Source organism: Elaeis guineensis, chromosome 1, assembly GCF_000442705.2.
Source record: "Elaeis guineensis isolate ETL-2024a chromosome 1, EG11, whole genome shotgun sequence".
NCBI lineage: Eukaryota > Viridiplantae > Streptophyta > Magnoliopsida > Arecales > Arecaceae > Elaeis > Elaeis guineensis.
Genome location: NC_025993.2, coordinates 29,539,190 through 29,600,137, shown reverse-complemented (window position 1 = coordinate 29,600,137; position 60,948 = coordinate 29,539,190). Strand labels below are relative to the sequence as shown.

The window sequence follows — 60,948 nt, the reverse complement described above, 5'->3', positions numbered from 1 at the left end:
AACATCGATTGGTGGGTCCACCTTTATTTTGCTACAGAACTTCCAAGGTAGGGTGAGATGCAGCAGTTTGTTGCATCCACGTACAGCTATAGACAAAGCTTGTACCTATAAAACGAGACTGTTGTACTAATGAGAAACCATCGATGCTGATGGCGGAGGAGGATTTTTTTGGATTGGCTCAGGTGCAATATCCTCCCATCAGACATTGTTAGCCCGCACTTCGTTCAAATGACGATATACATTCGATACTCCTCTTCGTGGCCTCATAGTGAACTTGGTACTCTCCTTCTTAGATTAGAACCCCGAGTCAAATAGGGGGCCATCCTCTAGCGCCAACTGTTACTACCAACTCCTGCACCTGAGGTCGGATGGTTGAGGTGAAGAAGCGATGCGAGGTGACTCCTAAGCTCTGGCCCGAAATCTGCAAAAAAAGTCCCCCCAGAGGATTTTCCAACGACGACCTTCCAATGCTCAAGTTAAGAACGGGAGAACAAAAAGAAAGAGAGGATGATTTTCGAGAGCTTATCTTGAGAGTCCCCGTGTCCCTCTATTTATAAAGAAAAAGTTAGAGTTGTATATGCCTTGAAGTCTGAATGGTTTCTGATTATTGTGCGTAGATTAGGCTGGTGACAGTTATTTCCATTCGAAAATCAGAGATATCCTTCTTTATCTGAAGATTTCAGAGTCCAAAAGAGAATGAATTCTGTCAATAGAGAGAGCTGCATATTTTAGCTGGAGGTTGGCTTGAGCCAACCTGAAATATCTCGGCCGTAGATAAGATAGCCACCTCGATCAGGATCAAGATCCAAGTTGCCGTCCGAGTGTCTCTTACGGACTTGCTCTGGTTTTTAGGTGTATGCCTGACGTCAGGCTGGCCGAAAAACAATCTTCGTACTCGATGAAATCCGATCTTGAGTGTCTTCGATTAGTGTCGAGAATACAATTGGCTGAGGCTGAGGTGAAGATCCCCAATGCATATCAATACATGATATGCATCTACTTGTAAGGGAATTTAAAAAAATATATATTTTTGTGGTCTCAAAAAGGAAAATTTGATCGGAAATTTACTCAAACTAATATTCTATCATCTAGACTTAATTCTACTGGATTGATATCAGGTTTTGGATTTAGTTGTCAACAGAAATGGAGGAATGCATGTGTAATATCTAAGAATGATGTCACGCTGTTACACTCAATATTGGGCCATAGTTACTTTTCAAAAGCTTTAATAATCCGTGCTTGCAATCATGTGTACCGTGAGGCAAATCAAGTTGCCGATTCTCTTGCAAATCTGGGTAGTTGTGGCTTTGAGGCTGCCGTGTGGTCCACGGAGGTACCGTCATCCATGAATCAGTTGTTAATGGCCGATGTCGGAGGAATTTCGTTAGAGTTTAGTGGCTCAACCACTGCTGTTACCCAAAAAAAAAAAAAGGATCTCTGTTTGCTTTCTCTATGAAGCGTGATTCAGAGAAGTTGCATCAGGAAATCTCTTTTTTCCAAGTAGCCCGACCCTAAATTTAATTATTTCCTGGACCAAGACTGCCATAAGGGACCTTGTACAGCGATGTTTATTTCCTGAAAAATTTCGTCCACTTAGTAATCTTAATTCTTTTGGAAAATCTGACTTCCTATTTTCAATTCCAATTTTTTATCTACAGCAAAATGTTCCTATGTTTAGGTTGAGCAGATATGCACTGGTTTAGCCTAGTGGAGCTCAGAGTCAAGCCTACATTTTTGAATAGATGGCACATATTTTTCTATATATGGTTGGACAGCCATGCACATTACTTTTATGAAATCAACCCACCCTCATGAGATGAACTCATACATGATCAAATAAAATGCAACTCAGCGCTAGGGGACAATAATGGACGAAAGGTAGAGGCATGGGACCAGGAAAAAGGCAAAAAAGAAGAAAAAACTATATATGGCTTGTAAGAAAGATGCCCTCTCCTGCACGAAGTTTGGGGCGTCTTGGTTGCAGTAGGGGCCCTTTCAGACGTAGCCCCCAACCCTGACCTTTTCAAACCGAATTCTTGGATGGAGTCATGGAGAAGAAGGCATTTTGGTGGCGTTTGCATCAGCACGGCCCAAGTCATGCTCTTCCTCCACAAGACTTGAATTATTGAGCCAGTCGTCATCCGGCACCAAACACGCCAGCCTTGAAGGAGCCTTTGGCATCAACAAGGCCTGAAGAAGTGCAGCATTACCAGCCACACAATTTATGCTACAAGATGCTTTGGCCTCCGACTGGAATGACACATTGCTTCCCACCATCATTGCTAGCTAACGTAGCCTTCTCTCTCCCCTTTTGATGGCCCCTGATGGTTGATTCAGATTCTTGAATATAAAACTAAGGAGCAATGTTATGATGATTCTTACACAGAGAAGTTACACTAATGACCTGTAGTTATTCGCATTGACAATAAGTATATGACATAGTAGAGACCATCACTTTGAGGAGAAATAGCTTGCATTTAGACAGTCCACAGAGATAGTGATCTTGTTAGCAATTGCTTTGGTAAAAAACAATAATATTTATTTTGCACAAATAATGTTAATGATATGTGGATTGTAGCTAGAAAGTATGCATAAGGCCTATGTTGGCCTCCAACAATATGAAATTGCTAAAGGTGGTCCCCCAGTTGAATAAATGGCAGGAGTTCTTATATAATGATATCTTTCATCTTTTTTATTCCTTGATCATGTCCTGCCTTCTAATTTTACCTAACTTCGGTGGAAGGCTTGGCTACTCTTCCCTGCCTTAATAAATCGAGGTACTCAAACTCAAGCAATAGGTTTGGATTTTGAGTTGGAAAAAGGGTGAAAAGGGATTGGTGGACCCAAGCGAGGGATTTGATTTTTTTTATTTTTTGGCTGGAGGTTGGTGGGGGCGGGGTGCTGTGGGGATTTGTCCATTTTAAAATAAAAGAAGAAGACTTATTTGAGCTGACGAGGGAGATGAAAAGGAAAGAGAGTGTCATGTCCCAAAAAATTATTGATGACATTAAGGTATACTTGCATTGAAGGGTGGGGTTTGTTCATTTCAAAATAAGCTGTATTTAACAAAAATATATTAGAAACGAATTATTTTGGAATTTAGGTGTTATTAAAACAAGAATTAAATTGTTAATTTCTCCTCAAGCTAGTAATAAATTAATATTCAACTGCTAAATCTGAACAATGTGTTGACTTCAATTGGTGCAGTCTCTTAGCCCAGAAAAGGAAATAAAAGGAATTAAAAAAAAAAAAAATGGAAAGACTTCCATCGATGAAGTCAATTAACGTCCCCTATTCTATTAGATATCTCATGCCCTACACCCAACCTATCATCAATGCAACATGAGGAGTTATTCAATCTAAACAAGAGCTATAAATGAAGACAAACAATATAAGAGCATATTTTGGCCATCCACGCGTGTCCAATTGGAAGTGTTAAAGTATTGCCTGTTGCATCAAAACCCAAATCATTGGAGAAAAGAACCGGCCGATATGGCCCATTTTATTCTTCCACGACTCCTCTCCCCAGTGCCATCAAAACCTTTTTAATCTTGGGTCCACCCTCGTAGAAGTTGCCGTGCTCTCTCTGCCATCCACCAACCGCGTGCCACTGGCTTATCGTTGAAGGTGACAGCCTCATAGTATATGCAGGAACACTGCAGCATAAATTGTTCCCAAGGCTGCTGTACATACCTTGATACATGGACACTGATCAATGGTAAAGCTTGTCAATTTTAGAGGCCAATTTTATCATTAAGAAATGAGATGTTTATCTAGCATGGATCAAGCGTGATGCATATGGGAGGAAGCATGGTTAGGTATGATAAAGGGAAAAGGTTAAGAATATGGATAAACATGTCTATAAAGCTTATAATGGACAAGAAAAATAATAGAAGACATGGGATCTTATGAGCATCCCACTCAGGTGAGGATTAAAGAGAGAGCACAAATTACCTCATGGATGGCACTGATTGCTTCTTTAATGCATTATTGGCTGAAAAAGAAATAAAGGACTAGAAAGGGAGGGCTCAAACAAAGAGGCTTTTATGGAGGAAGGTTCATCAACACAAGGACCGAGACCTTTTTCTCATTATAATAATTATAAGTATGATTTTGGATGGGGTAGATAAAATTGGTTGTTCCTTCTTAGCAGTCTAAATAGGTCACTATTAGTGCCATTATGATTGTAGTGAACATGAGAAGCATTTAGCTGGTGTTGTGAAGCATTGTAACGCAAAGTACTGTGGTCTTCTGCTACTTTTGGAAACCAGTTTGAAAAATTTGGATCGGTCATGACTTGATAACGAATACGAGCGGTAAGAAAAGAACCGCATACGGATACAAATAAAGATGGTTAACGTGTGCCTTTTATTTATTGTGAAATCTATCAACCAAAGGGTCCCCAATCATTTGTATATTATCTTCCAGAAGCTTGGAGATCACTCTCACACCCGGTGAGCATTCCTCGCTCTCCACCTCCTCCGGTCGGCCCGAGAGATTATATTAGGAGGTTATGAGCCTATAATTGCAAAACTTCGCAGTAAAACGAAAGATGCAAGGTTTGATGGGATACGACAAGATTTGATGTAGAATTATTTTTTGTTGAACATTGATGGTCCAATTATAATTAAGTTTTAGAAATATGATCCAAGAGGTGATCTAACTACAAACAAATTTAATGGATGGCCGATCTATATAGGAATTCTTATTCTGATGCCAAGTTTAATCATTTTTGCTACCTCCAAAATATATTTGAATAATTTGATGGTTGTACTAAAAGTTTAACATAAATCATAGGCACTATTATTTATTTATTATAATTGCTCAGAGCTCGTCTGATCTTGATTTGTTTACAAAAATCCAAAAAATAAAATAGATTAGATTGAACAACATTTTGTGACAAAGTTCTTTTGTTTTTTTTAATGTTTTAATGGAACTTTCATTTTTTGAAATTATTTGTAGGATCTAGTCTAAGAATTTATATTTTCAAAACAAATAAAAATAAAAATAATTCATAGAAATTTTCTATAATATTAATCTCTAAGGAATTATAGCATATTAACATAGCGAAAAGATGACTTAAATATTTTTTTTTGACCAGACAGAATTCACTCTCTTATGTCCTTACTCGGTCTCCTAGCAACTCGTGCTTGTCAAAATTTTATTCTTTTGATACGTAGGTCCTATCAATTTTCTTCTTATCACCGTCTTTCTATATCCTCCCCCAAGTTGCTATATTCCGACAAGGATGGATTATTCCTCCCAGTTTATATTCCACTTCACTATAAAGAAATTAAAAAAATAATTAAAAAAATTATTGATCAATATTCTAATTTATTGTTATAATTTTCATGATGCTAGTAGCATTAATTAGCTAAATTTTTTTATAATATATATAATAAAATTTAATCAATTTATTAGTGCAATGGTCCATATCAATCAAGACTTGCACTGTTTTCATCCATCCAATTTTGTATTGAATTAGATGATCTCTCATCTCAAAGATTAGATACCGAGTAAATCTTTACTCAGCAAATAACGTCACTATATTTGCAGCTATCTACTATGGGTTAGGATCTTGTGTTCGGGCTTTTATTATTATTCAAAATATTTTTAAATTTTTTTAAAAAATATCTACTGAGGTGGCAACTTTGGTTAACGATACCCAGTTCTCACCATGGGTGACCAGAGCTCAGATATTAGTCTTTGAACAGGTGGCACGCGTGTGCCGTTATTTTTTCTATTCAACAAAGAAGAAGAAAAATCTCTCTCCATTATAAGTCTCACGAACACTTTGAGAAAAATCTCGACTCTCTCTGTTTTCTTCTCCCCTTGTCTTCTTTCTATCCATCCAGTTTAAAAAATCCACTCCTACTAAATTGCTTGTCACCTAATCCTCTTCCTCTTTTCTCCATTCCCACATCAAGTGATTTCCGAAGAGATTCTCCGAATCTTCTCTCCCCTTTCCTCCCCTTCTTCCTCTTCTTCTTCGTCCTCCTGTGTTCTCTTTTCTTCTTTGGTTCTTGAATCATCAAGGGTCCTTGAGACATAGCCATGTGCGTGGAGGGTGGTGAAAAGATGGAAACTTTAGACCTTTGCGAGGCCCGAAATGAGAAAAGTTCTGATCTTGCTGCGTCTCATGTAAGTTTCGACCTTCTTCTTGCACTATTTTTCACTAATTCTCTTCTTTTTTAATGTTTTTTTCATGATTTGGTGTTTCTTATTTGATTTTAGATTCATGGGTAGGCAAGCATTCGGGTGTTCTGAGAGAAATGTCTCTTCTTTTGGGTTTTCTTTCGGCTTTCTTCGTGGATTGATATGAGTAGCTTTGGTGCTTAATTGCAGTTTTGGAGTTGTTGAAGCGATCTATTATATTCAGAGGCTTCCTTTTTGGTTTTTCCTCTTGTGATGGCTTTTCTTTTCAGTTTGAGAAAAAGTTAGTTCATAATGAGCACTCTGAAATGGTTCGGTATCCTTCAGCAATTTATTAAATTGTGCATCAAAGGGATGATTATTCCGTAAATTCGAGGATAATTCTTGAAAAAAAAAGTTTTTAATCTGGGGAATGTTTAATAGTTTTGGTTTTAAATGTCTATTTCTCTCATGGTGCTTAAGTTCAGGATTCGGTGCTAGTTTAACCAGTTTATGATCAATATCAAAAGAAATATTTTATTCACAACATTTCTTTGTTTGGTACTATGTGTGACTATGGTGTGTAGTTGTTGACAAGGATGTGCACAAAATATGATTGTTGCTTGTTTCTGATATTTGATGTTTTTCACTGTTTTATTCCAAATGTAGTAAGAATTATGTGCAACTTTATTACCTGTGCGAATTATTTGAGTTTTATTGTAATTAGGCCCTTCAATTGTTGATCAATTTAAGTGCATGCAGTTTTGTTCAAATACATGCTTCTATGATCTGTTTTATAATTATAAGTAACTTCAATCATTTGTTGAGCCTGAGTCTCTGGGAAGTCGTCCTATTGTCTTCTTAAAAGCATATTGGAAACAAAATTGTCATTGTGGCTAGGAAACAAACCACCAACTTCAGCCTCATGTAACTCTGTCTAGAAGTGTATGCATTGTCAGCATAAGAGCTCTTATATATTCTCTTTCACAGTACTGAAGTATGTGCAATTGTATAAAGTTTTGAAGGTGTTAGAGAAAGACTTAAACTAATGTGCTGCTAGATCTGGTGGTAGCGTATATTCCACTGCAATTGTATATCATGGGTCTATATGTTTGACTTTAAAAAACTTGAAAAGCTGGTTTCCCTGAAAGCTGGTCATGCTAACCATTACTTGGAGCCATGACATGATATGTTTCCTTGAAGAAGCTGATATATTTTTTGACAAATCTTCTATGAATAATAAAGAAATCTACTTAAAACTGTATTAGAAATAAATTTTTTTAATAGATATGCTAAAATATCCACATATTCCTGTTAAGAGATGTATCTTACTTATAATGCTAGGCAATTGATGTCTACATAAGTTAAGCTTACAAGTCCTACTTTCTTGACCTCACCCTGTTTTGACACGAGTAGTGATCCAAGCAATAGCACTACTAAACTTCAAAGCTTAATTGGATGTCTAAGCAACAACGATTTCTGTGACTAACATTGGATAGTGTCTGATGCATGGGCCACCCATGATGGAGGCAATGGTCAGGTGATATATAGGAAGATAGATGAACATGTCAAGAAAGCTCGTGGACACAAATAATAAAAGATGTGGGATTCTTATGGGCATCCCACTCAAGTGGGGATTAAATTCCAAGGAATGTTATTTGATGGATGTCACCGATTGCTTTTTTTATTGATGATGATTAATGACTCCTCCATCGATGGCTGAAAAAGAATGGAAGGGGGACCCACAAATGGAGGCTCAAACAAAATGGCTTTGGAACATTCATGGATGCGAAGGCTTATATCCTTTTTGGATTCTAATTCTAGAGATTATTCTAGATCGGGTACATAGAATTGTTTCTTTTCTCCTGGGTGGTTTAGATCAATCCTTGCTCATATTACTTGTAATTGTAGTGAAGATTACAAGCATTTAGCTATGCTAATTAGTGAGGCATTGTCATTCAAACTAATTTGGCCCAAGATTTGCCATATTAATCAGTACCATACCATACCGTACTGATATTCAGTCTCGTACCATACTGATACTTGGTATACCTTGCTGTCTTATACTGTACCGTGTACCGAAACTATAATAGGGTGGTGCTGATATAGGGTCTGATACTTAGACGGCATACCTTGATCTTTTTCTAGTTTTGGAAACCATATCTTGGGAATTTGGATCTCAATGACCAAGATGTAAGGAGATAAGGAAAGAACTATCCCATATGAATAGAAATAAAGATGGTTAACACATGGCTGTTTATTATTGTGGAAATCTATGAACCATTGGGTACCCGTTGGTTTCAATACATGGTATTCTAGATGCTTGGAGATCCTGTCATGCCCAGTAAGCTTTCCTAACTCCTACCTCTTGAAGATCTTGGTAGGATTATCCAAGACATGAGGTACCCCTACTAGATTAGCAACTCAGTAAAAACTTCATGGTGAGGCAAGAGAAGCATGAACTTTGTTAGTTAAATATGTTCTTTAGCATCAAATTTTGTCAAATGTTAATTGTTAAAACTTTTAATTATTAGAAACTTGCTTTAGGATGACTTTTTGTTCTCACAAATGTAAGGTATGGATGATTTACATGAGAAGTTTTATTCAGGCAGTACTATGGATCATCTATGTTTCCACCAAAACATATTTGCCTAATTAGGTGCCTTTATAGAAAGTTCATTATAAATCATATGTGGATGCTTGTTCCATTACAATTTCTTAGTTGTTTCATATAATACTTATACAAGGCCATATTGGGCAGATGAAAATAGAATTACATATCAATTACCTTAGTTGCGGTTATAATAATCTAAGCTAGTATTAATCAGCTAAAATTTTTTAAAAAGCCATAAAATATGATAAATTTAAGTAGTTCACTGATTTAAATAGGTCATGCTAGCCAAAACTTGGGCATAAACTCAATGTGTCCAACTTTTCCTTCCATTTGATGACATTTGGTTTCAAAATATTTTTGACCTTATATACATTAGCAAATATGGTCGTGGCACTCATCTTCTACTGGGAGGAAACTTTAGTGTCATTCAAATATTCAATATAAAAGAAACCAAAATCCTCTTACTTAGATGGCAACTTGAGTTAAAGATACCTTATGCTCACCTATGGGCGATCAGAGCTCAAATCTTGGTCTTAGAACATATAGCAAAGCCCCTCGCACATGTGCCATGACTTCTTGTTTTGAAAAGAAATCTCTCTCCAATATTAATCCTACCAAGACTCGGAAAATTCTCGACTCTCTCTTTTCTTCTCTCTCTCTCTCTCCCCCTCCCCCCACTTTAAGAAATTCACTCCTACTAGATACTTGTTTCTAATTCCATTCTTCTCCTCCTTCCATTCCCTGCATCAAGATATTTCCAAAGATATTCTCCAAATATTCTGTCCCCTTTCCTCCCCTTCTTCTTCCTCCTTTTTCTCCTTTTCTTCTTTGGTTTGGCTTTCTTGGCTTGGTTCTCAGATCCTTGAGATTCCTTGAGAAGTAGCCAGGCCCATGGAAAATTTGGTTGAGGTTGGTGAAAAGATGGAATCTTTGAGCCTATGTAAGACCCGGAATGAGAAAATCCCTGATCTTTCCATGTCTCATGTAAGATTTAACCTTCATGTTACTCTATTTTCACTAAAATTCTGCTTTATTTAATCTTTTTTGTTTGGTTTTTGGATGGATTTTTTGTGATGGGGGTGTTTGCTTGTTTGTTCTGAGGGGACAAATATTTCTCATCTTTTCAATTATCTTTCATCCTTTTTCTTGTATCAATATGTGTGCTTTCTATGGACTAATTGAAATTTTAGATTTGTCGAGTGCAATTTACTCTGTTTAGTGCCTAATTTTGTTTCTTTTGTTTTTCCAATTGTGAGTGTTTTTCTTTTTCTATTTTAGTGAAAATTTGTTCATATATAAGCACTCTATATTTTTCGAAAAAAATGGAAAAATGGGGAGCCCATCATCAGTTCATTATGTTGTACATCAAATAGATGAACACTGTAAATTCAAGGCTAGTTATGGAAAAAGTTAGGCTTTAATCTAGTATATCTTCAAGATATTCATGCTATATTTGAAGTGGCTATTTCTCTGATGGTACTTAAGTTCCGATTTGGTATGATTTAACTCAAGGTTTTACATTTCAGATCTGGGTTTTGCGCTAGTACTTTATTGGTATTTCATGGCATGGTATGCCCTGTATCGATACATTGTAAAGGTGTAAAGTTGGAACAAGAATTATACCACGTGTTAGTGCAATATCATATGAAGCCCTATACCATGCCTGCCTGGTACCAGTGTGGTCTGACATGTAAAACCTTGATTTAATTAGTTCATAATCAATATTAGAAGAGAATGGTGAGCCTTGGCTTGATGATAAGGATGCCCTATTGTGAGCTAGAGGTCATAGGTTCGAAATATGGAAACAACCTCTAACCCTTCTCATACCCTGCAATGGCGGGAGCCTTGTGCACCAGGCTGCCCTTATAATTAGTAGAGTGAGAGTATTTGTTGCCTTTTCTGACATTTGATTAAGTTCATTGCATTTCTGAAAGATAGTAATAAATATAGGCTGTCCTGTTACCTATGCAAAGTTTTTGAATTTTACCTTAATTCAGGCATTTTGGTTGGTGATCAATTTAAATGCATGTCAAATTTTGTTCAAATACATGTTACAATGTTATGCTTATAAGAAAGTTTAATCATTTCTTAATGGCCTGTCTTGGGGGAGTTATCCTACTTTCCTCTTACAAGCATGTATAGAAATGATATTTGTCGTTGTGGCTATGAAACAAACGACCAATTTGAAGTACACCTAGTTTCTGGAGGCATATATGCTTAACTTTGTGTACAAGCATACACTTTTCCAATATAACTGTTCTTATGTATTCTATTTACTGGTACTAAAATATGTGCAGAACTATTTCCTCAAAAAAAAAAGGCGCAAACATGTTATGAGTTTTAGATGTTGTTAGAGAGACTAATGTGTTGCTAGAAACATAGGTTTCCCTAGAAATATTTTTCCAAAGATCCAGGTGTTCCACTTGAAAAATCCTTGAAAAGCTACTTTCTTCAAAAGCTGGTCTTCTTAATCCTCTTGGCTACTCCATTGTGCTGAACTTCTCCTGGAAATATGGCATGATTATCTCTCTCTGAAGCAATTCATTTCTTTCTTGAGTAATCTTCTGTCTTAGCAAATTTACTTCTGCTGATAGATATGCTAAAACATCCTTTGTTTCCTGTGTAGATATATCCTTTTTTTTTTTTGATGATAGACAACCAAAGTTTAGAAAACCTAAGTTCACTGGTTGTGTTTCATTGACTGCACCCTCATCATGCTGCTCTCAACATAACATGAAACTCATATTATATCCATCTCAAGGGAGCTCTTTGGTCATGCCCAGGTACCTCTTAACCCGGATCCAAACTTGTGGGTATTCAGGTCAAGATTTGACCCAAACCTTACACATCCAAGAATCAGGAAGGATGAGGGTTGGAGAGATTCTTATGATCGATCAGGTCTATGGGTTGAGTCTGGGCATATCAAGACCATATTCTGTCTGCCACCCAATGGTATGGATTGGGTCCAGAACTGGGTCCCAAATAAGTGCCATAATTTGAGAAGCCAAATTTCATTCATGCTTTTAAAATAATTTACTAATGATATGGCTTGAAAGCATAATTGATAAATTCTAAGAAATGTGAAGCATAAGAGCCAAAATATGCATAGGCTCTGGGTCCAATCTGGTTCATAAGAAGATGTCATACATGCATTGCCCTCCACCACCCCCAAACCCCCGTCCTTTGGGGCAGGAACCATTTCCTTTCTAGTTTAATTTGATCCCAGTATTTTTGGCAGATGGAAAGAATATGTGAGAACACAGTGGCCATAGACAGCAAGCAAAAGCAGGTAATAGATTTTGTGCCAGTCATTCGATCAGGGGAGTGGTCTGATATTGGCAGCCGGATGTATATGGAGGATACCCATGTGTGCATCTCTGACTTGGCTAAGAAGTATGGTTATCCTTCACTGGAACATGAGGCTGTTTCTTTTTATGGAGTAAGTCTTTATTCTTCGCATTCTATATGTTAACTTGTAATTAATGTTATATCTCCATAATAAATATTCAAAATATTCAAAAAAATGTGATTTGAGTATTCTACCCTCAGAACTTCATTTGAGTATAATATGGCTGGGTATTGTTGTGGTTCTTCAGTTAACATAGCTATAATCAGATAAAACTTTTTTGTTTATTGCATATATTATTGAAAAAAGACTTAAGTGAATTTAATTCTTCTAGCATCGCAGAAAAAAACCATTGGTGTTTTTCTTCATTTATGTTTCCATGAGTAAAAGTTAAAACCAAATGATGTTTACGATCTTTAGGACAATAATGGCTTATTCTAAGCATTAGGGTATGCACACATTTCTGAGTTGTTACATGTGCAAACCAATGGTCTAATAGTCAATTGCTGGTTCTAGGGATTAACTAGGCCGCCTACGAAATGGTTGGGATTAACCACAGTTAGCATTGTTGTGGTACATATAGAAAAATAGTGTTTGTATGATGACTCTTATCATATCATCCAAGTTTTAAAGGATGTTAGGTGCTCCATGAAATCCCCTGGATAACTTGTTCTTTTTAGTTTCTGCCTCATTACCTTGAAGCATATTTATAGTTAACATACCCCAGCTTTTTAGTGAGCTGTCTGATACAGTCTTCCAGTTTTTTCTACCTAGCAACACTGCAAATTTCTAGTTGCAAGGAACTATAGTTGCTTATTGTGTGAAAACTGTTTCATATTTTCTGTATTTAAAAAAAGAAAAGCTGCTTCATTTTTTCCTTATCAACTTCATATCATTATTCTTGGACATCATTTGATCTCATCTCCCTACGTTCTGCTCCTAGCATGGACATGAGGGCATCTACAAAGCCTATTGTAATGCATGAACCACTTAAGGATGTTGATTTAAATACAGATGCCCTGTTAAAAATTCATTGATGCCTTCATCTTCATTGTTGTTAATGTACCTACTTCCTAGGGTCAAAGATGCATCTGCATGAATTAGTTCAGTTGTATATGGCCTTTTTCTACAGATCTAACTATTATTAGAAAACCACGATAGTGATTGCCTCCACCATAGCTTAATCTATGTGGTTTTCGGAGGACAAAGATCTGCAACATTGTATCCCTGTTTCTTTAATTCACTGACAATAGTTTAACAAATTTGTGGAGCAAAGTTATGGTCTGCTTGCTATTTACATTTGAGCTGTTCGTAAGCTTTCTCCATTGTTATATAGTAACATAACTCAGGTTATTGCTTTAATTTGATAAAAAAAACAACACTATTGTATGTGTATTATCCAATCTTCTCTCAATTTTTTCATTGTTTTGATGCATGTAATTAACTACCTTAAATGAAATTGAGTTCAGGTATTTGATGGACATGGAGGGAAAGGTGCTGCACATTTTGTCCGTGACAATTTACCGAGGGTCATTGTGGAAGATGCTGAATTCCCTCTTGAACTTGAAAAGGTAGTCACGAGGTCATTTATGCAAACTGATACTCAGTTTGCAAAGACATGCACTGTTCAGTCTACAATGTCATCTGGGACAACAGCACTTACTGCGATGATATTTGGAAGGTTGGTTTATTCATCTATTGAAACTTAAGATCCTTTTTCTTTTCTGCAGTCTTCGTCAGATCAAATTCTCTAAAGCTTATATGCGTACGAGTGACTTTTGTCTTCTTGTTTCTGGTTAAGACTGAGACCTTTTCTATGGTCCAGACTACATTCAATGCTTAATTATTCCTAAGTTGTCATCGAAGTTTTATCTTTTGAATTGTTGCTTTTCCCTTTTCTTTGTTATCAAATATCTTATTCTAGCATCTTAGTTATTTCATCTTCCTAATTTCACTTCTTTGTTTTCTTTGTTTCGTTTTTTCACTCATCTTCATATTTCATTTTGAATTATATCTTGATTCCTATTCTTGAGTTCATGACACTGGTTGCTGATGATTGCAATGACAGATCTCTATTAGTTGCTAATGCTGGAGACTGCCGAGCTGTGCTTTCCCGACTTGGGATGGCAATAGAAATGTCTAAGGATCACAGGCCCTGTTGTGTCACGGAACAAACGCGCATTGAATCTCTTGGTGGCTACATTGATGATGGATACTTGAATGGTCAGCTTGCTGTTACCCGAGCTCTTGGTGATTGGCATCTGGAGGGCATGAAAGATGTTGGTGAGCGAGGTGGACCCTTGAGTGCTGAACCAGAACTTAAGATGATTACTTTAACAAAAGATGACGAGTTCTTGATAATAGGCAGTGATGGTATATGGGATGTTTTCTCGAACCAAAATGCTGTAGACTTTGCTCGGAGGAGGCTCCAAGAACACAATGATGTGAAATTGTGTTGCAAGGAATTAGTTGAGGAGGCAATAAGGCGAGGGGCTATCGACAATCTGACTGCAGTTATGGTATGCTTCCACTTGGAACCCCCTGCTCAGATGAGAGCACACAGGACTAGGGTACCAAGAAGCATATCGGCCGAGGGACTTTATAATGTTCAGCGCTTTTTAGAAGCTTAAGCAAAGGCAGGCTTTGCCTTTGTAGACTTTTGGTGCATGCTTTGTCCATATATTCTTGTTTGTCTAGTCCTATAGAGGTGTCCATCTTGAGTTATCTGTAAATTTGCTGCATCTGATGAGGCAGGAGTGGTGGTGCATCCAGGGCTCTATAAGCTCGTTATTGTGATGTTTAGGGATGGATGTGTATGTATGTAAATAAGATAGTATTGATGCTGAGATTTGCATCAGTGTGATTATGTGTATAAACTAAAGTGCTATTCATCATTGATTCAATAAAATTGCATTTTGCTGGTATATGTTATTTTATTTATTATTTAATTCAGGAACGGGTTAAGACTGATATGAAGTAGTAATTAATGTATTACAGGTATGAGAAAATTAAGTACCCATGGAATAAATAAATCCCATAAATATGTACGTAGAAGAACTAGACCTTTGTGATGGTTTGTGATGTAGATATATTTGAAGTTGTAAAATTCAAGTTTATACAATTTTCCCTTTGTTTCACAGTGTAAATTTATAAAACCTTAGAAATTTGAGTGGGCTTCCAATTATATGTTGTTTTCCCTCTCTACTTTAGTGGATCTATTTTCCTAAAACTTTTTTTTGAAAAAACCAAGTCTCAAGGTTTGAAAATTTTTAAATCAATGAGAATGTTGGAATCATGATTTTATCAGGAAAATGCTCAAGAAAAATCTTCTTCTATTTTAAGAGGCACAATGTGATAAAATAATACCATCCATACCAATTTATGAACTGTCTCTGATCATTGCATTTCATCTTCTTTGCGGTCTCTAGCTTTTCATCTTTAACTAGCTGAGATACTCAACAAAAACTAAGTGAATATCTTTTATAAGGAGTCATATATTTTGTTTAAAAAATCATAATAATCAATGAATATTATATAAAGACACAGAAAATGATATATATTATTAAATATATTATATATATTCATAAAAAGTCGTATAAAATATCAGAAAGTAATAGTATTATTTTTTTTATTCTATGAAGAGAAAAAATATTTTTATTAAAAAAAATTTGAAAAAAAGCATTGAGCAGTATTAAATGTCATTCCTATTGTTAATTGGCACTATGTGATGTAACGTGATTGAGTGGTGCACTTTCTTCACCATGAGATGATGGATAAAGAATTACTCTAGTTGGGATTTACATTACAAATTAATGAAAAAATATGACGTTGTTTCGATTGGATCTCAAAAGAAATCAGATTAAGATAGGAAAAGAGAGGTTTGTCACAACCGCCCCCTGATCCCTTCTACATATTGCTAATAGATGCCACAAGTGTCATAGTCTGAAAATTGGATTTTGGAAAGAGCAAGGATGGTGGCACCCTTTTGTCACAGAGGAAAAAGGTGGAGGGCCTCTTCTGTCACTGTCCTTCTTCTTTTGGTCCTCTCTCCTTCGTACCAAAGAGTTTTAATTTATAGATATGGAGATCTAAGGAAGCTATGGCCATGGACGTTGGCTAAGGAAATAGGCTTTGAAGAAGGTTAGAAAAAAAAAAAGAATAAAGATATTTTTATCATTTGAAATTCGAAGAATCACACCGTAATATTTTAGAAGCTGGAAGGTTCATTTTAGAAGTTTTCAAAGATAAGAGCATGTGAAAATTGCTCAAACTTGACTGATGAAACTATACTTTTTTTTTTTTTTACCTCCAAATCGAAATCTAGATCAAAGCAAGAGAATACTACTAATACATGATTAGAGATGTAATTTTAATCGATTTGCTGGATATGCGATTTGATCCGATTCAAATGGGATAGATTTTATTCGACCCGATGAAAATTCGAGATGGATACAGATTGTAGAAAAAAAATACTTAAAATGAATCCAAATCAAGTATATATAATGGTATGTCCGATTTTAAATCCGACCTAATATAATCTTAATATATATATATATTTTAAAATTATAATAATTTTATATTTTTTATTATATCTGATTCGAATTAATTTTTTTATCTATTCGGTATGATTGGACCGGATACGAGATGGATACGCAATTGACATCAATATAAAATTTTTAATTACAGGATGTATATAAATATGGGCCGGCTCAATCTATATCCACTCCATTGCCACCCCTGTACATAATCTCCCAATGCATCACCATTTTTTCAAGTAGGAGTCCGGTTTGAACCAGTTGCATCGTTTGGGATCCGCACGTCAAGTTGAAATCCTACCCACTTTTTTTCTCACGTGCTGGGCACGTGCAGTATTTTGGTTGGAATATAACAGAAACACAAGATGGAGGTGGAAAAACCCTTTCACTGACCAAAACCTGAAGGAGGAAAAACTCTCCAAAATCCTTAGCAGCAGCCAATGCCCTCCCTCCTCCCCTCCTCCATCCCCACTCGCTCCTCCATTCTTTTCCTTCGCATCTCCTCCCTCTCGTTCTTCTCCTCTTCCTCCGATCCTTCGCCACCCCTTAACGACGAGACCGTCCTCGAGACCCTCTCCAGCTACGCCAACGACTGGCCCCGCGCCCTCGACTTCTTCCACTGGGTCGCCGCTGCCGGCGGCTTCTCCCACACCCCCGCCACCCTCGCCCGTGCCGTCGACATCCTCGGCAAGCACTTCGAGTTCTCCCACGCCTGGTCCCTCCTCTCCTCCCACCATCCGAGCCCCTCCTCTTCTCCCGACACCCTCCGCCCCGCCTTTCGCGCCCTCTTCAACCGCCTCGCCGCCGCCCGCCTCGTCTCCGACGCCCTCGCTGCCCTCCGCCGTGCCTCCGACGACTTCGGCCTCCGCGACCGCGCAACCTTCGACCTTCTCGTCGACGCCCTCTGCGACCACCGCCTCGTCCCCGAGGCCGAGGACCTCTGCCTCCGCTCCTCCTCTCCCTTCCCCCCTGACACCAAGACCTACAACCTTCTCCTCCGCGGCTGGCTCAAGATTGGTTGGTGGGGCAAATGCCGCGAGTTCTGGGACGAAATGGACCGGAAAGGCATCGCAAAGGACCTCCATTCCTACTCCATCTACATGGATATCCTCTCCAAGTCCGGCAAACCGTGGAAAGCCGTCAAATTGTACAAGGAGATGAAGAAAAAAGGCATCTTTTTGGACGTTGTAGCTTATAATACAGTAATTCAGGCGATGGGGCTCTCTAATGGGGTTGATTTCTCGATTCGTTTGTACAGGGAGATGATCGATTTAGGGTGCCAGCCAAATGTCGCAACATTTAACACAATCATCAAGCTGTTGTGCAGAGAAGGCAGGTTCAGGGAGGCGTATGCGTTTGTTGATCAGATGAGGAAGAAGGGCTGCGATCCCAATGTCATCACTTACCACTGTTTCTTTCAGAATTTAAATAGGCCACAGGAGATTCTCGAGCTGTTCGATAAAATGGTGAAGAGAGGGTGCCGGCCAAGGATGGAGACATATGTGATGCTGATGAAGAAGTTTGGGAGGTGGGGATTTCTCAGGCCAGTGTTTATTGTTTGGAAGGCAATGGAAGAGCATGGGTGTAGTCCGGATGCGTTTGCTTACAATGCATTGATTGATGCATTGCTGCAAAAGGGAATGATTGAGATGGCTCGGAAGTATGATGAGGAGATGCTGGCGAAGGGGCTCGCACCGAAGCCAAGGAAGGAGTTGGGGACTAAGGGACCTGGCATGGAGTCTGATGATGATAATGCATTGAGTGGTGTGTTTTGAAGATGTGAGCATGGTCTGTTGGACATTCTGTGAAGGAAGAAAGAACTGCTGTCCGGTTTCAAAGATCAAAGATATATGTCACTGCTAATGCCTCACGGTGTTGTTTATTATATGGCATCAAGGGTATGAGCACAATGTCTTTGAGGTCCTTTTGAATGATTGGACTATGCGTTTTTAAAGCATCAAAGAATTGTACTGAGAAGACCCTCGTGAAGGAGGATAGAAGGGTTGTGACACCTGAGAATGATGTTGATAACAGCTGTTACATTTTTCAAAGCAGAAATGCAAACTCAAATATAGGTAAGCCTGCTTTACCTAAACTTTATTCCTCATCCTACTTTTAGTTGGCTTTGTCTTTTATTTCAAGCACTTCGACTTTTATATGTCTTTCTTATATGTATTATTAAAAAGGAATTATGGTTTTATCGTTGATGCAAATAAATATAAAACAATCTTAGTTGGGTTTATCCTTTCAAAATGGTTAGATATAAATTGAAGGAAGATGACATAAAAACTTGTGGCAGACGCAAGGCTCTTAACCTAATTTACCCATAACTTCATCTCTTTGCCAAGTGGAAACACCAGAGCTGCACTCTGATTATAGTTTCTGAACCAAAACACCTCACTGCCACCTGAGTTCACAATTCTGCTCAATATTAGACTTCATCATTATGACACAGACTATAAAGGCCTGGGTCATCGATGACACTTTAGGTTCACCATCAGAAAACATGTGCAGCCCACTCCAACCGATCTTACATGAGGCTTTCACTAGATCAGGGCTGAGAAAGTTGATCTTATATAAGACTTTCCAATTGATCTAACATCAGGTTTTGGTCTACTTAACACACTTGCACTCCTAGTCCTTCCTTTGCAGTCGCCTTCACTGAATTTTCCACCACATGGCATCTGTAAGTACCTTGTCTTATTTGGAGCAAATCTGCAAACACCTAGTCAGCTTGACGTTTTCCCAAGGGTTACACTTTGACCTCCAAAATCCTGACATTGTACAATACTATTTAGCAAAATCAAAGATATTATTATCTTAAAACATCCTGCTGCCTGGCTTAAGTTGACTAGCGAACGGCACTTTTGATTGAGGAAAATCTATATTTATGCTATAATAAAGATCAAAGAGAAAGAGAAAAAAAAATGCATAACAGTTCATTAGAAGAATCTGGATGGTTTCTACTAATATTGCTTAGTCATAATATTGCTAAACTCAAGTGTTGTCAATTTGCAATGAAGTGTTTTTTAATATAAAACATCAAAACATGGGGGAAAAAAGAAAATTGCCACATACTGACATATTTGGCTGTTGGAGGCGGGACGGTCGATTGTTGTAGTGGCATGGAGTGTTCTGTTGCATCCAAGTATTCAAAAGTGCCGGCACTATAACTCCCAAAAACTGAACTGTCTAAGTGGCATATTTGCAAGGGTATCTAATGAACAACTCTTTCATGTGCTCAATTTCTTGAAGGAAACATAATGCCAGAAACTCCCTCCTATGAATTCTAGTGTGGCGAAAAGAACCAAGACTTGAGGTCATCTAGTATGATAAGTTTGTCCCTTTTAAAAGTTTGTCATGAATTAGAGTTCCTCATATACACTTTAATGAAATTATGAAATATTTTGAGGAACTAAGTAGTTCCAAACTATTGCATGAATAACAGGAGGACACATCAGACTAGTGTCTAATAAAGTTGGACACATCATCCATAACAATTTACCTGGCAACATGCCATTAAAGATTTCTTAATCTTAGTTTCAAGAAACAGGAGCTCTTCGGAAGCTTGAATGTGCACCAACTTCCTAAGCAATTCTTTACATGAAATTATTTTAAAATACCCATTTCCCCATGTTTGCACCCGCACCCAATTTCAGTTCTGGCAACTAAGTTACAAACACCTAGGTTGATCTTGTATGTGAGGAATATTAGAATCTATAGCTGTTGATTACTGGTTATATTATTCTTAAATGATAAATAGCACTTTATAATTTCCTAGTGTGATCTGCTAATAATAAAAATTTTATTAATTTTGAAATTTATTATGAGTTTTTTGGAGCATTAGTAGCAATCAAAAATCTTGTAAGATTTTGATTTTAATAATATTTTCTTTCAGGGGTTTTAAGCTTATAAATATATGAATGAAGTCAAATTTCACGCATATCACATGAATCATGTGGGCAATGAAACATGGTTAGTTAAGGTATATTTTGCATTCTAGTTTTATCATCGACTAGCTTATAAACTCATGCCATGCATGAGATGCAATTTTTTTGAAACTTTAAATAATTTGCAATTTCAAGTAATTTATGAAGACGAATCCATCATATTTTTTTTTCCAAAATAAGAATTTTTTTCGAAGACATGGTGGACGGAGGTGATTCTCTGATAGGAGCACTACTCGTCGTCGACAATTGGAGAGAACTTTCCGTGCTTCGGTCTCTTCCCAAGCTAATTTGATCTGAAGTAAGGATAGAGCTTGAATTATCGGGCGCCTCCCAAGCCTCTTGGTCTTTTAACGTGAGGAGGATCTTGGCTGGCTCTCTCTAACACTGGTAATGCCGGAGGCGGAATCAGAGCTGGAGGAGCCCTTGAAGTTGGTGGCAGGGATCTGCTAGGAGGGTGGATTGCGGCGGTGGAGGGCGGCTATGAAAGGGATGTGGATTGTATCGCACGGGCAGTTGGCGATGGGAGGGGAAGGAATCAAGCACATCGAAGAAAGGATCAGGGAAGGCATCATCATCGAGCTCCATCTCATCCATGGGAGGGGAAGGCGAAGAAAGGAGGAGGGAGAATAGGAGGAATAAGGAGGTGGGAATAAGAGTGACTAGGAGAGCCGTAAAGATGGGCAGTGGAATAAATCGGTGACTCACAAAAATTGGGATTCATGGAAACGGGATTAATCTTGGGCGATATTTGGCGCAAGTTGTGATACGTGGCAAAATATTTTGGAAACAAATGTCAAATGGAGGCGCAAGTGAATTGTACCATTATAAAATTAATCATTGCTATATTGTAGCGTGAAATGTTTATAGATTTATTTTGGTGCAACATAGATCAATTTCTCTGATAAATATTTCAATTAATTTTTATACTTACAAACCATTTGTCTATCTTCGCTTTCTTATCAATTTTTATTTTCTTGGGCACTCAGGCTGCGAACTGGTACGAACCTCTAATATGTACCAATTCAGCTTTTTGGTTCGTTGCTGCGCTCCTTATCTGAAGCCACTGGCATGGTCTGAGATAAAAGATAGCGCAGGCGATCGCTTCTTTTGCTTAGCTGCTCCCCACCTAATCCTAGGTTGCTTCACTCCAAAGAGAAGTACTTTGTCAGAAGGCAGAGCAGAGCAAATCAAAATGCTCTCCATTTCAGTTCAAGGCAGATTGCCCTCTTAATACCCAAACCACCTTTCCCCCCACCTCACACCAAACCCTTCTTCTTCTTCTCCTCCTTCAAACCCTTCTTCTTCTCCAAACCCAACCCTATTCCTCTCATTCTCTCATCTTTCTCTCCCCACAAAACCTCCACCCTTTCCAAGAGACTCACCCCCCTCCACCAATCTGCATCAGCCACCACCACGGAAGCCCTCGAGACCTCCTCCGATGCCGACCAACCTGGAGGTAAAAAAATGTCTTGCTTTAGCTCTTGTCTTCTTTCTTTTTTTCTTGCGAGGGGTTATAAAAAATTATAGAAATGGGTGTGTGGATTAGAAGCTAGGGGTGGTGAAGATGATGGAGAAGCCGAGGCTGATGCTCAAGTTCGGATGGAGAAGAACATTGGGCTCGTGCTGGACCAGATGATACCAGGCTACAGGAGTATCCCGCTGAGCTCCTAGTACACATGTCAAATGGAGGCTCTACCAATGCAGAAGACTCCATTTTAATATATATATATATATATATATATATATATATATATATATATATATATATATTATTGAACTTTCAAACCTTCTTGTACCAATCTCTTTCGAATGGTAGATTTCTTTTTGTAAATCATATGATCTTCAAAATAGAGTCCGAGGTATTTATTTATAGAAAATCGGAGGAAGCTTAAGCAGGATGGATGTAGAAACTGTAGAGCAGAGAATCAAAAACAAGTTTATGTATTATTACCTTTCAGTTTTAGATAAACCTTTGTCATTTTCTGCAAAGAGTTTTGGTTATCTACCGTGCGTGGTGCAAAGGGCCTAGAGCAGACATATTTTGAATTCCAAAGCCTTTTGCCTGAATATATAAATATATCTCAAAATAGTAAAATGATGGATCTCCACAGCTCTATTTTTTTTTTTTCTTTCAATGAGTGTTCACTGCAACTATTTACTCTGAAGGTCTTTACAAATAGATTGAGCTCGTGTCTATGAATATTTTCTTTGAAACAGAGCATGCGCGTGGCATGTGCCATATACATATATATATATAATGCAATAATGTCAGATTAGCTCCGATAGGAGGTCATGGAGAAAATATTCCACTTGAGAGGGTATATTTGTGTTGAGCTGAACCCAATATACAGGGAGATACGAGAGCAAGTCATTTGTATCCTTTGAATTGGATGTATAGAAGAATTAATAAGCAGACTTTCATTTGAACCAAAATATTTTGTAATGGAGGGTACAGGACTACGATTACTTTCAATGTCTCTTTGAGCTTTTCTATTCCTTCAGAGTATTATCAGGTGCCAATAAACTTCTTATAACGTATGAGCTCAGCTTTTATGGTTGGTGATATGCCATTTCATGCATGATTATTTCTGCTGAGTGAAGATATGAGCACCTAGAGGCAGATTATTGCTCCCTTTGCCATGTGGCATGATGGAAGTTATGGGAGTGATGATCTTGGACAGAGATCGCCTAAAGGTTTTCATCACTTTACAGGTCTTCCGACTCCACTTGCTTGTCTACCTGAAATAAGCACAATGTCTAAGATATTCCTGATATTATATTGTCCTAATAGAAAGGTAATAATCACCTACATATGTGAGCCAATGACTGTTTTTCTTTGAAATTAAATTATGTATCACACTGTTTCATTTATTTTATCCGTAAAAGTTTTTATGTATGACAACATGGTTCATAATTACCTTTTTGTATCCAGGTAATGTAATCATAGTTACCTTTTTTTATGAGACTAGAGAGTGCTGCTCTTTTGCAAATTGTTTCCTGATGTTTGAACCAGTTCAACATTAATTGGTTAAAGCTTTAATGCTAGTCTTCATCAGCAATATCATGAACATATTGACAAAGCATTTTTTTCTTTTTAACTGATGGCATCTGAATGAATCTGATTTTATGATCTTATTAGCTTACTGGGTTGTAATCTGCCGTTAAGTTCTGATCATTGTCATAGTTGTGAAAGTTGATGCACTCAAAAACATATAGTGAGTTAAAAATGATTGAATCCTAAAGGCCTATTCTCATAAATATACAAGTCACCTATTGCCTGTAACGTCACAACTGTAGATAGAGCTGCTGGGACCATTTGCTTGTGCTGATGGGAACAATCCTCGGCCAAATAGTGGAATCATCCACATCCTTCCAAGTGAAACCTATACAAGAAAGGAATTTTCTATAGACTTCTGATATGTTTCTCTCTCTTTAACACCATGCCTGTTACTTCGGCATATACATACAAATTAATCAACAGCATGTTCCTATACAAAAAGCTATATAGTTAAGTACATAAAATTGTCAGTGCCAACTAGTGCAGTTGTCAAGTTTTGGGTGTTTTTGAGTCCTTCGATAACATGCAATATACTGCACACAAATGACAGCAAAGGATGCTCTCAGATCATAATACAGTCCCAAGGCAACAGAACAATCCCTTGTATCCAACATGGGTGAAGGATGATATGTATCCAACATGGGTGATGGACGATATATCATAAAGAGTGAACTTAAAACATACTTTTTTTCATTCTGATGTTAACAGCATCTTTTCAAAATGAAGCAAATCAGATTTTCAAGGTTTGAAGCTAATCAGATTCTCAAGGGCTAATGGCAACAGAACGAAATGACCCTTGATCAAGACAACTTGCAAAGAAATTATCACCAAATGTAAAGCCAATCCTTGTAAAATTTGAGGGATGGAAAATAACACCAGACATTAACCAGATTTTCTTAAAATAGGTTACATGGCAGCACTTCTACATAGATACCAATACTACCAACTATCAAATTTTGTGAGGGAACTCAAGGAAAGCTTACGCCAAAGGGTTCAGATGCTTGATAAAGAATTCTGAATGCAATAACATAAACCATTCAAAGTTCTATGATCCAATCAAAAATCTCAAAGGAATATCAGTAAACGTGAGTACCAAAAATGAAATTTAGAAACCCAACTTTTCTGCTCTAACAACATCAGCCTCATAATGAAAGCTTTTAACTGGACAAAACTCGGTCTCTCAGACCACCTCAGATTGCAGAAAAAGCCTTCTTGCCGCCTCCACTCTTTGAGCCGGCTGGAATGACTTTCAATACATTGAATCTCACAGTCTTTGCCAATGGCCTGGGCAGAGGGGAGATCAAAAATTACAATTAAATGAACTGCATACACAACTAATGGTTAATGAGTATGACTACGTTTCACAATGTTCCAACCTTTGCCATGGTACCATCATAAACCACCGCATGACATAATTTAGGGAAATGCGGGTTGTATCACATTTCATTATGCTAGATTATATATAGAGATGAAACAGGCTTTGACAGAGCATGCTGTCTTACAGATGCAGGAATGGAAATTTCATAGCGTGCCAGATCTGTCACCTGCATCACCTGTATAAGCTGATGGCAGATCTGGAGATTTTATGAGCTTGCCCAAAACATAACATCATCCCCAAAATCTACAACATTGAGAAGTAAGTTTACCTGCACTGCCCAATGATTACGTGGTCCCCTTCCTTGACTCGGAAACAGGGTGATATGTGTGCTGCTATATTTGAGTGCCTCTTCTCATACCTGGGAAACAAGAAAAATAAGTTATCGTTTTCAATCTAACCAAGACGCAAGAAACCAGCCTATTCTTTCACTTGCCTTTGATATTTCTTTACATAATGAAGGTAGTTGCGACGTACAATGATGGTTCTGTTCATCTTGGCACTGTGGCATGTGCCTGCTAAGATGCGACCCCTAATTGACACAGTACCCGTGAATGGGCATTTCTTATCAATATAGGTTCCTGCAAGCAAATCAAAATTGTTGAAGGACAACATATTCCATGTTACTGCAAGCAAATCAAAATTGTTGAAGGACAACATATTCCATGTTAAATTTTTATATACGCAAAAGAAATTGTTTGTATTAAAAATTCAACATCATGTTAAAGCTAGCAATGGGATATCTCCATGGAACAACTGCCACAAATCATTGCATAGGGTTACTTTGTAAAAGTGGTAGGGTGATACGCGTGCGCACACACAAGAAAAAAAAAAAAAGAAAATTTATAAATTGGTTAAAAAAAGTTAGACAGAGATAAAAATTAGAGAAAGCCTAACCAATACAAGATGTTAAAGGAGATTTTTAACATATTTTCCAGTAGAACCCAAGGCAATTTATTTTCCTTTTGTTCTACCTTATGGTATAGATGAGATTGCAAAAGTAAATGCATTGACAAAGATTTGAGTGGACAATAAGTATGCTAAGAGAACTTCCTAAGTGGAACTTGAGGAGGGCAAAATCAGCAATGAATAGATTGCCGTGGTTATGATTGCAGAGAGACTAAAATGCAGGCCCAAAAATACATTGCACCAAATGGTTTACTAAAAAAGTCATTGTCAAAGAAAAGAAATATTGATAGGAGAAATGTTTATTGCAATGGTTAATGAGTTCAACACTATAAAGATCACCCATTATTATCAAAAAAAAAAACTTCTGGAAATTCAATTTTCTCATTGCCTAGCAGACAGTTTAATCTATGAACTTAAACACCTATTGACAAAGTAGATGCAAGAGCAGTTTGCTAGAATAGTCATACCTAAAATAATTATAAACCAAAAACATTATCTATTATTTATACAGGGTCAGCTTTGTAGAACAAGCTGGACCGTACTTTAAACAAGTCAGAACAACCAAAAACCAACAATTTAGAGATCCAACCTATGAACCCTATGGACTGGTGCGGAAAAAGGGGAATTCCTAAAACCAAACAAAGCTATGATTTGGGTATCCAAAATGCCAGACACAAGCCATTTAACGCTTAAAGGCCCAGATTAGACGGTTCTGAGGATGGATGGGTGGTGTTGGAGATGAGTGGGGGGAAGAGCTCAGTGGTGGGGAGGAATAACATTAAAATAACCTAATCCAAATACCCACTACATGTATAACACAACAATAAAAAAACTCAAAGATAACAATGATATCTTTCAAGTAAAATATGCATTTATAATTCAAACGAAAGGCTTGCTGGCTTACAGAAACGAAGAGTGATCAGATAGAGCTAATACAGCAAGCGCCATCATCTTGGCCATCAAATCAATAGGGAAACAAATTAACCATCATCATCTCACCCTCCTATCATCTTCCATCATTTGCATGATCAATAAAAATGTATAAATTATAAAGAATAAAAACTGTTACATAAGATCTCAAAAAGAAAGATCAAGAAAGTGATAGAGAATGCATGCAGGGGTACTTGGTTCGTGACCGAAATCGAAATCGGAATCAGAATGAATTGGAATAAGAATCGGAATGACCAAATCCCCTGAAGTGTTTAGTTCATTACCGGAATCGAAATCGGAATGAAAATTTGAATCCATAGGGAAGAGTGGGGATTGAGTTTTAAGTAGATTGGGCCATTCCCATTCCACTCCAGAATCATAATTGGAATGGGACTCCCTCCAACCAAACGACTGGAATGAGAGTCACCCATTCCGATTTCCATTCCAGACCTCCATTCCCCCCAACTAAGCAACCCCACAGTTTATACAAAAAGAAAAAACAAATAATAAAAAAAAAGATAAACACTATGAAGGGGCATCAGATCTCCAACATGATGATAGGTAACATCATTGAGGTGTTTCAAATGCAAATTACCCATTAAAGTTATGAGATTCCTCATCTGCCCAAACGAAGATATTGACGGAAAGAGATTAGGAACCAAATTGTCATGGGAGATATGCCCACCAGGGGGGGCATTACATGTACAACACAATAATAAAAAACTGAAAGAAAACAATGATATCTTTCAATTAGAATATGCATTTATGTTAGAGTGATCAGATAGAGCTAATACAACAAGTGCCATCATTTTGGCCATCAAACCAATAGGGAAACAAATTAACCATCATCATCTCACCCTCTTATCATCTTCCATCATTTGCAGAATCAATAAAAATGTATGAAAATTATAAAGAATATGAAACTGCGACATGAGATATCAAAACGAAAGATAAAGAAAGCAATGGAAAAGACACCAAGTTTATCAAAAGAAATAAGAAAATGAACAGAAAAGATAAATATTATGAAGGGGCATCAGATCTCCAAGGTGATGATAGGTAACATCATTAAGATGTTTCAGATGCAAATTACCCATTAAAATTATGAGATTCCTCATCTGCCCAAACAAATATATTGATGGAAAGAGATTTAGGAACCTAACTGTCATGGGTGATATGTGCACAGGGGGGAGGAGGGGGGGCAGCTGGAGGATCAACAAATGGTGGCCTTGGTGCAGCCTATTAAAAGTTCCTCCAATAATGATTGTTTCATAAAAAGTAGGTCAAGAAGAATCCAGACTACCGACAACTTCATATCTCTCAGGTGAGAAAGAGGGAGGGCAAGGGGGAATGCACTCATCAAGCCAAGGGCTTCTGTGAACATTTGCAGGATGACGACGATTACAGGCAGAGAGCAGGGACCAAGGCAAATGTCAGAAATAGGATTCACGAGAATGGCATTTATGCTCCACAAAGTAAGATCAAAATGGACCTACAACATATGTTCATAATAATTCATATAACTTTATTATTATAGTACAGAATATGTAATGATTTTATATAACACGATACAAGATATTATGTCAAATTTTGTTTGGACTGGTCATAATTAGGACAGGTTGTGCCAAGTGAAGACCACCATGATAGTGCTGTAATCAGGTCATTGTGTCCAGAAAAACAAAGGAACCCAACCTGCGAGAATCAGCTCAAGCTCAGGTCAGAGCCTAACCCAGGCCTAGATCAACATGATATCTGATGAACTTCGAAATTCAAGCATTGTAGATTGTTGATTTTGTATTACATTCATGCTTCTCATTATATCCCCTAAACACTATTGATAGATGTAGACAATTCCTGCCAAAATAAGCTATATGCATGTGTTTTCAATGTTTGAGATTGCAAGTTATAGAATGCTTTAGATGGTTACAGTTTATTTTTAGACGATAAACAGGTAGAAGAATCTAGAGGAAAGTCACCTGACTGGTCATGGAAGTTGAACATTCATGCTCCCTCCTATAAGGTATTTGGATAATACAGCTAGATAAAGAAGGTCATAACTAGCTAGTGTAGTGGGCAGAGTTCTAGTAAAAGGAAACTTCTCTAGGGTTCTATACCTACTTCATATTCTCTTAAGGAACTCAAACCACACGCACTTGTTAATAACTTCCTATTATAACATTTTTTAGAGAGCCACTTTCTTGCACCTGCAACTCACTTCTAGTGCAGGAAACAGTAGGCATGCAAGCCCAAGGAATTTTTGCTACAAGCAAGGCAACTAGCTAACAAAATTTGGCCCATGTACACAAAGGGTACTTTGTTGCACTCCATAACCTCCATAACAAGCAAACCAAGAGGAGTTCAAGCTAGCTTGGCTTCTCTGCACCCTACCAGCCATTCATCTTGTTCTCCTTCTAATAGACGATCATGACCATCAATAGAAGATCAAGATCATCCACCCCTTAAAATATTTCATTGTCCTTGCAAACTCTCACCTCCTCCACAACACAAAATAGATCCACCATCTTATCCTTCCATTGTTGCGGTACACGAACATAGTGAGAGCTAACCTCATGATAATGATAGACTATCATGGTGTTACTAAAATATCTGCAACAGTTCCAAGTATCAAGGTTGGTACAATACCTAAAAATTAACACCTTGGCACTTTCATATGATATAAAGTAATTAAGCATATTTATCATATGTATTAATATACCATTGTTTATTATGGTACTTTATGTTGAGAAAACACTTTATCACATTACAAGAATAAAAAAGAAAAAAATGAGACACTTGATTAAATATGCTTAAATACTCTGAACCAACCAATCTTATTTAGCACTTGGAATAACTGACAGTTGAACTGCCCACACTTGCACTAGAGGATTCCTTAAACAAGACCAAAAAAATTTTGCAGCGAGCATCAACACTCTGGGCTAACATAAACAGGATCCACCATTTTCAAAATGCCAAAGACTATTATTTTCAGTGTCCAATGTCATTGGCTATTCAGAAGACCTAAGAACTACAGTGCCTAGGGATACTTGAGCAAAAATAACGTTGTAAACCTAATAACCCCTTGCTTCCTATATAGAGCAGCGAACACCCTTCTCTCCCTTATTGCAGCCACTCATCAACCTGAATTTTATATGTGCAAATGAGGTTGATCCCCATCGCCCATCTTTGAACACCAAGTGGGGCTTGCAGCTTTCCCATCTTTCTAGATAACACCAGCAAGTATGGACCTGTGCATGACTGGATAATAACAGAGAAACCAAGCAATTAACACAAATGCAAAGCAACTCTCTCTCTCAAAATAATAGGCAATCACAAAAGCAAATCACATCATCGATTATCTAGGAAATACTCATCCAAAACCAACATTAAATTTCTCTTCAAGATATTAGATCTAAGCATAATAACAAAAAGAATCATCAGAGATAAGACCTTCAATGGCTTCTCTGGGAGTTTTGAATCCAAGCCCAATGCTCTTCCAAAATCTGTTCCCACCCTTACCAGGCCTCTTCCCCTTTCCAGCCTTTTTTGAGCTGCAACATTCCCAGCAGCATCATATAAACATGTAGCCAACTATAAATGAAAATTAATAATTCTACTAAAAAATCATTTTTCTTACCAGAGAAACACCTTTGGCTGCTTCAGGAACGCCCTCTCGGTCTGGATAAGAAAATTGATAAAAGCAACAGAAAAAAGAATGTTAGAACTGTGAAAAATGATCCCAAGCTAATCATCATTTACAAAATGAAAGAAGAAACAAGAAATTGCATTCAATCAACTTTACAACTTAAACTTTTCAATTCTCAGTCAACATGTTCATAAATAATATAAACGAATTGAAATTTAGGAGAACTTTTTCTTCGAAAGGTTTCACAAAAAAAAAAGGAAAGAACCTTGATCTACAATTCTTAGAATGGTTATATAACCAAGCTTCGAAAGTCATTGGAAAAACCCAAAAATATTTAAATGACATTATGATCCAATTGCAACTGCGAAAAAAATTAACAGTAACACGCAAATTTACAACAATCCATTCCAAGCTCCACAAACTTATAAAGAAAACAAAAAAAAAAAAAAAAAAAAGAAATCTTCCTCATATGAACTGAAGTGAAGTCAAAACGTGCAATATGATTCGATACAAGCTCGAAACTCACTCGAACGCCTAGAATCTTATCACATGAAAAAACCTGGATCTATGTACGGTTCTCTCAAATTCGAATATCAAGATTGGATCCGTTCGAGTTCTATCCTGCTAATACGGGTTCAAATAGAAACAAAACTCAAGATCAAATTCAAAAATTCCTAACGAAAACATAAAAAAGAAAAAAATCTTAAAAAAAAAAAGAATAAAAAGAAAGTTGCGAACGGAAGTTAAATGGCAAGGATCAGATCCAACCTGCTCCGCCATGATTTGATCGAAGAAATAGGCGAAGGACGGCCTTCGATCACGAAGGAGACGAGAGCAGCAGCGGTAGCTGGGAGAAAGGCCTCGGCCGCGCACTGAAACCCTAGTGTACCAATTTATATGGAGGATGGAAGAGCGAATATTATCTCTAGGTCCCTGGAATTGTCATGAACGACGAAACAACCCTACTGCGGTCGTTGCAATCGTAACCATCTGATGGATGGGAACAAAAATAAGGGTTCGAAACCCAAACGGGATGCTCATCATATGATAATCATTTTCTTCTGCTTCAGCTTCTCCAAAAATATAATCGGATCCTATCTAGAGTTTTTTTTTAAAATAATATAAAAAAAAGTTATTTACATAAATAATTTAAATTTTAATTTATTTATTAATTTGATATAAAAATAATAAAATATTATTTTGAATGAAGTTTTATTATCCATGTCACCCAACCTCAATTTCCACATAGACCACGCGTCAAAAAATAAAAAAAATAAAAATATTATTTTAAATAATATTTTTAAAAATATCATTTAAAATAATATTTTTAAAAACATCATTTTAAATGGCACTTTTAAAAACGCCATTTTAAATGACGTTTTCTAATTTTCCTCAAAAACAAAAAAAAATGAAAAAAATAAAATTTATAATTTTAAATTTATAAATAAAAATTTATAAATAAATAAAAATCTTAATTTTGAATAAATTTTAAAATATTAAAATTTAAATTTTTAATTCAAATAAAAAAATAATTTTAAATTATTTTTTTCTTTTCAAATTAATTTTTTTTTTTAAAATATCTAAACAAAAATCTTAAAAATTTAAAAAATTAAAAAGATCATAGAAAAAAAATGAGAAAAAAATAAAAATTATAATTTTAAATTTAAAAAAATTAAAATTTTGAATTTAAAAAAATAAAATTATAATTTAAAATTTCAAAAAATAAAATTTTTAATTTTAATTAAAATAAAAAATATCATTTCAAATTACTTTCTTCATTTCAAATTAATTTATTTAAAAAATATTTTAAATAAATGAAAAAGATACCCTAAAAAAATTTCATAAAAACAAAAAAAATGAAAAAAATAGAAAAACTTTATAATTATAATTTTAAATTAAAAAATTAAATTTTTAATTTGAATTCAATTTTGATAAAAGAAAAAAAAGCCATAAAAAAGTGAAAAAAAGAGAAAAAAATGTGAAAAAAAATTATAAATTAAAAATTTAAAAAAAATAAGAATTTTAACTTTAATTCAAATAAAAAATATCATTTCAAATTACTTTTTCTATTTCAAATTATTTTTTTAAAAAAATATCTGAAGAAAAGAAAAAAATTGGTGTAAAAAAATAAAAAACATCATAAAAAAAGAAAAAAGGGAAAAGAATAGAATTGAAAAAAAATAAGAATGGTAATTCTAATTTAAAAATAAAATTTATAATTTTGAATTTTAAGAAATAAAAATTCTAATTATAATTCAAATAAAAAATATCATTTCAAATAATTAAATTAATTTAAATTTAATTTTTTAAAAAATATTCTAAATAAAGGAAAAAAATACCTAAAAAATGCCAAAAAGATAAAAATGGAAAAAAAATTAAAATTAAAATTTGAAATTATAAAAATTTTAATTTGAATTCCAAAAAAATGCCATAAAAGAAGTGAATAAAAGAGAAAAAAATGGTAAAAAAATAAAAATTATAATTATAAATTAAAAAAAAATTAACTTTAATTCAAATAAAAATTATCATTCAAATTACTATCCATATTTTTAATTTAATTTTATTTATTAAAAAATCATATAAAAATAACTAAAGAAATTAAAAAATTTTAAAAAAATCATTAAAAAAAGAAAAGAGAGAAAAAAAAAGGAGAAAATGCCAAAGGGAATGGCATTTTCTCCCTCTTCTTCCCCATCTTCTCCCTCTTTTTCCTTCTCCCTCTTCTCCGGCAATCTCTGGCGTTTTATTTTCTCCGACGGCATGGCAGCGAGCTTCCAACGGCGGTGAGTTACCTCTTTTCTCTTTCCTCTTCCTCTCTCCCTCTCTCTTCCTCTCTCTCTCTCCCTTTTTTTTGTTGGCCGCCAGCGTCAGAGGGCCAGCGGTGGGCCGCGCGCCTCAGCGACAGGCCGCGCACCTCGACGGTGGGCCCCGACCCTCCCCTTCCCTTGGCCGGCCCCCTCCTCTCCCTCTTCCTTTCTCTCTCCCTCTTTTTCCTTGGCCGCCGGCGACAGACGGCCGACGGCGGCTGACATGCCCCGACGGTGGCCCCCCACGGCGGGCCCCTTCCTTTGGCCGACCCCTCCTCTCCCTCTTTCTCTCTCTCTCTTCCTCTCTCTCTCCCTCTTTTTTGTTGGTCATCGGCGTCAGAGGGCCGACGGTGGGCCGCGCGTCCCGACGGTGGGCCCCGGCCCTCCCCTTCCTTTGGCCGGCCCCCTCCTCTCCATCTTCCTCTCTCTCTCTTCCTCTCTCTCTCCCTTTTTTTCCTTGGCTGCCGATGACAGACGGCCGACGGCAGCCGACGCGCTCCGACGGCGGGCCTCGACGGTCCCCTTCCCTTGACCGACCCCTCCTCTCCCTCTTCCTCCCTCTCTCTCTCTCTCTTCCTCTCTCTCCCTCCCTCTTTTTCCTTGGCCGCCAGCGTCAGAGGGCCGGCGGCGGGCTGCGCACCCCGACGGTCGACCGCGCCCCCCGACGGCGAGCCCCGACCCTCCCCTTCCCTTGGCCGGCCCCCTCCTCTCCCTCTTCCTCTCTTTCTCTTCCTCTCTCTCCCTCTTTTTCCTTGGCCGTCGGCGACAGACGGCCGGCGACGGCCCCGGTGCGGGCCCCGACGGTCCCCTTCCCCGACGGCGGCGGCGGCCCCGGTGGTGGGCCCCGACGGCCCTCCGACGGTGGGCCCGTGCGGCCCTGCGATGCCCTTCTCTTTCGATCCGCGGCGGCAGGCCCCGGTGGCCCTCCGGCGGCGGGTCTGTGCGGCCCTGTGGCACCCTTCTCTTTCAATCCGCGGCGACGGGCCTCGGTGGCGGGCCCCGACGGCCCTCCGGCGGTGGGTCCGTATGGCCCTGCGGCACCCTTCTCTTTTGATCCGCGGCAGCGGGCCTCGGTGGCGAGCCCCGACGGCCCTCCGGCAGTGGGTCCGTACGGCCCTGCGGCACCCTTCTCTTTCGATCCGCGGCGGCGGGCTCCAGTGGCGGGCCCCGACGGCTGGCCCCGGCGGCCCTCCGGCGGTGGGTCCGTGCGGCCCTGCGGCACCCTTCTATTTCAGTCTTTTTAATTTTTATTTTTATCTTATTATTTTTTATTTTTATCTCATTAGATTAAGATTTATTTTAAAATTCGATTCGATCATAATTTAAAAGTTTTAAGCATTTCATGAAAACGTAGACCTATCAGTTGAGCAATGTAGAATATTCTACGATATCCGTATAAAATATATATTTAATTATATATTTTTATACGGATACCGTAAAATATATATATTGGTCAATTGATTGTCCAGTTTGGACAGTTTGGGAATTGCATTTAATTCTATAGGTAATTATATTATTCGAATGATATATTGAGGGTTTGAGAGAAATTTCGGATAATATTTTTCTTTAGTTCTCCTCACATATTTTCAATCGTGTGGGGAGAACTAAGGAAAAATATTGCCAAAATTTCTTTCGGTCCCTTTTGCGTATCATTTGATTAATATAGTTAACCTATAGAATTAATGCAATTTTCGAATGGGATAGGATCTATCTATACCTATTTGTTGATGATATGATACATTTATCATGTAAATCTTTTAAAATAATAAAATAATTAGTAATACTAAATATTTTGATTTTGATTTTGTCATAGGTTTCTCCGAGAAAATGGTCAGTACTCGAGTTCGTGTACTATTGTATTATGATGGCATGATACAGAATGATGAAACTGGTGTGCAGTACAGTCACTCTGCAAATCGGATGATTAGAGTATCGTCATCATTATCACGTTAAGAATTATTGGACTATTTATACAGCAGTATTCCTGTAGACAAAGAAAAATATGAAATAAAATTGAAATGAAAATCTCCTAATCTGTCGGAACAGTTAATGCAGAGCAGTTATATCTTAGTTCCAATTGATGACGATGAAGATGTCGAAGAAATGCTGATCTTTCCTTTGAAATATGCAGAATGTCGATTTTTAGAATTATATATTGAAAAGAAAGATGTACCGAGCTTTGAATATTATAGTCGGTTTTTAACTCAAGCGGACAATAATGTTGGGCCTTCCTCATCTTTCATAACTCCTATGGTGCAAATCGATAGTGTTGAGACCGTATTTGCAGAACAACATTCCACTACTGCTGGCCCTAGTTGTTCAATTAATCAAAGTCCTATGGTGACTTCTCTTATGTCTTCTGCTATGGTGACTTCTCCTTTGCTAGAAGTAGTGGTAAGTGCGGGAGACGACACTCATATAGGGAATGATGACTGGGTAGTCAGCGGAATAAATTCTGATAATCTAGGCTTTGAGTCAGATGAAAGCGGAGATGAAGACTATTGGACGGATGAGGACAGTAGCAGTAATGATAATGATGGTGAAGATGAGAATGATGATGAAGATGTTCAGGCTAATATTAATGTGGGAGAATCTCAACCTCATTTGCACGAACTCTCATAATTTTTTAACAATATAAATTTAGATGATGGTGGTTGTGTTAGTGCTGGTCGAAGATTGAACTCTGACTATCAGTTTTGGGACTCCTCGATGACTGAATTTTCTAAAGGTTTAATGTTTGAGAGTAAAGATTATGTAAGGAGAGCTGTTGATCTTTATCACATTATGAAGCATGGGACATACAATGTAGTTCAATCGCATTCAAAATTATGATCCGTACAATGCGCATCATCAGACAATGCTCAAAATTATAAATGGAGGCTTCGTGCTGCATTGTTAAAAAAACATGGATATTTTCAAATCACAAAATATGAGGGTCCTCACACTTGTTGGTTTACGGGGTTGAATCGAGACCACAAACATGTCAGTGGAAGGATGATTGGCATACTAGTCTGACATATTATTGAGAAAGATCCTGGTGTCAAAGTTGAAGCTATTGTAGCGGTCGTTAATGATCAATTTCAATATACAGTGTCATACAGAAAAGCATGATGTGGAAAGCAGAAGGCATTGGTTGATATTTATGGAGAATGGGAGCCGTCTTATGCTAAATTATCCTATTATATGACTGTACTTCAACATGCAAATCTCGATACAGTTATTTCATGAAATTTTTTTTCAAACTGTGAATTCTAATGTTCGAGTTTTAAATTATATTTTCTAGGCTTTCAGACCATCTATCCAGGGTTTTACGCACTGCCATCCTGTAATCAGCATTGATGGCACGCACTTGTATGAAAAGTTTAAAGATAAGATGTTAATTACCACAGGAATTGATGCAGAGAATGAGATATTTCTATTAGCATATACAATTGTGGATGAAGAGACGACTACAAGTTGGAGCTGGTTTCTTTTCCAGCTCAGAACACATATTGTCAAAGATAGAAATGGAATATGCTTAATTTCTGACAGGCATCTAGGTATATTAAATACCATCGCAGATGAGTCTATTGGATGGAGTCCATCACATGCCTATCACCGATACTACTTAAGATATATTTGCAGTAATTTCAACATTCATTTTAAAAATGTGCAGCTGAAAAGAGCAGTATGGTAAGCAGGAAGCGCTCATCAAGTTCGCAAGTTCAACTTTATCATGGGTAGGATCATAACAGTGAATGAAGAGGCTTGGAGCTGGTTGTCCGAGATAGAAAAGGAGAAGTGGACGTTGGCATATGATGATGGCCTACGCTATGGTGTCTTAACTATAAATTTGTCGGAGATTTTTAATAGTATTTTACGAGGAGCTAGAAATATGCAAATTACAGCTTGTGTTCAAATGACATTTTATCATCTTGTGAAATATTTCAGTACGAGGCATGCCCAAGCTTTGAGATTTGTAGAGGAGAATCCAAATAATCTTTTTACTCCTCATGTTGCAATTAAGATTGCTGAAGATAAAGTTAAAGCTAACCAGCATCGAGTAACAGCATTCAACCTTCAAAGAGGTATATATGAAGTGCTTATGAGGAGAGCAAGCGCAGGGTTATGAGGTGAAAAAAATTCTCATACTATTACTTTAGCTGAAAAAAAATATTCTTGTGAAAAGTGGAATATGTACAAATATCCATGTTCATACGTTTTAGCTGTGTGTCAAAAAATTGCTGTACATTTTAGTGATTTTGTAGATGATGCATATACAATTACAGCATATATGAATGCTTGGAGCGGTGACTTTAATCCATTACCACATGAAGATTATTGGATGCATACATGATGCGTAGTCGTTGATAGCACCAAAAATAACTCTACTCACTACGTAGGTAGGATGAGTCGAGATCGTATCCTCAGGGATCTTGGGCTAAGTTGAGATTACAAAATAAAAGAAAGAAGCATTGTTTTGATTTAGAAAATAAATTATTTTAAAATTGATGTAATTAAAAAATAAAAAACTCGAGAGTTTTGAATTAATTTGCACTAGCAGAGTTGTATCTTTTTTTTAATTAAATAGATGCGATTAATCTTAGAAAAAATACCTATCTTTCCTCGGCACACCCCATACCCGTAGATCACAGTGTGTCTCTGAAAAGTACTAGGTAAACAACTTTTCTTTCGTCGGCATGCCCCGTACCCGTAGATCATGGTGCATCTCCGAAAAGTAAAAGTTGTTCTTAATATTAATCTAACAGGAAAGCATAAATAAAAACATATGAAAGAGAGCAAATAAAGAACTCATGACGATTTAAATAAAAAGCATAATCTTTATTGCATATAAAGAAATACAAGAAAGTTTAGAATAATAAACCATTTCTGTGTCGTTACAAAATTTTTTCTTTACTCCTGAGACTGCTAGCCTAGCTGCTCATGAAGTAGTCCCTTTCTATTCTTCTATGCAAGGCTTTAGAAGAATTTCTGGGCTCCCCCTCCAATGAGAGTATAAAAACCTTTTTATAGGTATTAGAAGGGAGGAGTTTTACATGATTTTTTGATGTGGGACTAAAAAAAATACTAAGGACTAAAAGATGGATGAATGAGATGAAAAGCTCACAAGTAGATAAAGAAAATACAAATTCTTGAAGTATTTTTAAATATTATATTTTTTTCTTCCATCTGCTCGCCGCTGTGTCCGCCAGAAAAATCTCCCAGCAAACCCGATGCCGCGCGAACCTGCGATGTTGCACGAACCCACCGTCTGCTGCCGCACGCCCACCCATGCGTCCGCCCACGTCACGCTCGTGTGTTCGCCGCGCGCTCGCACACCGCGCGTTAGCTGTTAGGAAGAAAGCGCTCCCTTTTGTTTTGATTACCAAAAATAAACTTTTATTTTTTTAAAATAATGCTTATATCTTTTTTAGATTCCTTGCATAGTATCTTCATTTTCTATGATACCATATGCATCCTTCTTTTATTTTAATTTTATTTTAAGTTCAATTTTTTTCAAACTTAAGTCTTTTTGATCTATGAATCGGACTCTTTGTATCGACGATCATCTTTCCTATAAAACATAAAAAGAAGTATCAAATTCTTAATAAATAAAATAAATTAACTATAATTTTTTGCTTTAAATGACTTAAATTAAGTATTTATCATACTCTCCAACTTAAATTTTGTTCGTCCTCGAGTAAAATAAATATATCAGCATTGTGTACCGACTCGATCTTGAATAAAAAGTTAGGTTAGGCATCCCAAAAGATAGATGATATCTGGTCAGACCATTAAAGAGATACTTCATTGGATTATCAATTTGACCCAATTAGCTGAGTATTAACTAAAGAAATTTTAAGAGCTTTTCTTTCACCAATTCTCCACTTTACTCTTTAAATCCTCTAACTTAATGTGAGATAGGTTTATTATCTTCTTGCAATTTAGTCCCCTTATTATCCACTCTTTTTTTTAACATTGTCCACCTTTTTACGCGAACTACAATGCTTACTTAGGCGAAAGGGCCCGGTTACTCAGTAGGAAACCAATATATATATATATATATATATATAAGTAAATTTTAAGGAGAATTTAATTTTGCATACCTCAACTTTTTCATCCAATCTCTCATAAAGCAGATTCTTTATTGAGATCAGTAAGAAGAGGGTTATAGAATCACTCCTAAAATTTGGTCTAGTCTAAACCCTACCATTCATTGAGTTTTCTTAATAATTTATTCCTCAGTATCTCTAAAATTATTTTGACCGTTAATCATTCATTGATTAGGATGCCTAATTGACTCTTAATCAAAATAAAATTTGGATACACAAAACTAATTATTTCTGGCCATACTCGAGGATTTGATTAATTTTTTTTCCCCCCAACTTAATCTACATTATCCTCAATGGAGTAGGAAAGCAAAGAAAATAAAAGGAGAGAGTGCACCTGGGATAATTTTGTTTCGAAAGTTGAAGATAGCTTCATTGATTAATAGGCTCTTGTTCTAAATTCCTACAGCTGTAGTAAAGTAAAAAAAAAATGAAATCATTGGGTTGCCTCCCAACAAATGCTAAGTTTTACATCTTCAGCCAGACGTCAAGTTTATTGACAGACTCTTCCATACAGAGCAGTCCTTTATTCTTTAAAAAAAATGAAGATCAGTTAAAATAAAATAAAAAAAATTTGAGTTGCCTCCCAAAAAATGCTAAGTTTAACGTCTTCAGCCAAACGCTAAAAGAGTGTCTATCCTATTCCTGCTCGAATCTTAACATGAGTGTCGATCTCTTTTTTAGAAATAATATGTCCTAATACAATTTCTTTTTGCACCATGAAATGGCTCTTTTTGTGTTCTTTCAGAATACCAACCAATTGTATTTCCTAATTAGGGGTCAAGTCTGATGCAATGATTACCGGGAGGGTATCATTGAGTCCTAAAAATACATACTTGAGCATAGCAGGAAGGGGTTTTAATTCTAACGTAGGTGGTGATTCTAAATATGGGACTATTGGTGTACTGGCTAATGTGGGTAATGGCTCATACTTGATTGTCCATGGATGAGTGATTTTATCGTATGGTGTATCCAACAAGGTGTTAACTTCTTTCATATATCCCTCAAAGTCATACACTCCAAAGTGAGCCAAGCAAGTATCTAAGGGGTCTGGTGTTAGGATTGTGGGTGTTGCATCTTCTATAATGTCTTCTAGTGTATCTACTTCGAAGCAACTATCCATTGATGGTCCTTGGGAAGCACTAAACACATTCAGTCTCAGTTTCTTATTCCCAAACGATATGTCCATGACTCCTGTCCTACAATTAATGCATGCATTTGCCGTAGCTAGGAAGGGTCGTCCTAAGATAATGGGAATTTATCTGGGATTGCCACTTAGTTTCATGTCGAGAATCAAAAAATCAACTGGAAAGTAAAACTCATCTACCTTGACCAAGACGTCTTCAAGCATTCCACATGGTTCCTTAATTGATCTGTCGGCTAATTACAGTGTGACTGATGTGGGTTTCAGTTCTCCGAATCCAAAAACTTCATACACCGAACTAGGTAAAAGATTCACACTTGCCCCTAAGTCCAGAAGAGCTTTTTCAATGTGATAATCTCTTATAACACAAGAAATGATGGGGGCTCCTGGGTCCTTAAGCTTTGGAAGAGTGGCATGCTGGAAGATAGAACTAGCCTGTTCAGTGAGGCGTACTTTCTTTGAAATTTGTGATCTAGATTTACGTTTTTGGGTGCACAAATCTTTCAAAAATTTGGCATAAGCAGGGACCTATTTGATTGCGTCTAGAAGAGAAAGATTAATTTGGACTTGCTTAAACAATTCCAACATCTCATCGAGTTTTTCTCCCTTCTTATCTGCAGGAATAGGAGCTTTCAGGGCATCTAGAAATGGGGCTTTAGGCAAGTAAGATGATTCCGGTGCAGTTGGTTCCTTCTCTATTTTCAGGTCCTCCTTATTCTTGGGTGATTTGGCTTCGGTTAGAGGTTTAAGGTCGGTCTCATTGATTTTACTAGTGTGTTCAATGACCTTCCCACTTCTCAGAATCATGATTGATTTGCCATGTTCAGAAAAAGCTTCTGGGGTATTAGAACTCTCAATCACAAATTGCCTTCTTGGGGTGCTCTCGGGTTGGCTAGGTAATTATCCTCCTTCCCTCCTACTGAATGCAGTCGCTAGTTGACCTATTTGGGTCTCTAGCTTAACATTGGATTGTGTGTGAGAGTTAAGGATCTGAGTATTGACTTCTAATCGTTCTAGTGCTTTCAGAACCTTTTTCTCAAAAGCTGAGCTGTGACCAGTAGTAGACGGCTGAGGAGCATTTAGAAATTGTTGGTATGGTCTATGCCTATATGTTGGGTCCTGATATTGAGGTCGAGGTGCGGCAAGGCCAACCACTGGTTGTGGTCTCCAGAAAAAATTTGGATGATTTCTCCAGTCAGGGTTATAAGTGTTCGAATATGGATCGTTTCCTGGTCTGCGAGCTTGTTGAACTTGAGCTTGCTGAACCTGCTCATGCACAAACTCAAAAAATTGAGGTGCGGCTGGGCATTCACTAACAAAATAGTTCGGACTTGCACACAATGCACAAACTTCTTGGATTGGGTTAGGTGGAATCGGGGATTGTCCAATATTTAGAAGACGGTCTAATTTTTGGGATAGTTCATCTACCTTACTGTGGATATCCATGACGTTTCTAATCTGATAAATTCTACTTCTTTTTTGTTGAAGCATGGGTTGTTCTCTAGAGGTGGCAGACATATGATATAGAAAATTCTCACTAAGTATTTCAAAGAGCTGCCAGGCTTCATCCTCACTCTTTAGCATGAATGTCCCACCACATGATGCATCAACTATTTGTCGGTGTTTCTCCGATAGACCATCATAAAAATACTGACAAAGTTGCCATTTAGGGACAGCATGGTGTGGATATTTACGAATGAGGTCCCTTAACCTTTCCCATGTCTCATGAAAAAGTTCACCCTTCAATTGAGAAAAACTGGTGATAGCTTTTTTAATTTGATTTATTTTTCCAATTAAAAAGTATTTCTTGAGAAATTTTCTCTGAAGATGATCCCAAGTTGAAATGGTTATAGAGTCTAAGGAATTTAACCAATACTTGGCTTTGTCCTTAAGTGAGAAAGGGAACAGTTTCAACCTAAGGGCATCATTAGAAAAGTTTTGGATTTTTACTGTGGAACAAATTTTAAAAAATTCATCCAAGTGTTTGTATGGGTCCTCGTTACTAAGTCCATAGAATGATGGCAATATTTGAATAATGCTAGACTTAATCTCATATTGGGTAGCTTCTACTGGAGGTGCTTGAATGCATGGAGAGTAAGTATACGAGGATGGAGTGAAATATTCTCTCAATGAGCATGGAGGATTAGCCTCACCAGGTGCAGCCATGTTTCTAACTCGGATAGTCCTAAGAGTCTTTTCTAATTCTTCGTCTAATGGTTGCAATTCGGATTTTAGTGATCGTCGACCTAACATGCAACTAAAAGGTCTATGTAGGACTATCCTAGTCTGTTAAGAATTTTTTTTTTTATTAAGAGGAGAAGAGAAGAGAGAAAAGAGTTCTAAAGAAGAGATCCTACGAAGTCCTAAAACTAATAGAAGAATTAGTTGTGGTTAGATTTTAATTACAATCAAATTAGCATGCAGTGGACTCTCTATCCTAAAGTTATCCTAGTTCTAGACAGCTCCTAACTGTAGTTAGCCTTCAAGCCCTCCAAGTCAGAGCTTGACCAACCAACTGGCTAGGTAAGTGTAAGGTCGGTGGGAGTCTCCCCGTTGCTTTCCTTAGACACCAATTAAATTGATCAGATCAGCGAACGGAACCAATTAAAAACCACCTTCCTTAGGGCCCAGTCGTCCCGCAAACCACTTGCCTAGACACCAACTAGCTGACCAAGTTTAATATGGTTCAACTCTCAGGGTCACTTATCCTAATGAGCTCGAAATCCTTAGGGGTCAATGTCTAATTAATTTTAGATTAAGATCTAGGCTATGCAAATGCAAAGGAGTGATTTATGGGCCAAGAAAGGGTGATCAAATCTCCACCTTATCTTAGTTAATGGGTTGCGCCCTTAAAGTTACTTATGGAGATGCAATACAAAGAAACAAGGTGTTCAATCAAGTTAAAAATTTTTATATTTGAGGTTACGCTATTTTAGTTAAGTGTTATAAAATATCAGTGACTTTTTTTTTTTAATTCAACCGTGCCAAGGTCCCCGGCAACGGTGCTAAAATTGATGCGTAGTCATTGATAGCACCAAAAATAACTCTACTCACTACGTAGGTAGGATGAGTCGAGATCGTATCCTCAGGGACCTTGGACTAAGTTGAGATTACAAAATAAAAGAAAGAAGCATTGTTTTGATTTAGAAAATAAATTATTTTAAAATTGATGTAATTAGAAAATAAAGACCTTGGGAGTTTTGAATTAATTTGTACTAGCAGAGTTGTATCTTTTTTTAATTAAATAGATGTGATTAATCTTAAAAAAAATACCTATCTTTCCTCGACACACCCCATACCTGTAGATCACGGCGTGTCTCCGAAAAGTACTAGGTAAACAACTTTTCTTTTCTCGGCACGCTCCGTACCCGTAGATCACGGTGCATCTCCAGAAAGTAAAAGTTATTTTTAATATTAATCTAACAGGAAAGCATAAATAAAAGCATATGAAAGAGAGCAAATAAAGAACTCATGACGATTTAAATAAAAAGCATAATCTTTATTGCATATAAAGAAATACAAAAAAATTTAGAACAATAAACCATCTCTGTATTGTTACAAAATTTTTTCTCCACTCCTGAGACTGCTAGCCTAACTGCTCATGAAGTAGTCCCTTTTTATTCTTCTATGCAAGGCTTTAGAAGAATTTCTGAGCTCTCCCTCCAATGAGAGTACAAAAGTCTTTTTATAGGTATTAGGTGGGAGGAGTTTTACATGGTTTTTCGATGTGAGACTAAAAAAAATACTAAGGACTAAAAGATAGATGGATGAGATGGAAAGATCACAAGCAGATAAAGAAAATATAAATTCTTGAAGTATTTTCAAATATTATATTTTTTTCTTCCATCTGCTCGTCGCTGTGTCCGCTAGAAAAATCTCCCTGCGAACCCGATGCCGCGTGAACCCGCGATGCAGCGCAAACCCACCGTCCACTACCGCGCGCCCGCCCGTGCGTCCGCCTGCGTCGCGCTCGCGTGTTCACCGCGCGCTCGCACGTCGCGTGTTAACTGTTAGGAAGGAAGTGCTCCCTTTTGCTTTGATTACCAAAAAAAAACTTTTGTTTCTTTAAAATAATACCTATATCCTTTTTGGATTCCTTGCATAGTATCTTTATTTTCTATAATACCGTATGCATCCTTCTTTTATTTTAAGTCTAATTTTCTTCAAACTTAAGTCTTTTTGATCTATGAATCTGACTCTTTGTATCGGCGATCACCTTTCCTATAAAACATAAAAAGAAGCATCAAATTCTTAATAAATAAAATAAATTAACTATAATTTTTTACTTTAAATGACTTAAATTAAGTGTTTATCAATACACGTATGTTCAAATGTATTTCTGATCATCATCGTTTGAGATCCAAGCAGAAAGGTAGACCAAAGTCAACAAGACTACGAAATGAGATGGATGATAGGCAAATAAGAAGTAAGAACCACTGTGGCATTTGTAAGGAACAGGGTTATGACCGCCGTCGCTGTTCTAGGATACTTCAACATACTTCAACTTGAAGCAGTGGAAGAAATTAAAGGCTCCGAAGATGTATTTTCATCATTGTTTTATGTATTTCTGTGAGATGAACTGAATTTTGTGTTTAAGTTGTATTGTGTGACAATATTGTGTTTAAAATATATTTCTCATAAAATAAATGACTATCATATCATATTTCTTATTTTTTAATATACTTGTGATAATATCATTATTTTAGATTCATTAGCATATTATGGCTTACGATCCGTGGTATCCCGATCCTCGAGACAGCAGTATTCTTACATTGCAGGAGCACCATCGATCACAGACTATTTTAGATGGCGGCGTAAGCATTCAAATCCTATTTACTATTTTTTTTTTTTTTAAAGTCATATACATTATCTAATTATTATATTTTATTGTAGGAGTCCAGACACCTTCGTCTACGATGATCCGATGCTGACTTTTGGAGGACAGAGGACATCCCACATAGAGTGCTGGATTATTTACGATATCTTGGATTCTATGGAGTATATCGGATCGATCGTATACAGATGGACGTTGGTCTTATTGCTGCTTTGCTTGAGAGATGGCATCCAGAGATACACACATTTCATCTTCTATTTGGTGAGGCGACCATCACTTTACAAGATGTCAGTATCCTTACTGGACTATCAGTTGATGGCGATCTAGTTACCGAAGTTGATCCCACGCTTACCATTCTGGAATGACAGGCTTTGTGCTTGCGATTGCTAGGGTTTGAGCCCGACGCATATTTTTTCGATCATTCACGACTTAGGATTGAGTGTTTGGATGATCATTATCGATATTTTCATATTGCGAATGATGCACCAGAGGAGATGGTGCAGCAGTATGTTAGGGGTCAGGTGCTGCGGTTGTTAGGTGGTGTCCTGTTATCCGATACTTCATCGAATAAGATGAAGTTGATATTTTTGCCATTATTAGAGGATTTAGACTTCGCTCGTAGACTCAGTTAGTGCAGTGCAGTACTAGCTTGCTTATATAGAGCTATGTGTCGAGGTTCTTATGCTGATCAGAGCGAGATTGGTGGTTATCTTGTATTATTATAGGTATGTGAATTATAAATTTTTATTTTTAATATTCATATTTCACATTGGGTATATTGTGTATGATTTTTTTGAAACTTACAGATTTGGGTATGGGAGCATATGCCGACTATCAGTCCATTACGACGTCAGTTGCTCGAGATGCCATCAGAGCAGCATGATCCTGATGTTCCATTCAGACTAGACAGATCATTGGGATGTAGGTATAAAAATATTATTTTTATTATTTGAAACTTATTATTTTAAATTTAATAAAATTTATTTAACATGAATAGATTGTGAAACAGATGGAACGTTGCATTCAACGTTCATCACGTATCGACGAGAGTGGCACGGGTTTATAGGTGCCAGTTGGATATATTAGTTGATATATATAGACGGATAAATTTTAAATTTTTTACAAATATCATTTTATAGTTGTCATAATTTATTAAAATTTTAGCTTACTAATTTTTTTTTATTTTAACTCTATCAGTTTTTGTGGGAGCTATATACAGATGAGATATTGGCTATATTGCCGCAGATGTGTACAGTTGGACATGACATATGGACTGCTAGGGTGCCACTTATTTATTTTGATGTGGTAGAGTGGCATCTTTTCGATCGTGTCCTGCAGTAGTTTGGTCAGATTCAGGGCATCCCAGAGCAGTTTGATACGAGTCAAGGACTTCATCGTATTGATCGATGAGGTAGAGCTCGTATTGACTGGCATATCAGACATGCAGCGTATATCGATATTTGAGATGTATATCGAGATCACATTGTTCATGGTGATCCCATTTTGAGAGGCTGTTCATATACCGATGACTACATGGCTTGGTTTTTTAGTATTACAGTGCGAGTCATTGGACAGTCTCGGTATGCAGTTCCCGGATACAAGGGCGAGAGTTCTGCTGTGCGTCTTTTGGTAAGACTACAAAAATTAATTTATGTTGTTTGTGTTATATTTTTATTTTATATTTTATATTATATTGACTGTTTTATTTTTATTTTGTAGACTGATTCTATATCGGGTCTTGTGTTGGATGCTCATCGTGCTTTATTTACGACTGATGAGGACGAACGGATTCGGATACTGCATGAGATAGAAAGAACAAGTTTTGAAATATTGGTGGCGATTGGTGTTGATCCATATAGCTGTGCGCCTTGGTATGGAACAGTCGATGCGCCAGATATGAGATATACGCCATCACTATATGTTTCACATATGCCATCACCGCATATTCCGCAGATGTCATCATTAGATGCTGCACAGATGCCACCGCCTTTTGATCCACAGATGGCAGCGCCTTCTTCTTCCTACATCCCCTAGATGACATTACCGGGTACCAGTTGGCCACATGAGTATAATACTTTCTTTTCAGGCCCATCTGTGTATCCAGATGAGAGGGTTAAGCGGGTCGTTCAGTCCGTAGATGATCTGACAGCATCAGTTATTCCTGAGCAGCATGACCAGCAGACCTCCTCCACTGATACAAGGGAGGAGCCGTCACAGCAGGAGAAAGAGTAGTCGACGAGGACCTTCCTGAGAAGGTCCAAGCGACCACGGGCATCACGACATCCTTGTGGGACTTAATCTTTTTTAGATTTGTACTTAATATTTTTATAACATTTATTGTACTATTTTTTATACGCTTGATATTTTTATTCTATTTAATATTATTAAATATTAGGGTTGGGGTTTCGACAATGGAGCGGAACGAGGCGGGGGGCGAGAACCGATGGGTTCATCACACGCACTGAGAAATACTGCTGAGAAGGATGGAGCCAGAAGGAGAAGTCGAAAGCTCAAAGCGGTCTCTAATGTATTCTTTTCAAGTCTTGTAGTAATGTTCTTTTTTTCCCGATCCTCAGGGCTTTGTAACGTACACCTTGTTAATCGAGAATGAAAAGGAGATTTTTGTCACCTTGTCTGCATTTTGCGTCAAATTATCGCCTGCCGAACTTCTTTCACTCACTATTGCTATTGTTGTATTCCCCCTTTTTTTTTCGATGCCAATGTCGTCTGGAGGTTCTTGGTCATCGCCACATCGGCTTGCTTTTCTTGTCATCTTTTTTCTTCAGCCTCAAGGGCTCTGTAATGTATACTTAGTTAATGACATGAGAAGAAAATTTTCTGTTACCTCTTTTACTCACGTGTTGAATTATCATTTGCTGAGCTCCTTTCGGCTTTTGCCTTGCTCGATATCGATACCGTTCGGAGGTACCCGATTGCCGTCGCATTGGCCCGTCCTTTTGTTTATGGCCGTAGATTTGTCTGGGGCCACTCAAGTTTGATGCCTCCTTTCAGAGTTCGAGCTCGGAGGTCTGAGCTTCTCGTCGCCCCAAGGAAGCCGTCTTATCCTTGGCCTGTGTTGAGAGCTCTCTTGGAGACCGAAGATTTTGATAAGAACCCCAATCCTCGCTGAGACGAGGTTCCCTGTATCTTTGATGTAATTTATTTTTCATTCATCGCTGATGCAGTTCGTCGCTTTCCTTTTTAACCCCCCTCCCCTTTTTTCTTTTTCTTTTCTCGAGTGAGGGTTTTCCCTCTGCTCTTAGTGAAATCGCAAAAGTGCGGAGGGGCCGCTGAGAAGGTTCCCTTTTTCTTATCTGGTCTCGAATGACCGGACCTTAGTTGGTGTCAGGACGAGGTTCTTCCCTTATTTCTGATGTAATCGATTTCAGCTCAGGTTAGGACGAGGTTCTCCTTCTGTTCCTAATAGGGCTGCGGGGGCACACATGGGCGTTGTAGGACCTCTCCCCCCATCCGGTCTAAGGGTAACCGGGTCTTCGCCTTTACTCATGTTAGGGCGAGGTTCTCCTCCTGTCCCTAACAGGGCTGTGGGGGCACATATGGGCATTGTTGGGCCTCTCCCCCATCTGGTCTAAGTGTAACCGGGCCTTCGACTTTGCTCCTGTTAGGGCGAGGTTCTCCTCCTGTCCCTAACAGGGCTGTGGGGGCATATATGGGTGTTGCAGGGCCTCTCCTCCCATCCGATCTAAGTGTAATCGGGCCTTCGACTTTGCTCCTATTAGGGTGAGGTTCTCCTCCTGTCCCTAACAGGGCTGTGGGGGCACATATCGGCATTGCAGGGCCTCTCCCCCCATCCGGTCTAAGTGTAACCGGGCCTTCGACTTTGCTCCTGTTAGGGCGAGGTTCTCCTCCTGTCCCTAACAGGGCTGTGGGGGCACATATGGGCGTTGCAGGGCCTCTCCCTCCATCCAGTCTAAGTGTAACCGGGCCTTCGACTTTGCTCCTGTTAGGGCGAGGTTCTCCTCCTGTCCCTAACAGGGCTGTGGGGGCACATATGGGCGTTGCAGGGCCTCTCCCCCTATTCGGTCTAAGTGTAACCGGGCCCTCGATTGTGTCGAGACGAGGTTCTCCTCCTGCTCTCGACATGGTTTGTTTCGATTGTCCTGTCGATATAGGCTCGTGCCAAGAGAGAAGACATGTGGATATAAAATTTTTATTTAAAGTAAAGTTATCGGTAATACATTCATAAATTTTTCGAGCTCCATGGTCGCGGGAGGTCTGCTCCTCCGAGCTCCTTGAGGTAGTAAGTTTCGGGCCGGACTACCTCCTTGACTTCGTACGGGCCTTCCCAATTTGGGGCAAGCTTTCCTCTATCCTGAAGTTGGGAGACAGCGGCTCGTCGAAGCACTAGGTCTCCCGCTCTAAAGACTTTATTTTTGACCCGGGAGTTGTAATAGCGGGCGACTTTCTGTCTGTAGACTGCCATCCGAACTTGAGCTACCTTCCGCTTTTCTTCTAACAAGTCAAGGTTGGCTTTAAGACCTTGCGAATTGTGATATTCGTTGAATGCCACGACTCGTGCCGATGGGAGTTTGAGCTTAATTGGGATAACAACCTCCGTTTCGAAGGCTAGAGGGAAGGGGGTCTCCCCTGTGGGCAATCTTTGGGTAGTTTGATACGCCCACAACACGTGATAAAGTTCATCTGCCCAAGTTCCCTTCGCTTTTTCGAGCTTTGTCTTGATTCCTTGCAGCAGAGTTCTGTTGGTCACTTCAGCTTCGCCGTTGGCCTGAGGATGGGCTACCGATGTGAAGTTGTGAGAGATGTTTAGGTCTTCATAAAATTTGGCGAATCTTGCTCCCGTAAATTGCCGCCCATTATCAGTAATTAGGGTCCTCGGCAGGCCGAACCTACAAACGATTGACTTTCAGACAAAGTCTTGCACTTTAGCTTCTGTGATTTTTGCCAGTGGTTCGGCTTCAATCCACTTGGTGAAATAGTCAATTGCTACTAGGAGGAACTTCCTCTGCCCCGACGCCACGGGAAAGGGTCCAAGGATATCCATTCCCCATTGTGCAAACGGCCATGGGACGCTTAAGGGTGTAAGCTCGGAGGTGGGCTGTCTCTGGATGTTGGCATATCAATGACATCAGTCACACTTTCTGATGTATTCAATGGAGTCACGATATATTGTCGGCCAGTAATACCCTGGCGGAGCAACTTGTGGGATAAGGATCTAGCCCCCAGATGGCTTCCGCAGATTCCTTCGTGCACCTCCCATAAGGCGTAGTCAGCTTTCGAAGGTCGGAGACATTTTAAAAGAGGCAAAGAGTATGATCTCTTGTACAACTTGTCCTCATAAAGGATGTATCGGGAGGCTTGATTTCTGAGCTTCCGAGCCTCTTTTGCATCATGAGGGAGAATCCCGTCTCTGAAATATGCCACCAGTGGGTCGATCCAACTGGGTTCATGGCCAATTTCCATCACGAGCCACGATTCCTCCGTACTTGGGCACTTCAGAACTTCAAAGAGAACACCCTTGGGCAATTCAGCCGGAGCCAGCGTAGCCAACTTGGAGAGAAGATCGGCCCTGGTATTTTTCGTTCTTGGAATCTGCCTGATGTTGAAGCTACTAAAGGCGGGGACGAGCTCCTTTATCTTTTCAAGATATTTAGCCATGCTGTCCTCCCGTGCTTCATAGTTTTCGCTGACTTGTCCCACTACCAATTGGGAGTCACTGTAAACTTGGAGCCGATCTACTTCTAATTCTTTGGTGATCCTCAATTCTGCGACCAGAGCTTTGTATTCCGCTCCATTGTTCGTTGCGAGAAATTCAAAGCGTAGCGCGTACTCTGCGACGATCCCCTCCGGACTGATCAAAATCAGGCCCGCACCTGCGCCCGACATGTTGGAGGATCCATCCACATAGAGGGTCCAAAAGCAATCAGGGGGGTCTGTTTCTTCTTCAGAGGGGTTCAGTCTGGACTTCAGGCCGTCGACTTTACCTTGTTTAGGCTCGGCCTCCTCCGAGATAGTGCATTCTACTATAAAATCTGCCAATATCTGGGCTTTTACTGCCGGCCTAGGTTGATAGTTGATATCGAATTCTGTGAGCTCGATCGCCCATTTCGCTATCCTCCCGGAAGCATCCACCCGGTGCAGAATCGCCTTAATCGGCTGGTCGGTGAGCAACGTTATGGTGTGCCCTTGAAAGTAAGGTCGAAGCCTTTGGGCTGCAATCAACAAGGCGTAAGTTAGTTTCTCTAATTTGGTATACTTTGTTTCGACGTCTCTCAACACGCGACTGATGTAGTAGATCGGTCGTTGGATTTTTGCTTCTTCCTTGACAAGAACTGCTGCGAGGGCCATAGGAGAGACCGTCAGGTACAAGAACAACTTCTCCCTGGGCTTGGGCTTCACCAATAGCGGAGGCGAGCCGAGGTAGCTCCTTAATTCTTTGAATGCCTGTTGACACTCAGTGGTCCAACAGAAGTTCTTCGGTCGCTTGAGGGTTTGGAAGAAGGGTAAGCACCATTCAGCCGACCTTGCAATGAAGCAATTCAGGGCTGCCACTCTCCCTGTAAGGTGCTGGACCTCTTTTATCGATTTCGGGGCGGCCATCTCCTAGATGGTGTGAATTTTCTCTGGATTGGCTTCAATCCCGTGCCCCGATACCATGAAGCCCAGAAACTTCTCCGAGGTCACTCCGAAAGCACACTTAGTCGGGTTCAGCTTCATCTTATATCTCTGGAGGGCACCGAAGGTCTCCTCGAGGTCGACGACGTGGTTCGTTGAAGATTTGCTTTTCACGAGCATGTCGTCCACGTAGACCTCCATGTTGCGGCCGATCTGCTCCTTGAAGATTTTATTCACCAGCCGCTGGTAGGTCGCACCTGTATTTTTGAGGTCGAAAGGCATGACCCTGTAACAGTAAAGATCACGGTTAGTAATGAAAGCAGTCTTTTCTTCATCTTCTGGCGCCATTCTGATTTGATTATAGCCAGAGAATGCATCCATAAAGGTGAGAAGCTCATGGCCCAAGGTTGCATCCACCAGTTGATCAATCCTGGGCAGAGGGTAGCTGTCTTTTGGGCAGGCTTTATTCAGCTTTTTGAAGTCTATACACATCCTCCACTTGTCGTTTGCCTTTTTGACTAGGACAACGTTGGAAATCCAGTCAGGATAATTGATCTCTCTAATGAATCTGACTTTCAGGAGCTTATCCACTTCCTCGGCTATCGCTTTTTGCCTTTCCGATGCATGACCTCGGATTTTTTCTTTCGTCGATCGATGCTTCGATCAACGGCCAGACGATGTTCCATGACCTCTGCATCAATCCCCGGCATGTCCGCTGGAACCCAAGCGAAAACGTCCGTATTCTTTCGTAGGAAATCAATGAGCTGTGTCCGCACCTCTTCCCCCAGGTTGGAGCCGATCTTCACCACATGCTCTGTATTCCCATCATTCAAAGGGATCGAAACCAGATCTTCGATTGGCCTGCCCCTTTCCTCAGTGAGATCGTCGCGGGCGTCCAATCCATCAACCGGACAGAGATCAGATTGGTCACTTCTTTGCAAGGCTATGCTGTAGCAGTATCTGGCCAGGGCTTGGTCTCCCTTGACTTCTTCGACCCCCTGGTTAGTAGGGAACTTCAATTTCAGATGGTAGGTCGACACCACGGCCCGGAGGGCATTGAGGCCAGATCGGCCGAGGATTGCATTGTAGGCTGACGGCGCCTTCACCACCAGAAAATCCACCAAAGCCCTGGACTATCTTGGATATCGACCCGCAGCTACAGTCAAAGTTATTACCCCCTCCATCGGGATAGCATTGCCGGTAAACCCTACCATGGGGGAGCTAATCGGCCCCAAACGATCGTCAAGGATGGATATTTTTGAGAAGGCGTCGTAGAACAAAATATCAGCCGAACTTCCGTTGTCGACAAGAATGCGGCGCACATCGTAATTAGCTATATTTAAGGAAACTACAACCGTATCATTATGAGGGAATTGAACTGCCCGAGCATCTTTCTCAGTGAAGGTTATGGATTCCTCAATCCTTTGCCGCTTGGGAGGTCCGACCAATACACCGATTGTTCCCTGTCGGGATTCTCCCGAGATGGTGTTGGTGAAATCGGTCGGAGGCCGATCATCGGACTGTTCCATGCCGACTGCTGTCGTCGGAGGAAGAGGAGCCTGGGAAATCGGAGATGGGGTCGGGGCTTGCGGAGCCCGCTGAGATCTAGCCGCGGAGGCTGTCGACTGCTTGGAGGATGCCCTTCGGGGAGGCATCAGGTGGAGATCAGGCAGGAAACTGGAGGAGAGGATGTCGGAGAAGATGACTGGAGGTGGTCCCGTTGAGCGCTCCTTTAAGAACAAGGGTACTGCGAAGACACAGGCTCCTTCCTCTAGCATCAATCCTGTTGGTGCAAAAATCCGTCGGCGTCGGAGAAGCTGGAGTCGAGGGAGTCGCGGTCGCTGTCGGGACCTACAAAGGAAGTCTAAACCGGAGTTGGGGGTGCTCCGGCAAGATCTTCAGATGCTCAAGTCAGTTCTCTGCCTCAACAAGAATGGAGTGCTCGAACGAAAATTTTAGCAGAGTTTCGAGATAGAAATTAGAGCTTAGAGAATAACGTATCTGGGGTCCCCTTTTTATAGGCGGAGGGTGCAACAGACTGATAGCGACGTTTGTAACCGCCTGATAGTGGGCTGCTCGGGGCCAGGAGGAGTGTGTTTGGAAGAGTAGTGGAGTGGAATTGTAGCCATCACCGTGGCCTGCCACGTGGAGCCTGTTGTGGAGAGTGGAGCAGAGTCGTGGCCATTACTGTGTCCTGCCAGAGAGTGATGGAGCCACGCGGAATCCGTCGCAGGAAGTGGAGCAGAGTCGTGGCCGTTACTGTGGCCTACCGGGAGTGATGGAGCCGTACGGAATCCGTCGCAGGAAGTGGAGCAGAGTCGTGGCCGTTACTGTGGCCTGCCAGGGAGTCCAGGCCTATCGGCCGAAGCTCGGTTGAGGTGTCTGGCAGAGAGAGGTAGCTATCCATCTGAGAGGAGCTCGGATGTTGCTGGCGAGCCTTCTACCGTTGGGTGCCTTGGGCGTTAATACTGCAGGCGAGGGCCACTTGCTGCAGGAGCTCGGTCAAAGGCTTTTCGTAGATGAAGTTCGGTTTCACGCATAATTCGATAGAGGGTCGACCGGCAGTGGATGTCGGATGGCGCTGGAGAGGTTCATCCACTGGAGGGATCCGGCTGCTGGGTTCTGTGTGTCATAGGAGTTCGCCCGAAATCTGTCCGCTACAGAAGTTCGATCGGAGTCCGATCTCCGTAGAAGCCCGGATGGGGATCATTTGTTGAGGAATCTCGGCCGAAGCCTGCCTGCAATAGAAATCCGGAAGGAATTCATCCACAATGGAAGCTCGGGTGAAGGCTTACAGTGGAAATCCAGCGCAGACCGCTCGTAGTAAAAATTTGAAGTAGACCGCTTGTAGTAGAAGCTCGGAGTAGATCGCTTGCAGTAGAAGCTCGAAGTAGATCGCTTGCAGTAGAAGCTCGGAGTTCGGCCCTTGTAAGAGTTCGGGTGAGGTCTACCTGCAATTAGGAGTTCAGGGCGGAAGTCCGGCTCCCGTGGGAGCTCGGACGAAATCTACCTTCAGTCGGAGTTCGGGGATGAAGTCCGGCTCCTGTAGGAGCCCGGATGAAGTCTTCCTGCAGCAGGAGTTCGGGGAAGAAGTTCGGCTCCCGTAGGAGCCCGGATGAAGGCTACTTGCAGCCGGAGTTCGGGGAAGAAGTTCGGCTCCTGTAGGAGCCCGGACGAAGGCTACCCGCAGTTGGAGTTCGGGGAAGAAGTTCGGCTCCCGTAGGAGCCCGGACGAAGGCTACCCGCAGTTGGAGCTCGGGGAAGAAGTTCGGCTCCCGTAGGAGCCCGGACGAAGGCTAGAAGGTGGTCGACCACCGTAGACACTTGGATGGAGTCCGTCCATCGTGGAGAATCCGGTCGACACGGGTGGGGGTTTATCCGTCGGTAGAACTCGGGAACATTGCGGAGGCTCGGCCGTCGGAGAGGTTCGAAAAGATGTCGCCGAAGGTCGGACGTCGGTAGAATCCCTGGAGGGGCACTCCTGATACGAACTTCGGCTGGGGGGTATTTTATACCCAACATTCATCTATATAGTTCTGTTCATTTTTCTTCTTTGTTGTAATAAGTGAACAGCATAAGTTGAATTATGCCATGAGAAAAATTAAAGAATACTAGCAAGAAAGCTAGAGTTCAATTTAATCTTTGTGCCAATGATGATGGAACAACCCATTATAAAAAAAGATTAACTAGAGGAGATATTCAGTGAGAAGAACTAGTATTACCGCATTATAGATTTTGATACCACAACCATCAAGAAATGTACAGGCCCAAACTTCCATTGCCAATTTTAAACCGATGACATGAAACATCTGACTCTTACAGCTACATCAGGCTCTTTTAGACCAATTTATGACATAAATATCATGTTCTTTAGCTTCCAAAAGTAATGATTTGGTCAAGAGAAACAGATTAGTCACACAAGAAGTTTGTTCTAAAACCAAAATACAATGAATTGCCATCAGGAACACACCAAGGTCATTGCATATCAGATAGAGCAATTAAGCTATTTTTAACATAGAGGTTCTGGAGGCCATGGCAATAAGAAGGTCAAACATGTGAAGTACACTTCAATTACCAATAAACAGGACGCTTGTATGCAAATTAGTGAAAATAATTAGTTATCAGCAAGTGACTGGTAATAATTGTTAACAGAAGTACAACATTTCTAAGATCAAGTTTTGAGTGAACCATTCACTAGAAGCAGAAGCAAGCACTGCAAATACTGATATCCGGCCTCAGAACTAAATAATTTTCAAACCCAACCACTGAAATATGTCAATCTACAACAGTACATCTTTATGAGGCTGCCAAAATATGAATCAGCTTCAGGAAAATTTGAAATCTAAGGTTAACTAAATGTGACAGAAGACTCATAAATATTGGTAAAATGGAAACTTAAATTAATCTTTTAGTCATTTTGGGTTTGGTAAGACAGATATCTTACAGCTCATCAAAATGCAGTAAAAACATGGTACTGTAAGCAGAAAGGAGTTGATCATCTCGCAAAACTCTCCCACAATATACCAGACATTGCTGTTCTGATATTATCCCAGTAATAGAAGCTATTTTCTCCTTTAACACAAGAACTGACACCTGTGGAAACAAATAACAGAAATGAACAGCCAGACAGCAAAGTAACTTTCTGAAGACAATGAAGACTTGCTAGCATGTCTCCTAATCCAGCAGCATGATCTAACATACCAGATGAACTCTCAACCCTCCCCCTGCCCTCCATCCACACATTCATGACATAGATATATATACTACGGTGAGTGCAAGCATGCCTGCATATACATGCAGTAATCTGGAAAAATTCATTCTATTTAAAATCAAACTCAAATTGAGTAATCACTTGAAAAATTCAGAAAAAATGACAGTCTAGCTTGCTATTTAAAATCAGACTCAAATTAGTTACACATACAGTCTTATTTCCATTATGTTTTGCTTTACTTTCTGGTCATTTATAAGGGATAATGCACCAAGCCAGCTTGTTTGAGTTTTGATACATATTGCAATAAAAAGTAAAAAATGCTTTTTTTTTTTTTTAAAGAATTGCAGCTCAATTTCTAAATGGACGTACCCCATACTTCTGCAATTTAACAGAGTAGATTTTGCATCAGATCAATTAAAAATTTTCTCAAATATTGCCATAAATGTTTGACTTAATCACATGAAAATAAGCTAGTAATCATTTGCAAATATTAAATCATTTATTCCTCATTTACAGAAAGGTATTTTGATCATATACATAAATCAAAGTACTTAAGTGGTCGGTGACATGGGTATGCCAACCATTCATGTCTATACACAGGAAATGCCTACCTGTAGCATACCATAATGATCCAATATTTATCACCATATTGACCCGTATCCACATAGGGTATCATCCAGTTCAGTGAACTAGATACACAGAGGTATCAGAGGCATAAGTTGTCTCACAATGTATCAATACATGACAGCATGGTTGTACCATGAGATTGGGAAACTTGTGAGTGTCCATACAAACTATTAATATAGCATGTGAAACCAGAGAAAACAGCTCAGATGGTCAAAGTGAGATCAACAAAATTTACATATCCAAAAGATGAGTAACTGACTAGACTTCAACATGATGAAGAATAGATACGGTGGTTGTTATTTATCTAGCATCAAGAAGCATTAAAGAATACTTAAAAACTTATCCACCAACAAAGTGTATGTTTGAGAATCCAGTGTTATAATTTTTATCTCAACAGTAGTGACAAAATCTTTAGAGCCATCACCAGCTCTTTCAATTGTTTTGTTAGCACCATTAATTCCGATCTTCTAACAACAGTTAGAAAGGCTGGACCTGTACATAATAACATTAACTCAGGAAATTTGAAAGAACAAGACAAGATTAATCAATCATATACAACGGGAAAGAAATTATCCTGGTTAAGTTCTCTTACTAGCTTTTTTTTTATAAAAAAAAAAAAACCACAAAGGGTTTCTGCAACAAGAAGGCAAGATGATAACAGGAGATACACATACAAAGATTATGCTCATGCATCGATCAGAATGTAAACTTCTTGGTGCATGCCTAAAGTGGAGTACAAAGCTTTTGATATTTGATATCACAAGAAGCATCAAAAATTGAAAGAAGCAATAAGACTACGCAAAGCTTAAGCCCTTTTTTCTAGGTAATATATTAACTTACAACTAGTACTTAGATGGGACTGCTGAAGAGGACTTCTCATTGAAACTCAAAAGAATATGTTACTAAGGAAATTATAAATTCGGAGATCAAGTCAACACAAAAGGAGTTCTCCCTTTCTATTCTGTTAACAAGATAAATAATTTTATTTAAGTGTTGAAAGATTTGTTAGGATTTCAGTTTTTGAGAAATCTTTTTGGAAAAGGCAAGGAGTCATTCCAGTAATTGGACATCCTAAATACTAGATTTGTCAGACTTGTGCTTCTATTTGTAAGTTTGAGCACAAATCTCGAGTGAAGAATCTCGAGTTCTAATACACAAACCTAAGTACACTTTTCAATCACTCTACTATAGATTTAGTAGATCAATCATCTATGTGCAATCTTATGGATCTATGATGAAACTCGGAAGTGAGTGATAGTCGTGCCATTTTTTCATGGAAATAATTGATTAATTGAATTCTTGTCTTGCTTTCTAGAAATAATGATTTATAGTTGAGACCTAATAGGGGCCATGTCAAACAAAATGACATATTAGACTCCAAAATGCTGGAAACAGGCATTTTATTTTATTTTATTTTCAATTAACAAAACTAATCAAAGTTTTTAGCCAAAAAAACAAAAATATACTATATTCCAAAAGATCCAAAAAAATATGATATACTCCAAATTGATGCCTAAATATTTTCTTGACTTGCTCTATCTTTTTGTGTATTCCTCTTATATTTTAACTTTACTGTAGATATTATTGTTTAAATATTGATGGCTGAAATTCTGAAACTTGGACTGATACTATAAAACTCAAAATTCTATTGAAAAGACCAAATCTAACCAAACTGAATTTTCAAACCTTACACAAATTTCAGACCCATCTATGGACAAAAATATTGCACCAGAAAACACTCAGTAGTCTAACTCACCGACAGCATTTGTTAAAGCTCACATCTATCAAACACTAAAACATGCTAAAACTCAAAAGAAGAAATGCATTTGTTTTTTGCGTAAAAATAGTAAAGGTCGTGGCATCCCCACACCATAACTTACATGTATAGACTGATGTGCTTAGGCATTTCCATTGAAAGAATATACCCAAAAGTTAGCTCAGAGAATCTATCTGTTGCTCAGAAGAAATATGAGGACTGTTAACCATCGTAATGTTGTATGGGTAATAGATAAGAGTCAAAAGGATTGCAATGTTAGGATCTTGTTATGTATTGTGTACAACCATTATTATGCAATAACTAGACAGGAACCAATGCTTCCCGATTCTTTCCAGAATGCAGCATAAGCAGAAGAGCAGAAAACTTTGACTCCTCATTTATGAAATGCCCAACATGCCAACTTCCAAAGAACAACGAAGAGAGCCAATCACTGAATCGACATCCCACATAATAGTGAACAATAAAGCGCTATTCAAACATCAAGAACTCAAAATCTACAGAGAAAAAAAATATAATATGAGAGCCATCATTTTGACTTAAAATCCATAAAAGGGCCCAGCTCTGCTGAAAGAAAACATTGAGAAACAACAGATTTCTAGAAAAAAAAAAAAGTAAGGAATAATAATAAAAAATCACCTGTTCTCATATGCCTATGAATTCATCCTAAACTCAAACACAATAAGCAGAAGACCACGTGTGAGCAAAAAGGTTTTCATCAATATTATTGTTCTTTACATTCAGCTCGTCGTATAAATGACCGAGCTTACAAGACAAAAACATTACAAAAGGCCATCAAAAATCAAAAAGGCTTGCGAAGCCTAACCATCAGTGGATGAAGGGGCAGCGTCGTTGTTGTCGCCAGCAGGCTACTTAGATCGGCTTCCAGGAGAAGTCTTTTTACTTGAGCTTGGCAGTCCTGGAAGACCCGCATGAAAGAGTGGGCAGCTCCTTTGGCGATCTCCTGCTTGAACTCTTCTGAGGCGAGGTAAATTTCCATGGCTCGGGGAGTCTTTTCTTCAGCTCGAGTAGCCTTTTCCTCAACCACAGCTGCTCGCTGCTCGGCCGCTTGGATTCTCTTCTTGGCCTCAATTAAACAGAGTTCTGCTGTTTCAGCTGTAGACTCTGCCGCTGCAACCCGAGCCTCCATCACTTCCAACTTCTCGGCCGCTGCCTTCAATTTCTCCCCCGTCTCCTGCAGGTCGGCCTTCAATTTTGCTTCGATCTCGGCGGACCTGTGCTTGACGACCTTCAGCTCCTCCTCAGTCTTTGTTACCAGACGACTTAGTGTCGTCAGCGCATTGTGCATGAGGCAGATGGTGTTGGCATGCTATAAACGAGAAAACGAGAAAGGAGAGTTAGCCCGAATAGGAAAATCCATAGTTGAAATGGCCAAAAACATAGTAGCTCGGTACTTACCCGGATGACGGACTCGTAGGCGTCGTCAACTAGCTCGTCGACCTGCCACTTTCTGAATGCCTTTTGGTCTTCGGGGAGCATGAGTGCACAAGCCAATTCCTTCGCCACTTGAGCATTATTTATTCCTGAGTCGGAGGCCTTCACTGACCACTTTGGAATGTAAATATCTGACTCGGGTTCAGGAGAGACCAAGGCAGAGGATGACGGTTGAGGAGAAACCCTGGCCAGTGATGACAGCTGAGGAGAAATCGGGGTGTCCAGCAACGAGAAGAGGGGGGGGGGGGGGGGACACTGTCCACCTTGGGGTTGGGCTGGATGCCAACTCGAGGAGCATCTTCTAAGTTCGGTCCCTTTGATGGGGCCGGAGTGACTCTAGTCAGAGGCTTTGGAGGAGCCAAAGCTGATGTTGTCTCAACCCTCTTCAGTGAAGGCTCGCTTCCAGTCAAAGCGGCCTTCTTCT

At 39.0% G+C, this 60,948-nt stretch overlaps 4 protein-coding genes and 5 non-coding genes across 20 annotated transcripts in view; 3 read left to right on the top strand and 6 right to left on the bottom strand.

Moving 5' to 3' along the window:
• Positions 1 to 5,785: 5,785 nt before the first annotated feature.
• On the top strand, positions 5,786 to 15,016 carry LOC105032278 (probable protein phosphatase 2C 27). Of its 3 annotated transcripts, XM_029260971.2 has the most exons (5): positions 5,789 to 6,141; positions 6,235 to 6,436; positions 11,985 to 12,185; positions 13,562 to 13,773; positions 14,161 to 15,016. In XM_029260971.2, exons 3-5 carry the CDS (start codon positions 11,985 to 11,987, stop codon positions 14,720 to 14,722), a joined length of 975 nt encoding a protein of 324 aa, XP_029116804.1. In that variant the 5' UTR covers positions 5,789 to 6,141; positions 6,235 to 6,436; the 3' UTR covers positions 14,723 to 15,016. The 3 variants fall into 3 exon arrangements, with proteins under 3 accessions (XP_010904985.1, XP_029116804.1, XP_010904984.1); XM_010906682.3 differs by lacking the exon at positions 6,235 to 6,436 and having other exon boundaries at positions 5,790 to 6,141; XM_010906683.2 differs by lacking the exons at positions 6,235 to 6,436; positions 11,985 to 12,185 and having other exon boundaries at positions 5,786 to 6,141.
• Positions 15,017 to 17,025: 2,009 nt separating this feature from the next.
• LOC105032279 (pentatricopeptide repeat-containing protein At1g80550, mitochondrial) lies at positions 17,026 to 22,566 on the top strand. Of its 9 annotated transcripts, none has more exons than XM_029260972.2 (3): positions 17,026 to 18,702; positions 20,758 to 22,033; positions 22,127 to 22,566. In XM_029260972.2, exon 1 carries the CDS (start codon positions 17,068 to 17,070, stop codon positions 18,400 to 18,402), a length of 1,335 nt encoding a protein of 444 aa, XP_029116805.1. In that variant the 5' UTR covers positions 17,026 to 17,067; the 3' UTR covers positions 18,403 to 18,702; positions 20,758 to 22,033; positions 22,127 to 22,566. The 9 variants fall into 9 exon arrangements, with proteins under 9 accessions (XP_029116805.1, XP_010904986.1, XP_073107968.1 ...); XM_010906684.4 differs by having other exon boundaries at positions 22,124 to 22,566; XM_073251867.1 differs by having other exon boundaries at positions 22,105 to 22,566.
• Positions 22,567 to 24,614: 2,048 nt separating this feature from the next.
• Positions 24,615 to 31,405, bottom strand: LOC105032282 (small ribosomal subunit protein uS17). 2 transcript variants are annotated; one of them, XM_010906689.4, is made up of 6 exons: positions 31,258 to 31,402; positions 30,481 to 30,521; positions 30,294 to 30,394; positions 25,447 to 25,591; positions 25,282 to 25,371; positions 24,615 to 24,919 (listed from the first exon to the last, which is right to left on the bottom strand). In XM_010906689.4, exons 1-6 carry the CDS (start codon positions 31,267 to 31,269, stop codon positions 24,826 to 24,828), a joined length of 483 nt encoding a protein of 160 aa, XP_010904991.1. In that variant the 5' UTR covers positions 31,270 to 31,402; the 3' UTR covers positions 24,615 to 24,825. The 2 variants fall into 2 exon arrangements, with proteins under 2 accessions (XP_010904991.1, XP_010904992.1); XM_010906690.4 differs by lacking the exon at positions 24,615 to 24,919 and adding an exon at positions 24,980 to 25,197 and having other exon boundaries at positions 31,258 to 31,405.
• Positions 26,833 to 26,920, bottom strand: LOC114912803 (small nucleolar RNA Z102/R77). The gene has a single exon (XR_003798698.1). It is a non-coding gene; the product is annotated as a small nucleolar RNA Z102/R77 (small nucleolar RNA).
• Positions 27,380 to 27,478, bottom strand: LOC114912801 (small nucleolar RNA Z101). Its single transcript, XR_003798696.1, has one exon. It is a non-coding gene; the product is annotated as a small nucleolar RNA Z101 (small nucleolar RNA).
• On the bottom strand, positions 27,621 to 27,708 carry LOC114912802 (small nucleolar RNA Z102/R77). Its single transcript, XR_003798697.1, has one exon. It is a non-coding gene; the product is annotated as a small nucleolar RNA Z102/R77 (small nucleolar RNA).
• Positions 27,875 to 27,973, bottom strand: LOC114912800 (small nucleolar RNA Z101). Its single transcript, XR_003798695.1, has one exon. It is a non-coding gene; the product is annotated as a small nucleolar RNA Z101 (small nucleolar RNA).
• A 10,796-nt stretch (positions 31,406 to 42,201) lies between the features above and the next one.
• Positions 42,202 to 42,307, top strand: LOC140854941 (small nucleolar RNA R71). Its single transcript, XR_012138035.1, has one exon. It is a non-coding gene; the product is annotated as a small nucleolar RNA R71 (small nucleolar RNA).
• Positions 42,308 to 59,769: 17,462 nt separating this feature from the next.
• LOC105032283 (uncharacterized) overlaps positions 59,770 to 60,948 on the bottom strand; it is a 1,975-nt gene continuing 796 nt past the window's right edge. The window contains exons 2-3 of the mRNA XM_010906692.4: positions 60,489 to 60,948; positions 59,770 to 60,399 (exon numbers count right to left, since the gene is read on the bottom strand). The exon at positions 60,489 to 60,948 is cut by the window's right edge and continues 45 nt beyond it. Of these exons, the coding sequence (XP_010904994.2) occupies positions 59,872 to 60,399; positions 60,489 to 60,569 (609 nt within the window). The 5' untranslated portion in view covers positions 60,570 to 60,948 and the 3' untranslated portion in view covers positions 59,770 to 59,871. The remainder of the gene's footprint in view (positions 60,400 to 60,488) is intronic.

Bases quoted from the DNA above. Each gene is read 5' to 3' on its own strand.
- LOC105032278 (XM_010906682.3), top strand. From the start codon at position 6,055: ATGTGCGTGGAGGGTGGTGAAAAGATGGAAACTTTAGACCTTTGCGAG. The intron at 6,142-11,984 runs GTAAGTTTCGAC...TATTTTTGGCAG, and splicing joins CTGATCTTGCTGCGTCTCAT to ATGGAAAGAATATGTGAGAA. The intron at 12,186-13,561 runs GTAAGTCTTTAT...AATTGAGTTCAG, and splicing joins AGGCTGTTTCTTTTTATGGA to GTATTTGATGGACATGGAGG.
- LOC105032279 (XM_073251846.1), top strand. From the start codon at position 17,068: ATGCCCTCCCTCCTCCCCTCCTCCATCCCCACTCGCTCCTCCATTCTT.
- LOC105032282 (XM_010906689.4), bottom strand. The intron at 30,395-30,480 runs GTAAGAAAAATG...GGAATGTTGCAG, and splicing joins CAGCCAAAGGTGTTTCTCTG to CTCAAAAAAGGCTGGAAAGG. The intron at 25,372-25,446 runs GCAAGTGAAAGA...CTTGTTTCCCAG, and splicing joins TATGTAAAGAAATATCAAAG to GTATGAGAAGAGGCACTCAA.